Source organism: Mus musculus, chromosome 5 (assembly GCF_000001635.26).
Source record: "Mus musculus strain C57BL/6J chromosome 5, GRCm38.p6 C57BL/6J".
Lineage (NCBI taxonomy): Eukaryota > Metazoa > Chordata > Mammalia > Rodentia > Muridae > Mus > Mus musculus.
This window is the reverse complement of record NC_000071.6, coordinates 10299256-10371344: the sequence shown is the minus strand read 5'-3', so window position 1 is coordinate 10371344 and position 72089 is coordinate 10299256. Positions and strand designations below refer to the sequence as shown.

The 72089-nt window shown below is 35.9% G+C and overlaps 1 long non-coding RNA gene across 4 annotated transcripts; it reads right to left on the bottom strand.

The window, feature by feature from the left end:
- Positions 1 to 14107: 14107 nt before the first annotated feature.
- Gm31831 lies at positions 14108 to 68959 on the bottom strand. Of its 4 annotated transcripts, none has more exons than XR_868247.2 (8): positions 36714 to 36925; positions 33969 to 34123; positions 30701 to 30933; positions 27633 to 27728; positions 25762 to 25800; positions 21906 to 21970; positions 16010 to 16230; positions 14108 to 14619 (listed from the first exon to the last, which is right to left on the bottom strand). It is a non-coding gene; the product is annotated as a predicted gene, 31831 (long non-coding RNA). The 4 variants fall into 4 exon arrangements; XR_868248.2 differs by having other exon boundaries at positions 14114 to 14619; positions 30856 to 30933; XR_868249.2 differs by lacking the exon at positions 30701 to 30933 and having other exon boundaries at positions 14116 to 14619.
- Positions 68960 to 72089: the final 3130 nt, after the last annotated feature.

Sequence of the window (72089 nt, the reverse complement as noted above, 5' to 3'; positions counted from 1 at the left end):
TCTTTATTTAGTGCATTTGTTGTTCTGATTATTATGTTTCAAGAAGAATTTCTTTTCCGGTCCAGGCTATTTGGAGTCCTGTAGGCTTCTTGTATGTTCATGGGCATCTCTTTCTTTAGGTTAGGGAAGTTTTCTTGTATAATTTTGTTGAAGATATTTACTGGCCCTTTAAGTTGAAAATCTTCATTCTCATCTACTCCTATTATCCATAGGTTTGGTCTTCTCAATGTGTCCTGGATTTCCTGGATGTTTTGAGTTAGGATCTTTTTGCATTTTGCATTTTCTTTGATTGTTGTGTCCATGCTTTCTATGGAATCTTCTGCACCTGATATTCTCTCTTTGATCTCTTGTATTCTGTTGCTGATGCTCACATATATGGTTCCTGACTGTGGAGAGCCGTGCTGTGAGCAATTGCAAGCCACGAGCAATCGCCATTATAAGATGGCACTGACCTCCGCTGTGCCTAACTAGTAAACAAGCCTTGTACGCAGGTGCGAGAGTGAACTCACGCCTAGTCACTGCCAGTCTCAGGGCATAGTAATAGGGTAATGGGTGAGCAACTAATCAGGTGATGTCACGCCACATCAGGTGCTGAAACATCACGCTGCGGGCTATATAAGCAGCACCATTTTCTGGGTTTGGGGTCTTCTTGAGAAGTAATCAATAAAAGCTTTTGCCACAAAAGATTCTGGTTGTCCCGAGTGTGTTCTTGCCTGCGGGGACAAAAGCTCGGGATAAGTGGTGCCGAAACCCAGAAAATGGCGCTGCTTATATAGCTCGCAGCATGACTTTCCTGTAATTCTTTAAGGGCTTCCACCTGTTTTGCAGTATTCTCCTGTATTTCTTCAAGTGAGTTATTAATGCCCTTCTTAAAATCCTCTTCCACCATCATGAGATAAGATTTTAATCCAAGTCTTGCTTTTTGGGTGTGTTGGTGTATCCAGGACTCGCTGTGATGGGCATACTGGGTTTTGATGATGCCCAGTAGTTGTCTTGGTTTCTGTTATTAATATTCTTATGCTTGCCTTTCGTCATCTGGTAATTTCCGGTGTTAGGTGATCTAGCTGTCTCTGGCTGGAGCTTATTCCTCCTGTGATTTTGTTAGCCTCTGTCAGCACTCCTGAGAGTCCAACTCTCACCTGAGTTCCAGTGGTCAGAGCACTCTCTGCAGGCAAGCTCTCCTCTTGCAGCGCAGGTGTCCAGAAGTCTGGAGCTCTGATCAACCTCCTGAGTTCTGGGTTCAGAGCCCTCCCTGGAGGCTGACTCTCCTCTGGCAAGTAAGGTGCCCAGGGGTCTGGGTCTCAGCTCTATCTCCTGGCTGAGGGTGAAGGCCCAAAGGGACCCTGTCCAAAAAGCTCTGTTGCAACTGCAGCCCATGCGCTCTCAAGAGATCCCAAAGTCCTGGGTGTGCTAGGGGCCGTAAGGCATGGATTGTCCTCTGGGGACCTTTTGTCCATCCACCATGTTCATGGGGAAGATGGCATGCAGCTGTCCCGAACCAGGCAGAATCTCTGAGCAGAAGCATTCTTTTTTTTTTAACACGTATTTTCCTCAATTACATTTCCAATGCTATCCCAAAAGTCCTCCATACCCTCCCCCTCCCCCAACTCCCCTACCCACCCATTCCCACTTTTTGGCCCTGGCATTCCCCTGTACTGGGGCATATAAAGTTTGCGTATCCAATGGGCCTCTCTTTCCAGTGATGGCCTACAAGGCCATCTTTTGATACATAATTCTTGAGGCTATCTGAATGACTACCAGATTTGAGGCTGCAATAGAAATGAGAAGGAGAAAGTGGTACGGGCAAAAAGAGCATGTGTTCTTTTTCCCTGATGATAATAAATGGTTCATAATAAATTTCATCTACTAGTGATGATCTGAAGCAATATGGAGACCTGATCTCTCTGTGATCCAGCATGTTATATGGAACAAAACTCAGCTTTTTCTTAAAGTTGATTTTAGAGAATGTGAGTGACACTTTCTGCCTCAAATTCCAAACATTTCTTACTAATGTCCCCCATTCCCACCTATCTGGCTAGATGTGAAAAAGTTTCATTTCCATGCAGTTGAAAGATTTTTTTTCTCCCACCTCTGTCCTTTATCAAGCTATTACATGTTCGATGGTATTTATTGTAATCGGCAGAAGCCAGAAAAGTCATCTGGGAAAGATCAGGAACTCAAGGCCCATACCTAAACATGATAAAAGCAATCTACAGCAAACCAGCAGCCAACATCAAAGTAAATGGAGAGAAGCTGGAAGCAATCCCACTAAAATCAGGGACTAGACAAGGCTACCTACTTTCTCCCTACCTATTCAACGTTGTACTTGAAGTCCTAGCCAGAGCAATTCGACAACAAAAGGAGATCAAGGGGATACAAATTGGAAAGGAAGAAATCAAAATATCACTTTTTGCAGATGATATGATAATATATATAAGTGACCCTAAAAATTCCACCAGAGAACTCCTAAACCTGATAAACAGCTTCAGTGAAGTAGCTGGATATAAAATTAACTCAAACAAGTCAATGGCCTTTCTCTACACAAAGAATAAACAGGCTGAGAAAGAAATTAGGGAAGCAACACCCTTCTCAATAGTCACAAAGAATATAAAATAACTTGGTGTGACTCTAACTAAGGAAGTGAAAGATCTGTATGATAAGAACTTCAAGTCTCTGAAGAAAGAAATTAAAGAAGATCTCAGAAGATGGAAAGATCTCCCATGCTCATAGATCGGCAGGATCAACATTGTAAAAATGGCTATCTTGCCAAAAGCAATCTACAGATTCAATGCAATCCCCATCAAAATTCCAACTCAATTCTTCAACGAATTAGAAAGAGTAATCTGCAAATTCATCTGGAATAACAAAAAACCTAGGATAGAAAAACTATTCTCAACAATAAAAGAACCTGTGGGGGAATCACCATGCCTGACCTAAAGCTTTACTATAGAACAATTGTGAAAAACTGCATGTTACTGGTGTAGCAACAGACAAGTAGACCAATGGAATAGAATTGAAGACCCAGAAATGAACCCACACACCTATGGTCACTTGATCTTTGACAAGGGAGCTAAAACCATCCAGTGGAAGAAAGACAGCATTTTCAACAAATGGTGCTGGCACAACTGGTGGTTATCATGTAGAAGAATGCAAATTGATCCATTCCTATCTCCTTGTACTAAGGCAAATCTAAGTGGATCAAGGAACTTCACATAAAAACAGAGACACTGAAATTTATAGAGGAGAAAGTGGGGGAAAGCCTCGAAGATATGGGCACAGGGGACAAATTCCTGAATAGAACAGCAATGGCCTGTGCTGTAAGATCAAGAATTGACAAATGGGATGTCATGAAACTGCAAAGCTTCTGTAAGGCAAAAGACACCTTCAATAAGACAAAAGGCCACCAACAGATTTGGAAAGGATCTTTACCTATCCTAAGTCAGATAGGGGACTAATATCCAATATATATAAAGAACTCAAAAAGGTGGACTCCAGAAAATAAAATAACCCCATTAAAAAATGGAGCTCAGTACTAAACAAAGAATTCTCACCTGAGGAATACCTAATGGCTGAGAAACACCTGAAAAAATGTTCAGCATCATTAATCATCAGGGAAATGAAAATCAAAACAACCCTGAGATTCCATCTCACACCAGTCAGAATGGCTAAGATCAAAAATTCAGGTGACAGCAGATGCTGGTGAGGATGTGGAGAAAGAGGAACACTCCTCCATTGTTGGTGGGATTGCAAGCTTGTACAACCACTCTGGAAATCAGTCTGGTGGTTCCTCAGAAGATTGGACATAGTACTACCGGAGGAACCCGCAATACCTTTCCTGGGCATATATCCAGAAGATGTTCCAACTAGTAAGAAAGACACATGCTCCACTATGTTCATAGCAGCCTTATTTATAATAGCCAGAAGCTGGAAAGAACCCAGATGCTCCTCAACAGAGGAATGAATACAAAAAATGTGGTACATTTACACAATGGAGTACTACTCAGCTATTAAAAAGAATGAATTTATGAAATTCCTAGGCAAATGGTTGGTCCTGGAGGGCATTATCCCAAGTGAGGTAACCCAATCACAAAAGAACTCAAATGATATGTACTCACTGATAAGTGGATATTAGCCCATAAACTTAGAATACCCAAGATATAAGTTACAATTTGCAAAACACATGAAACTCAAGAAGAGCGAAGACCAAAGTGTCGACTCTTTGCCCCTTCATAGAATTGAAACAATCACCCATGGAAGGAGTTACAGAGACTAAGTTTGGAGTTGTGACAAAAGGATGGACCATCTAGAGACTGCCATATCCAGGGATCCATGCCATAATCAGCCTCCGAACGCTGACACCATTGCATACACTAGGAAGATTTTGCTGAAAGGATCCTGATATAGCTGTCTCTTGGGAGACTATGCTGGGTTCTAGCAAACACATAAGTGGTTGCTCACAGATAGCTATTTTATGGATCACAAGGGCCCCCAATGGAGGACCCCAGGAGCTAAAGGGAACTGCGACCCTATAGGTGGAACATTATGAACTAACCAGTACCCTGGAGCTCTTGACTCTAGCTGCATACGTATCAACAGATGGCCTTGCCGGCCATCCCTGGAAAGAGAGGCCCATTGGACATGCAAACTTTATATGCCCCAGTACAGGGAAACGCCAGGGCCAAAAAGTGGGAGTGGGTGGGTAGGGGAGTGTGGGGGGGAGGTAATGGGAGACTTTTGGGATAGCATTGGAAATGTAAATGAGGAAAATACCTAATAAAAATTTAAAAAAGAAAAAGAAAAGTCAGCTAGAAGTGACTTGAGGAAATCTTACAAGTTTCCTATTTTCTCTTACATAGCATCAAGACGATGTGATTATGTTGACTAGATTATTCATCATTGATTACCCATTGCCATGATAAATTTAAAGTAGAACCTTTCATTGAGTATTTGTTATTGTTAGATTATATTTTGAAATTAATATGTAATTATCCAATACCATGTGGTCAACCCTGTAGTACATACATAGCATAAATAACATATATAGATTGAGCAGAGTTAATTTATATATTTAAGAATAAAAGGATCATGACACATGAACTTTGTTTATGGTCGATGATATAAGAAACATGATCTCTAAGCAAAATATTCTAAATTTGTAAGAACAGGAAAAAAATCTGGGTCACTGGTCTGATGATAAAAGAGTCATTGATCTTATTTTAACACTTCAACTCCTAGGATCATTTTCTAGATATTTGGGGATCAGTAAATTACACTGATTACTGTTTCATCATTCTGAAGAATAGGATTTCAAAAACTGCTCGTTTTAAATACATAGCACAACTGAACCACTAATGAGCCATCCCTGTGATTCATGAGGCTCGATATTTAGAACAAGGTGCAGGCTGCTAGGACTATCAGCACTAAAGCACATTCTTTCTGTAAGATGCAATGTGTTTAATCCCTTGCCTGTAAATCAGGTATTTGCTTCATTAATCTCAAACTTACTCACTAGTGATTCTTCCACAGTGCTCCGTGAACAGGGAGAACAAATGTTCACATATATAATCAGTGTCTGTTCCAATGAATGCTTTTCCTCCAGTGGGGTGAGGACATCCAATAAACTCGATATCAGACGGTCATAGGATTTCTATTTATGAAGTTATAGGAAGGACTCAGGTCTGTCCGTAACATTTGATGAAGAAACACTCAAAAGAGACCAAAGTTATTCTACCTTTGATGAAAGAATATATTTTGTTCCCAATCTTAATTGTGATTGTTATGATCATGGTTTTCTATGTTTGATCAATGACTGTGTGAAAGCAGGATTTCTCTGACATTTATTTCTCAATTCATCATGTTGACTCATTTTTAAAATTGATAACTCATTTTAATAGACAGGAAACATTACTTTTTCCTGTCATTTACTTAAGGTACACAATGAAACTTAAAGTCATTATTTAGTTAAAGTACACATTGCCCATCTAAGTGTTTCAGAACCTTATTCAGTAGATACTGTTTTAAAGAAATAATACGAGAAGCAAAAACTTTCGGGTACTGAGCCACTAAAATGAGGCCCATTACATGCTCATGGCAAGACCTTTTAAATTTTTAATTTTTCCAATTCTGAGCTATCAGGACATGTTCAATCTCTTCTGTCACATGATACATACCTATGCCAGATCAATATTTTCTGAACACAAAACAGAAACAACAGTATCCATTAATATTCTTTTGTCTTGCCATTTTCTCATCCCTCACTATTTTACCTTCTCTAACTGAGGCTTTCACACTACAGCAGTTAGATTTTTCCCCTTATATGAGTGTGTTATCTTGGTGTGTTGAGTTACTGAGGCAATGACTTTCTTTGCCACCTGGCCCTCAGGAATCATTCATCATGCTCATTCAAGCACAGTACAAACCAGGGCAGCAATTAACACCTGACCTATATCTGCAATTAGCACCTACAATTGGTAGGTGCTGTTTTTATCATACACATATACTAACTTGTTATACACTGTTGAAGAATTTTAGAGTAATATGTGTGGGGAGCTGCCCTCACATTCGCCCTTACAAGATGGCGCTGACATCCTGTGTTCTAAGTGGTAAACAAATAATCTGCGCATGTGCCAAGGGTAGTTCTCCACTCCATGTGCATTGCCTTCCCCGTGACGACAACTCGGCCAATGGGCTGCAGCCAATCAGGGAGCGACACGTCCTAGGCGGAGGATAATTCTCCTTAAAAGGGATGGGGTTTCCCCATTCTCGCTCTTGCTCCTGAAGATGTAAGCAATAAAGCTTTTGCCGCAGAAGATTCCGATTTGTTGCGCCTTTCCTGGCCGGTTGCGAACGCGTGTAAGAGTTGGCGACGAGAAAACCCGGGATGGGAATTACCATCACCGGCGCAAGGAAGATCCCTCATTCCAGAACCAGAACTGCGGGTCACGGTCATAAAGGTTCCCGTAAAACAGACTGTTGAGAAGGATCCGGCGTGGATTCAGAACTCTTCAGCTGGGGAACGATGATAATGAAGTGTTCCTGTAACACAGACTGTTGAGAAGGATTCAACTGCGTGGATTCAGAACTCTTCAGCTGGGGAACAGGGGTACCCATAAGTATAGCTTTACAAGGTAGGTCTGGTCTTGAACTTTCTAATGAAATTCAAGACAGTCTATCAGAAGTAAAGTGGGAAATAGCTTTACAAGGTATGTTTGGCCTTGAACTTTCTCCAGTGTTAGGAGCCTTTTTGTTCCTTTTCACATGTTATCAAGCAGTTAAGGCAGGGCTGAAAATTCTGGATGAAATTCAGGGCAATCTATCAGAAGTAAAGCGGGGAGAGAGAGTAGGAGCAAAGAGGAAATATGGTGCACAAAATAAGTATACAGGCCTTTCCAAGGGTCTTGAACCTGAGGAAAAGTTTGGTGTGGGAAGCCACATGTGCCGTTGCTGAGTGGCACTGACTACTGCTGGCCACCATGCATAAGATTGGACAAACAACCAATGTGTACATATGCAGTAAAGTTTTTTGCAAAGACACTGCCTGGCCCAGGTATGATAATGAAGTTCTGTAAGGTACTAAGAGAGTAACCAATCGGATGTGAGACATGCAAATGAGGTATGATAATGAGGCTCTGTGAGGTACTGAGAGAGAGTAGCCAATCAGATGAGGAACAGGCAAATGAGGCTTAGTGCATAACCAATCTGGGTATGAGACACGCCTCTCCTAGGCCTATAAAAGCAGCACCAGTTCTGGGCTCGAAGTCTTTTCGCCTCTGCAATCAAGCTCTCCCAATAAACGTGTGCAGAAGGATCCTGTTGCAGTGTCGTTCTTGCTGGTCGAGTCCGGTGCGCGCAAGAAGTGGTGCCGAAAACCCGGGACAAGACACATCTTCAGGCACGAGCGAAGACCCCCCTGCTACAGGGAGGATTCAGAACTGCATCGCGGGGAAGGAGCCGTTAATAAAGGTTCCCGTAAAACAGACTGCTGAGAAGGATCCGGCGTGGATTCAGAACTCTTCAGCTGGGGAGCGGTGTTAATAAAGGTTCCTGCAAAACAGACTGCTGAGAAGGATTCAACTGCGTGGATTCAGAACTCTTCAGCTGAGGAATGGTGCTACCGGTAAGTATAAAGAAATTAAGGTAAGTCTCTGAGAGGTATGCTTTCTTACACAGTGGGTCTGGTAGTTGTTGCTGGGTTTGTGTGGGACCAGCTGTTAAGGAAGGGCAGCGACTTTGTAGGAGTACCAGGAAGGCATATCAGAAACAGAGAGAAAGAAAAAAGAAGACGCTCGCAGAAAAATAAGTAACTTAAGAAATATAAAAAGAGAAAAAGAAAGGAAGCTAAAATATAAAGATACAAAGGATAATATAAAATATAAATATACAAAGGATAATATAAAGATACAAAGGAGAATATAAAGATATAAAGGATAATATAAAAAATGAAGAACAAAAAATTAAGTCAATTTACCCTCCTCTCGAGGACTTTGACTAAAGAGGCAGCCTTCATCAAAGGCTTAAAGATAGCTCTAAGGGAAAGAGGAGTAACTATTAGAAGCAGCCACTGTGCAGAATTCCTAGAAGAAGGAGAAAAAATGAAAATAAGCTATTTCAGAGACCTCCTAGGGACAGACGGAAAACGGGAGATGTCCTGCTTCCTCTCTGGCTCCTATGGAAATATTTTTAGCTTTGAATAGGATATCTGTGTTCTATTGTCTGTTTTTTGGTGCACCAAATTGTCTATATGTCTGTCAACTCGTGTTTGTTTTTGCTTGGATGATTGAATGATTGCTGTTCTGTGTTTCATGTTGAAAAATAAAAAAGCAGCCTCAGTCTGCACAGCAAAAATTGACAAGTTAGCTGCACAGTGGCTGGGCGTCAAGTACAGCTGAAAAAGCCCTGCTGAGGGGCTGATTGCAAATGGAGCTTTCAAAGGGGCAGGCAGCCTTTTGCTTGTAACAGAAAGTTAGCTTAAAATTGGAAACTCAAGGTTGGAGTTATTCTAAACAACATAAGAAAACAGATGATATGCAAAAGCAGTGTACAAAGGGTAGAAAGAGTAGGTTTGGAAATAAAGTACATATCTTTACAAATAGAAGGAGAACCCTTTCAAGGTATAATGGATACAGGAGCAGATAAAAGCATTATATCTAGTAAGTGGTGGCCTGCTTCTTGGCCTGTTAATCAATCGTCACATAGCTTACAAGGATTAGGATATGAGGCTACTCCAACTATAAGTGCAAAATCCTTACAATGGAAAGATAAAGAAGGAAGGACAGGGCTTTTTCAACCTTATGTACTCCCTTTACCTGTAAACTTATGGGGGAGAGATGTGTTATCAGCTATGAACTTTATACTAACTAATGACTATTCTCAAAAAAGCAAGGAAATGATGAAAGGAATGGGATATATACCTGGACTAGGTCTTGGAAAAAATTTACAAGGTAGAATTTCACCAGTTAAAGCCACTGTAAAGGCAGACAAGAAAGGGCTGGGTTTTTTCTAGGGGCCACTGAAGAGCCTTTGCCCATCCTGTAACATACGGAGGACACAGTGTAGGTGCCTCAATGGCCTTTACCCTTTGAGAAGTTAAAAGCAGCTAAAGAATTAGTACAAGAACAATTAGACCTGGGACATGTGGAACCCACTCAATCATCCTGGAATACCCCCATTTTTGTTGTAAAGAAAAAGTCAGGTAAATGGAGATTGTTACATGACCTAAGAGCCATTAATGCACAAATGCAAGTTATGGGTCCTGTACTAAAAGGACTCCCCCTACTTTCAGCTCTACCTAAGGATTGGAGAATTATAGTAGTAGATATTAAGGATTGTTTCTTTTCAATTCCATTAAATAAGAAAGATAAACCTAGATTTGCATTCACCTTGCCTTCTATTAATCATATGGAGCCTGATAAAAGGTACCAATGGCGGGTATTACCCCAAGGAATGGCAAATAGCCCTACCATATGTCAGTTATATGTAGGAAAAGCTTTGCAACCGGTTAGGGATGGTTTCCCCTCCTTAAAAATTTGTCACTATATGGACGACATTGTAATTTGTGGACCTGAAGAAGAAAGTATGCAGCAAGCTTATGGCTTGCTTAATGAAACTTTAAAAAATAATGGTTTGAGTATTGCACCAGAAAAGGTACAGCTGTCTAATGTTAGTCATTTTCTAGGAGCCACTATTACTTTACGATGTGTCACCCCACAAAAGATTAGTATTAGAAAAGATCATCTAAAGACACTAAATGATTTTCAAAAATTATTAGGAGATATAAATTGGATTAGACCTTATTTAAGGATCCCTACTTCGGAATTAGAACCTTTATTTCAAATTTTAGAAGGAGACTGACATATTACCTCATTGAGACAGTTAACACCTGAGGCTTCTGATGTTCTTAGGAAAGTGGAAAAGGCGATTCAAACAGCACAGTTAACTCGTATAAATGAGCAAGAACCTTTGTGCCTATGCATATTACGCACCATCAATCTGCCAACTGCTGTGTTATGGCAAAATGGTCCTTTAGTATGGATACATCCACATATATCCCCTAATAAGACTATAGAGTATTATCCCACCATGGTAGCAAATATGGCCCACAAAGGGATAAAAACTTCAATCACTCACTTTGGAAAAATGCCTGATAGCATAATTGTCCCTTATACTGTCGCACAAATGCAAATATTGTGTGCTACTATAGATGAATGGGCCATTCTTAGATGCAGTTATTCTGGTTTAATTGATAATCATTATCCTAAACATCTGTTATTACATTTTATGTTATTACATCCAGTAATATTTCCAAAGGTAACAGCTAATACCCCTATAAAGGGAGCCATTGATATTTATACAGATGGATCCAAAACAGGAGTTGGAAGTTATGTATGTAATCAATGAAAAGGCTGTAAGGTTGCAATTTACACCAGGAGCCCCTCAATTGGTAGAATGTTTGGTGGTTTTAGAAGTCTTTAAAAGATTTCCTATGCCCATAAATATTATCTCTGATTCTGTTTATGTAGTTAATGCGGTTCTAGCATTAGAGACTGCCGGAAATTTTAAACAGTCCAGTCCTGTATCTAAAATTTTGATGAAAATACAAAATTGTATTTTGATGTGTGAGCATCCCTTTTATATCCAACATATTAGAGCACATACATCATTACCTGGACCTATGGTTAAGGGAAATGCAATTGCTGACTCAGCCACCAGAGACATGGTTTTTCTATTACAAAGTTCTATAGAAAGTGCAAAAAAATTTCATCAACTTTATCATGTCCCTGCTTCTACATTACGACAAAAGTTTAAGCTCACACGAAAAGAAGCCCGAGATATTGTCCTACAGTGTGGTAAATGTGTAGAATTTGTTAATGCACCTTCCGTGGGTGTTAATCCTCGCGGATTGCGACCCCTAGATGTTTGGCAAATGGACGTCACGCATATCCCATCTTTTGGGAAATTACAATATGTACATGTATCCATCGATACCAGTTCTGGTGTCCTACATGCCTCTCCCTTGACAGGGGAAAAAGCAGTTCATGTCATATCTCACTGCTTAGAGGCTTGGGTTGCATGGGGCAAGCCCCTAGTGTTAAAGACAGATAATGGTCCTGCATATACTTCTTCTAAATTTAGCCAATTTTGTAAACAAATGCAAGTAAAACATATTACTGGATTGCCCTATAATCCACAGGGCCAAGGCATCATTGAGAGAGCCCATCGCACTCTGAAACAATATTTGCAAAAACAGAAAGGGGGAATAGAGGCTATGACGCCAAAGATGGCTCTATCCCTTACAATATTTACTCTTAATTTTTAAAAATTGGATGATGCTGGAAGATCACCAGCTGAAAGGCACAGACAATGGCCTCAATCGCCCAATGAAATGGTCAAATGGAAAAATGTCCTTGATAATAAATGGTATGGCCCGGATCCTATCTTAATCAGATCCCGGGGAGCTATTTGTGTTTTTCCACAGGGTGAAGAAAATCCACTTTGGGTCCCGACGCGACTGACAAGGACCATGAAAGAGCAAGATGAACCCCAAGATGATTCTCCTGCTCCTGATGATTGAGACCGGGATAAGTATACCTTTGTGGGCCATAGTAAGATCATGGCCAGTACCTTTACCGGTACATTCCAATTCTTCTACCTTGCCTTTATTTTTTGCAACGGAATATTATTTGGATGCGCCTTGTGCACGACAAACTCCTCAAGAGCCACGGGTGTATAATAGTACTAGTTTTCATTTGAATTATACACTATGCTTTGTGCATAATGTGGATAAACCTTTTACACCCTGTATATTTTTAAAGAAAAAGATTATCTCTAATTGGGCAGATCCCATTAGCCAAAATAAGGGGAGCTCTGGAGTGTTGTTTAATGCTTTAACGCAAGTTGTTCAAGGAGCGCAATCAGGCTCAGGTGATGTTGAAAATAATATAACTTCACCTATAAACATCACCACTATTATGATAAAGGGAAAGGTGACCATTCCCAAAAGATCACAATGGCCTGTTGGCAATGCTACTGCTATATGCAGCATGCCTTGGTGTCATCCGGACCTCGCATTTCCTATAGTTTTTTCACCTTGTCAATCAAAAATTTTTCCTCAGAAAGAAATAGCAAAGGGTTTTGTTTTGTCACCCCCACTAGATTTTGCTATAATGAACGATAAAGGAGATGCTACAGGGAAAGAAAATATTTGGCCATATTACCAATGGATTTTAAGCAATGAGGCAGGTGCTAGTACCAGTCTGTCAGCCTTTGCATTGCTGACTGGAACCTTTCATGAGATATTGAATGTTTCTGCCACTCTTTCCAATACCTCTACTCATTTAGATAATGTGACAACTAATAGAATTATCAGAAATATGACTACTTCTCCAGTAGAAGTTTGTGTCAATCCTCCATTTTTCTTTATATTGGCTGAATTTCAAAATAATACAGAATGGTTAGATTGTACAAATGTCACTTGTTTTTTGACGCAATGCTGGAATGGAACCAAATTCTTAGCCTTAGTGGTTCATCTACTAATCTTTGTCCCTGTGCCTGTTGAGGCAGATCCAGAGAAGTTCCCAATAACGAGTCTTATTCGGCAAAAGAGAGGTTTTGGAATCACAGCTGCCATTGTTACAGCCATTGTGGTGTCCGCGGCATCAGCAGTTACCGCAGGAACTGCTATGGCCCATCAAATTAATACTGCTGACACCATAAGTCAGATAGCAGAAAAATCCTCTGAAGCATTGCTTACCCTGCAAAAGGTGGATTCTCATATCGCCTCAGGGTTAATGTTAGTGAATCAGAGAGTGGATATTTTACAACATAATATGGAACGGATGATGGATGTCATACAAATGAGTTGTATGGCATCCACATCGCATGTATGCATTACTCCCAATAGGCATATTAATAATTCTTTTATTAAAAGTACAGAACTATCTAATTACCTGAAGGGGAACTGGTCGCAGGAGCTGGAGAGGTTGCAGACGAGACTGCAGATGCAGATCCTGAACCTTAATGGGACCAGAGTGGAACCAGTGACCCTCGGAGACTTTACCTCTTGGCTTACCTCTGCTTTTTCTTACTTTAAGGAATGGGTGGGAGTGATTTTGTTTGGTGTTGCCATATGCTGTGGACTGGTGTTCATGCTCTGGTTGGTATGCAAATTCAGAACCCAACAAAAACGTGACAAGGTGATTATAACTCAGGCACTTTTAGCTATTGAAAACGGCTCCTCCCCTGAAATTTGGTTATCCATGCTCAAGAATTAGTTGGCATCTGAGTTCTCTACTCTTGCACTCATGGCACTGAGATGAGAGAGACTCAACGATCATTGATCAGTCCTTGCACATCACTGAGGTTTCCTCATTGCAAGTGATAGAGTGATCATGATTTCCCCACTAATTCATTTTTTGGCTGGCCTCTTTTGCAGAGTTCGCCCTAGGTCATTTAGCAGTTATTGTCACACAGCACTGCGGTATCCAGAGACGGGCAACTTTCCTCGTGCACAGTCCAACCTAAGACATGGGGCCCGGTGGCGATAGGGTTACCCTATGACGGGTAAGGCTGTGACATTAGATGAACGACCTAAAACAGGAGCCACGGCGGATGGGCATAATTGCACAGGCCTAGTCCAGCCTTATTTTATTAAAGCAAATAGGGGGAGATGTGGGAAGCCACATGTGCCGTTGCTGAGTGGCCCTGACTACTGCTGGCCACCACGCATAAGATTGGACAAACAACCAATGTGTACATATGCAGTAAAGTTTTTTGCAAAGACACTGCCTGGCCCAGGTATGATAATGAGGTTCTGTAAGGTACTAAGAGTAACCAATCGGATGTGAGACATGCAAATGAGGTATGATAATGAGGCTCTGTGAGGTACTGAGAGAGAGTAGCCAATCAGATGAGGAACATGCAAATGAGGCTTAGTGCATAACCAATCCGGGTATGAGACACGCCTCTCCTAGGCCTATAAAAGCAGCACCAGTTCTGGGCTCGAAGTCTTTTCGCCTCTGCAATCAAGCTCTCCCAATAAACGTGTGCAGAAGGATCCTGTTGCAGTGTCGTTCTTGCTGGTCTAGTCAGGTGCGCGCAAGAGTTTGGGTCAGGGAAAAATACCTGGGGAGAGATTGGAAGGAAGGAGAAGGAAAAAGAAAAGAAAAAAGATCAATCAGCGGAGGTCTCTAGGAGAAGGAGCCTATACTCATCACTAGATGAGCTCAAGGAGCCAGTTCTTAGTAGTTCTGAATCAGATGAAAAGGCTATTAGGGCCTGGAAGGCGCTCTCCGGAACAGGCGAAGCCACTGGATAACTAACAAAGATCGTCCAGGGACCTCAGGAGTCCTTCTCAGATTTTGTGGCCAGAATGACAGAGGCAGCAGAGCATATTTTTGGAGATTCAGAGCAAGCCGCACTTCTGGTAGAACAGCTCATTTATGAGCAAGCCAAGCAGGAATGCCGAGCGGCCATAGCCCCAAGAAAGAACAAAGGCTTACAAGACTGGCTGAGGGTTTGTCGGGAGCTTGGGGGACCTCTCACCAATGCAGGCTTAGCGGCCGCCATCCTCCAATCCCAAAAATGCTCCATGGGCAGAAATGAATCAACGCATAGATCTTGTCCAGGAACAGCTAGATGTATTATGGCAAATAGCTCAGCTGGGATGTGAACAAAAGTTTCCGGGATTGTGCGTTACTTCCATTCAGTATGAGAAATTTACTAGGGCAGCTAATTTGTCAAAAAGTCTTTCTCAGTATATGTTACAGAATTGGACGGCTGAATTTGAACAGACCCTTCGGGAATTGCGACTTGCCATCATTCAGGTCAACTCCAAGCGCTTGGACCTGTCCCTGACCAAAGGATTACCCATTTGGATCTCCTCAGCATTTTCCTTCTTTAAAGAATGGGTGGGATTGATATTATTTGGAGATATACTTTGCTGTGGATTAGTGTTGCTTCTTTGGTTGGTCTGTAAGCTTAAGGCCCAAACTAGGAGAGACAAGGTGGTTATTGCCCAGGCACTTGCAGCTCTAGAACATGGTGCTTCCCCTGATATAGCTATGCTTAAGCAATAGGTCGCTGGCCATTCAGCTCTTGCACCCCACGAGGCTAGTCTCATTGCACGGGATAGAGTGAGTGTGCTTCAGCAGCCCGAGAGAGTTGCATGGCTAAGCACTGCAGTAGAAGGGCTCTGCGGCACATATGAGCCTATTCTAGGGAGACATGTCATCTTTCAAGAAGGTTGAGTGTCCAAGTGTCCTTCTCCCCAGAAAAAAACGACACGGGAGCAGGTCAGGGTTGCTCTGGGTAAAAGCCTGTGAGCCTAAGAGCTAATCCTGTACATGGCTCCTTTACCTGCACACTGGGGATTTGACCTCTATCTCCACTCTCATTAAAATGGGTGGCCTATTGCTCTTATTAAAAGGAAAGGGGGAGATGTGGGGAGCCGCCCTCACATTTGCCCTTACAAGATGGCGCTGACATCCTGTGTTCTAAGTGGTAAACAAATAACCTGCGCATGTGCCAAGGGTAGTTCTCCACTCCATGTGCTCTGCCTTCCCCGTGACGACAACTCGGCCAATGGGCTGCAGCCAATCAGGGAGCGACACGTCCTAGGCGGAGGATAATTCTCCTTAAAAGGGATGGGGTTTCCCCATTCTCGCTCTTGCTCCTGAAGATGTAAGCAATAAAGCTTTTGCCGCAGAAGATTCCGATTTGTTGCGTCTTTCCTGGCTGGTAGCGAACGTGTGTAAGAAATATGCTCAATTAATACTTGCCTATAGAATATTTTTCTGATACTTTGTTGCTTAAGATATGAGTAAAGCAGCCCAGTACATATATTAGATATCTTACCTTTATATTCAAATACATTATGTAGAATTAATTTCAGATGTGTTTTAATTAATTTTTTGAGAACTTCATACAATGTATCTATGTCATGTTTTCATTCTACCTCCCCAACTTCTCTCAATCATCCCTTCCCTATCCGTCTCCCAATTCATGTTCCTTTTAAATATCTTATTATATATTTTTGAATATGCTCTCTCACAGCAAATTTTATGATCTTGTGACTTTTAGAAATCTTTTTACCCCAACATTCTCAATGTTTCCCAAACCTACAATGCAGAAGTTGTAGTGTGAATGTACTAACTGTAGATACTAATGGTCAGTTGTTCTCTATATATGAGTAGCAATGCTTTTTGTAATAATCTCCTTCTGGTACAAACAGAAGTTTCTTTGAGACCAGCATATATGTGTATTTACAGTGCAGTTAGAAGTAATACTGGCTTTTAGAGAAGCAGTAGTAGGTTCTACTCTAGGTTTCATTGTATCACCAACCATGTTAGTTGACCAGATTTATACTGCCAAGCATGGATTCATGAGCATATGACCTGGGCTTACAAATGATTAGATTGTTGTTGGTAACTCCCAAGATAAATGTACCACTATAGCACCTATTGGACTATCTTACAATTCTGGTCATTGTTGTGGTTAACTGACATTATTGCTGGGTAGGAGTATTGATTTCTTCTCTCCATTGGAAGCTTGCACGGCTCCTTTAAGCTATGAAAGTTAGTGTCTTTCCAGAAAGAGGAAACTTACAGGTAAGATACAGATTACTCAAAATACTGAGGCCAAAGTCTGTGTGCACTCCACAATAGTCCCTTCCTCCTCTTCCTCCTCTTCTTCCACCACCTCCTCTTCCTCCTCCTCCTCCTTTTTTCTTGGCCTCCCCTGACCAATTTAAAAGTAGGTTGCTCATGCCTGGCACTGAGTTTTTCTTAAATACTTTATGTTCAGAAGCATTGTCACTTCAGTGTATAATCTCACTTAAAATGCAAATATATATACATATATATATATAACCTTTTAGTAGGTTTAATATAACTCCATTTGAATTTTTAAGGCATCCTTAGTTTTATTCATCTCTTCTTCCTTCTTTGATAATTTGGTTTCTCCTCTGCCCCCAGCTAAGGTTCTCTCAACTGCTTATCTGATTCTCCCTTCATATCAATTATGTCCTATGATCCAACTCCCACCCCAATATATTTTTATCCATTTATCCATCATGTGAAGTATTAGATAATCATCTGAGTCTGTATATTCTTTGTGAAGAAGAAATACACACAAACATTTAGTTTCATTACAATATGGGCAGTTAAACTTTTTCATTTTCTCAGACAGGGGCTATAACAATCTTATCAAACTATCTTACAACATAAGGTTATTACCATGAAAGATACTGATACAAATTTTTCTTTAGCTTTGAAATTTTTATCCCCATTCTTTCTTTTCCTTTCTCTTTTTGTCACACTCAAGTCTTGACAACCATATCATTGTCCATATCATTGATATTAATACTATTACTTACCATCTTGATAACTTAATGTTACATTATCACATTTACTATTCATTAATATTTTAGATATAAAATAATGAAAGTTGGGGGCTAGAGTTATGTCTCAGTGGATGTATTGGTCAAGGATCTGTAGAGGAACAGATATTATAGAATGAATATAGAGGCTAAGGATAATTTTTAGAATGGATTACAGGTTGTGTTCCAGGTAATCCAATGATGCCTGTTTACAAATGGAAGGTCCAAGAATCCAGTAGGTGTACAGTCCAATAGGCTAAACATCTCAGCCACTCTTCAGAATATAGCAGAATTCTGGTGAAATAGTCTCTAATGCCAAAGGAATGGGCTTGCCAGTGAGAGCAAGGCAAAACAAGTAAAGAAAAGATGCTTTCTTCATCTACATCCTTTGTACAAACTGTCAAAAATAAAGTGTGGCCCAGGTTAAAGGTGATTTTACCACCTTAAGGGATATGGACTAAAATTAGATATTCCCACTTCAAAGATTTAAGAAAAAATTTCCTCATAGGTGTACCTATCAGCTTGGGTTTTAATGAATTGCAGATAGACTCAAGTTGACAACCAAGAATACCTACCATGGTGGTTAAGAGTATATTGCTATTGCAGAGAAACGAGTTTCAGTTCCCAGCACCCATGAAAGGTGGCTCGCCCAACAAGCAACTGAAAAAGTCAGATGCAGACATTTGCTCCCAACCAATGGACAGAAGCAGCTCACTCATGTTGTTGAATTAGGAAAAGGCTGAAAGAAGCTGAGGAAAAGAGCAATCCTGTAGGAGGACCAGAAGTCTCAATTATTCTGGACCGCTGAGATCTATCAAACACTGGACCACCAAACAGGCAGCATACACCAGCTGATATGAAGCCCCCAACAAACATACAGCAGAGAACTGCTGGGTCTGTGTTCATTCAGAGATGATGCACCTAATCCTCAAGATATTGGAGGCCCCAGGGAGTTTAGAAGTCAGGTGGGGTGGGGGTTGGGGACATCCATGTGGAAACAGGGGGTGGGGAGAAGGTATGAGATGTGAAACTCTCAGAAGGTGGATGGCGTGGGAGAGCAGAATAAAATATGGATTGTAAATAAAAAATTAATTAATTAATTAATTTAAAAAATAAAACAAATCACTATTACCCTAGCACCCAAAAGTTCAAAACCTTTGGTCTGCACATATACCTATACTCATGTGCGCATATCCATACATACATATATTAATAATAATAAAAATAAATCTTTAGAATTATTTCTATGTATTTTTCTTTATTATTTTCCATTCATGTGTTCTTTATTGATATCTGTTACATACTCATCACTTTATTTTTCTTATGCAGACCTTGGGTTTATTTTTCTTGTTTTAAACTACAAATAGTTTTTATCTTCTGGTTATAGACATAAATAAATGTAGCTCTAAATTTGCCCAAATCAAATTGTATGTACATTTTATTACTTAAATATTTCAAAGCAACATGATGAATATACTGTTTTTATTTTGTCAAAACAATTAATTTATTAACACTAGCTTCACTATATGGTTTAATATAAACATTTAAATTTAATTATTTGTACTACATAAAATATTTGATTTATATTAAATCATCAGTGTAAATTATTTCCATTCAACTTATATTTATATTGAATAAAATATTTAATTTATATTAAATCATAAATCAAAATGTAATACACATGACTGTTTTAAAATTTGTCTTCCATAGTTACTCTCATTCCATTGTTGAATGACATGACTTTTTTTGATCCTAGCTTAAATTACCTGAATTATTTTTAATTATTATACATGGTTTTATTTCTATTTATTTATTTATTTATTTATTTATTTATTTTTGGTTTTTTGAGACAGGGTTTCTCTGTGTAGCTCTGGCTGTCCTGGAACTAACTCTGTAGACCAGGCTGGCCTCGAACTCAGAAATTCGTCTGCCTCTGCCTCCCAAGTGCTGGAATTAAAGGTGTGCACCACAACGCCTGGCCATCTTTTTATTTCTTATTTTTGCCTTTATAGTTGACCATGCAGTTTCTCCTACCTGTTTGCTAGATTTAATGTGCATTTTAACTATATGTGTAGTATAATTAAGAACTAAAGCAATAACTGTTCCAAACTTCACTTTTCTTTACATGCAATAAAACTTCAGGGAAGGAAAGCTCTACTTATTTCCTCCTGTTCCTTTCATAGCATTTTAAACTTCTTAATGAGGCCTGAGTTTTTGTTCATTGCCAGCCTTCGCTCTGAAATACTATCAGGGGTATTGCTAGTGAGACAGTTATAGCAACTAGCTGTATGAACTGCAAATGGCAGTTATGTTGCAGTACTTGCCACTGTCCCCTGTGTCCTCTGCATACTTCTGTGGACAATTTAGGGATTTTCTCTTTTTCCTTAGGGCATGTGCAGTTTGTATCAATACAAACTATGCCAAGTCATTTTATTTTGCATTGCTCAAACTGTATAACTAAGTTTACTACTGTGAATATATCCGAGTTTGAATATATCTAAACTCAGTATTGTGGTGTGGTGTTGATAAGCGATCTACTAATGCTTCAAAATTTCTTTAGTCCATTTTTCAACTCTGAAAGGTCAAGTATATGCATTGGAGTATTAAGAGTCTATTTTTATTGCTGTTTTCACTTTCTTTCCAGACATACATACAGACAGGTCAGCTTTTATTTGATTGTTTCTGATTTTTTTAATTCTCTTGAATGAAATTACCTGTCTGATTTTGTGTGATGTTATCATAAGAACTTTAAAGGAAGCTTTTAAATTGGATATTTAAAATTATATCAGTGCAGCTGACATTTCCAAAAGGTCAATTCAACTTTATTTTCATATTTCTAAAATTTGAATAAAGTGAGATTTGTATATAATATATGTAAATTAAATGATATAGCAAAGACAGTCTTGGTTATTAATATTTTGACAAAATGAAAATAGTATATTCACAGAGCTGCTTTGAAAAACATAGATCCTTAAATAACTGTAATTAATCATGAGACTCTGATCTATATGAAGTAAAAATGTAATTATATGTATAATTAATGACTTGGCTATAATGAGTTGATTATTCTGTATATACTTTGTCTAGTTTTAAACTGACAACATTTCTATCTATTATATAATAAAATATGCCAAAAGAGTGAAATACAATCAAATTAATTCAAATTTTCTACCTCTGGCAATAGACAATACATAAATTTAACTCTTAAGTATCCAAAATAAAAAGTATCTGAGCTTTGAATTACCAGTTTCAGTAATATAGCCATCACATATTTTACTGTTTTGAACTAGAAAAAATAAATTTCTCCTAGTACTGTGTTCAGACTTCATTCTGACAGGTATGCCTCTCCTCACAGCATGGTTATGCAGTGGGGAATGGGTGGAAATCAATATGTTTGCCCTTCCATTTTTACCACACACAACTCTCAAACATTGTTAAGTGCACAACCTTGATCTTGAATATTTGTTTTACTTTTCCTAAAAAATAGAGTGTTAAAATGTAAACTTCTCTTGAATATTATATTTCTCATACTGGATATATGATCTCTGAAACCTTTATTACAAGCAATGACACTCCAGCGGTATCTCTTTTTGAGTCATCTAGCAATGCCAAGTGAGCTTATTATTCCAGAGAGAACCAAATATTTTATTCTGAAAGAATGCTTTGTAATTGGCCATAAGTATCTCACTTATCATTTCCAGTTCTTATCTTTTTATCTGGGAGAAATAAATGAATTTTAGTATGGCAATTACATCTTTTTTAAGAACCTCTGAAAAGTAAGGCTACATAAAACATGGACATGCCAGCTTTAACATTAATTTATTGAAATGACTAGTGATTTTTATTACTTTTAGTTTTAATAGGATAAAATTCACTATGGACAGGAAGTACTAATAATGTCATTTAAAATATGATTTTCCCAGTTATGTGGACCCTTCTTTCCTATTAAGCTAATGTCCTTTCAGTTCTGAAAAGTTCCATTTTTACTATTTATGAAGCCCTAAATATGAATGAGCGGATTGCATTTGCATACCATTAGCAGCTTAAGTATGAAGGAGAGCACTTGAAATCATCTCGGTCTTCATCATCTTCTCTTGACTACAGGAATTTAAAGAATGATGATGAATTAGAACAAATGACAAAGGGGCAAAATTATCAATAGTTCTACAGCTATTGTTAGCTAAGATTAAGTAAGCAGATACTTGTTAAGACCTGAGAAAGTTCTAGAAATGCTAAAAGATATGTTAACTAAGAGTATCACCACCTGAAATGAATTAAATGACTCTGCTTAGAAGAGAAAATGAATTTTTCCTTCTGTAAAAATGCTCATTAATATTGCTGCCTCTGAATTTCAAATGTTGATCTTCACAGTAAACTAAACTGTGGGGCATTTGCTATAGTTAGTGCCAACTGCCACTCAGTTCTGAAAACATATCTGCACTTCTGACCCTCCTCTCCTGATGGTGGAGAGAAATATTTAGTAACATAAACTTCCTGAATGCTCTGTGGTTTAGAAAGTTCTATGACCTCCAACCACACTACTTTTTACTTTACCGTGGTTCATTTTTAAAATAGATTAGAAAGAGGAAAGAAGCATACTTTGCATGTTAAATTAATCTCTCCTTCAACTCCATCTTTATATTAAGTGCCTCACTATTTTATCTGTATTAAATGTTAACAATTGCAAAGACTCTTTTAACTCTATTTGCTGGATGTCCTAGAGTTATTTACTCTAACCATATTTCATATGTACTTCTGTTAAGTAGCTTAGAAATTATTCTCTCCATGTGAATGAATCTTTGTCTGTGAGCATACACATGCACCCACACAATTGTCTGGTGCCAGTGGAGACCAGAAGAGAGCAGCAGTTCCCCCGAAACTGGCATTACACACAGTTGTGAGCTGATATGTGGATGCTGGGATTGAACAGTCTAATAAGAATACAAAGTGTTTTTAACACCTGAGCCAACTAATTAGCTCCTTTAACTAGATTTAATATTTATTTATTTATTACATGCAAAATATTTTGTTTATATGCTTCTCTTTCCCTAACTCCTGCCTTATGCCCACAATCTTCCTACAATGTAAGTAATCTTTTCTTTTTTGAAATATTTATGTATTAATTTTGTGTACATGTGTGCACATTTTCTGCATGTTCATCTATATGACTGAAGGGGGTATCAGAACTCATTATAGAGGGTTGTAAGCTACCATGATGTTGCTTGGAATTGAACTCAGTACCTCTAGTAGAACACCCAGCGCTCTTAAACCCAGAGCCATCTCTCCAGCACCACAAGATTCTTTTCTTTTCATAAACTTTTAATTATATTAGTATCTCCTTTTTTATTTATTTCCCTAAAACATATTTATGTCCCAAATTCTGAAGTTCATCTCAAATTCATGATATTTTAGAAGAGGTCTTTTGCCCAACTCTCCTTTCAATGAAAATTTTGAATATGTTCATAAGAAATGTCTCATGAATAAATATCTACAAGGTTCTCTTAGAATTTGGAAGTTTAGGCAGCCTTCATAATGTCTCTGAAACACTAATGAAACTGTTCTCAAGACCTGTAATTATGTTGCATTTTTATAACGCATATACTCACGTCACAGTTATCTTACTAACAGTCAAATTTGAGCTTTATATATTTTTCTCTTACACCAATGACTCATTAACTTCCAAAGTTTAAATTGAGCTCAGATTCCTTTATATTGTCGATGAGCTGTGCTATACAGTTGACCTTGCTTTCTTCACTAATGTCCATTTGATGACCTCTGTTCATTTTGCCTTGTTGACCTTGCAATGCCAGTGGTTCAGTAAAGGGCACAGAGAAGAACTGCTCCAGAGACAGTTTCAGGGAACAGCCTTGGCATTATTGCATGGGAACAGCTACTCATATAATGGAAGCCTATTGCCTGCGATTGGATAGTACATTACCTCATATTGGACAATGCATTTTGGACCCTTGCCTCCCACTGGGTTGCCATTTTTAGCCTTAATAGTAAAGGAGTTGTCTAATTTTATTGCAACTTGATAGGCCATGGCTGTTTGTTATACAGGGAGGCCTGTCCTTTTCTGAAGAAAAATAGAGGAGGAATAGGTGTGTATAGGGAGAGGCGATAGGGGAGGGACCAGGAGAAGGGGTGGGGGGAAACTGTGGTCAGGATGTTAAATAAATAAATAAATAAATAAATAAATAAATAAGAAAAAAGTGTCTCTACTGTAAGAATTCATATATACATTGAGAGACATATACCAATGATTTGAGATTTTATGTATAAATCTTAATAAATAAATACAATAAATTCAATTTTTAAATAAATATTTGACTTCACTCACCATTTCTATACAAACCTATATATTGCACCTTAATATTTTCAGTTACATGAATATGTAAATAGAATTTTTCAATGTGTCATTAATTGATAATATTTGCATTTCTTTATATATAAAAACATAAACATACATGTGCATATGTCTTTATTTGTTTTATATATATAAAGCATTACCCAGAACTTTCTGCTATAGTTGAAAATCATCCACAGTGAAGACAAACTGTATTGTATTACAGCATTTTATAGTGTACAGATGTTTCTTTTCTTTGACTGGTATTTGCTCAGATTTCACACTAACTGCTCTTATAGGTAACCCTTCGTCTATTGAAGAAAAATCTCTTTCCTCCTTCAAAGCTAAAAATGTAAAGAAAGCACTACACATTGCACACAGTGCACATTGTGCACTCCCTCTATCCTGTATTCCAGCAAGCAGCAATTGTTCCTTAAAAGAATTCTCAACCTGTGGGTCTCAACCCCTTTGGCAAATCTGGAGATCCAAAATTATTTACATTTCAATTCACAATAGTAAAATTACAGTATCAAAGTAGCAATGAAATAATTTTATGATTGGGGTCACCACATGAGGACTGTTATTACAGGGTCACACCATTAAGAAGGATGAACATCGTTGCCTCAAAAGGAAATAGGGCCAGTCATGAAAACATGCTTACAAGAAGTAGTATCCAAATGGAGTTGGTTGTACTTATGTATTTAGAAATATATATATGTGCACAAATATGTATGTAACGTAATACAAAATGGATGCCTTCAATTTAAAAGAGAAGAAGAATGGGTATATAGCAGGGTTTAAAGAAAGAAAGGGATGGGATGAATGATGTAATTACATTATAATTTTAAAATTTTTAAAAATTTAAAATACCTAGATAACATGTGTGTGAATTTCAAAAGAAAAAAAGGAAACAATATTTCTTTTCATCTTCAAGTTAGATATTTCTTTATTGTGTACAATCGTCATCTACCTTAGATTTTTATGAAAATACTCCTGTTTTGCTCTCTCACTCTATTAGCTAACCCTATTTTTATTTTCCAGGTTGAGTATAAGTTATACTTAATCACTAAGTAATTTATTATTTTGAAATACATCCTCTAGACAAAAAAAGTATAAGATTTTGATATAATAGATAAGAAGCATTGAACAAAGTTGTCAGTGCAGTAAGTACTTGCCTATAATTCATAAATATATTAGTTATTAAATATTTAATGTATTATTAATACATTAGTACTTACCTTACAGAGAGTAAAAGAAAAGAATTAGACAAAGAAACAAAGTTAAGATACAGTAAGTATACTTCCGGCCACTGTTTCTAGTCAGCTCAAGCTTACAGCAAACATCAAATGAGAAACACTGGTCCCATTTTCTCTATGCCAGTTTCTATTTCTCTGCCTTTCACATTATATATTTAAAAATGTGCAAAATACTTCATTATCTCTAAGCCTGCAACACCAAGTGAAAGGTTTTTTTATTAAATTAATTGACTTTGATGAATTTTACCTTCTCTATTTGCAAAATAATAGGTGCAGATACTACTTACAGGATGGAGAAGATCAAAGAAGTTAGCAGAAAGAATGTTCTGGGACAAAAATAAACATATCTATTAGCTATTAAATATATCATATGTAACTTTATTAATATGCAATACATATTATTAATATGTAATATAATGTGCAATATACATTTGTAATTTATACATGTAACATATAATAATATAATTTGTTATATATTATGTAACAAATATAATTTAAAAAGGCTATCAGCTTGAGAAAGGATGACTAGTAGGTTGTTTCAGAGGAATGAGGAAAGAGAGTGGGAAAATACTGTAACTCTATATCAATTAAACATTTTTAAAATGTTTATGTTAAAAATGTTAATGATTTTGAAATTGATGTGTTTAGAAACTTCATACATATAGTAACTGCGGTTTTGAATAGATTAAATAACCATATGGATCAACATGTAATATTAAATGAAATATTTAATTTCTGCATGTTAGCAGTGAAATGGGTAATTCTGTAAAACAGGCAAGTGTATAAATATATACAAATTGATAAAGATGATCAATATTATGTTTCAGTTCTCTTTTCTCAAACTTTGTGATGTTCTGTGGCCAGCATGGCCTTTAGACTTCAGGTCTTTCTTGAGTAATGAGAAACTGACCTTCACAAGATAGCTGCCATTAACCAAATGGTTTTCTCGCTGTCTAGTCCATTTGTAGGATATCCTAACAGCTGTCATATTCAGAACAAATGAGACAAACTGCAGAATGCTAAGAAGCTGGAATGTCTTCAGGTCCTCTACTTACATAAGTCCTCTGGGAACAATGAACGCCCCCCAAGACAACTTTACGTAGTTGCTTGAATGTATTTTTAAAGCATAATACTGATTTCTTCTTGAGTGAGGTACTGTCATGTCATGCTCTATGTGACTTAAATCAACTTTAAAAGGTGTGTTAATCAGCATTTCCATCCTGTAAAACTCTTCATATTTTGCCTATGGCATTTTCATAATGAGGTTATATTCTCTGTCATATTAGCATAATTGTTTAATTAATTCTCTTAACATCATTAAAAGTAACCAACTCCATTAATGAAAATATAAATATATTAGGAGAGTGAAAAATTAATTGATCTTATTATAGAAATAATATAAATAAAATAATCCAAATAATTTTTGCCCACTGAGTAATTTTCAAGCATGAAACTCAGGAAATTACAGTTTTGATTCAGACTATAATTTTAAAAGCTATGGTCGATATATGTAAGATGTTAGCTCAAAACATATTCCATTGTCTTTCTCTATGTAAGAAATACAAATACAAACATAAAGAATTGTAGAAGAAAAAGATAATACGAAAATTTAAAGACAGACATGGTTAACTATTTATGACTGAAAAATAACAGAATTGTAGAAATTTTCATATTTAAAAGGATTAATCACTTTTAACCATTAAATTGTTTTTTAAACATCTAGAAAGAAAGTTTAATAACAAAATTAAGAAACAATCTCATAGCTAAATTCTTGCCTCCTACTGTGTTTCAATTGGTTAGCTTACTAGTCTGTTAATTTATCACTGTCATGTTATTTTTTTTTGCATTAAATATGCAGAAGCAAAGTGTATGTTTATCAAATTACAGCTGCAACAATGTTTGTGTATATATCACCTATTCTGTTTCAAGCTCCTTAGCTCACAGATGCAAGAGTGTGGTAGCAAACACAGCGGTTGGGCTGGGAAAGAACAGCTAGCAGACACTTAAGAGAAGCGTGTCTGCATTTCAATGTTTTTGTTTGCTTTTTTATTCAAAGACAAAGCTACTTTCTTTATGAGTAATTTAACAAACAGATAAACAGCAAATATTCCTGGAAAAGTTCTGCTTAATCAACAAGAAGTTTGGAATAGTGGCTCACCAGAGGAAGTGGTTCCTACATTTATAAAGCAGACCTGTTTTATCACAGTTCTACAGATGTAGTTGCTGCTGGCCACCATCACATTAAGTGCAAGACCTGCTCAAGACAAGAAAATACAAATACAGTGCATATTAGTAGTCATCTCAAATTCTAATAAACCGAATCATTAACATCATATATAATATTCAAACAAAGAGCATCACAAGGAATATAAATATGAAGTTTAATATCTGAAATATGATTACAGAAAGATAGAAAAACCAATGGCAAAATTAGAAATATGTGGGAAGCAATTTTCCTGTAATCTTTTAAATATTTGTTATTGTTTTTTTAGACAGTTTCTCTGTGTCACATTTTTTAATACCTAGGCATTAACAATCAAATTTTCAGATATTTTAATACTCTAGTATATCATGCAAAAATGTTCTGTTCTCCAACAATCTCAGTCATGACAGCAGAATCATTCCTTCCTTCCACAGAAATATTCACTAATCTTCTCAGAGCTAAAGGAAATGTTCTTCCCTGCAAGGGGATGACAGATGAGGTTACCAACAGCTCCAAGATGTAGTCAGTTTGTCTCCTTTGATGCATTCATTATAAAAGCTGACAACATTAGCTGTTGTTTTCCTGCCCTGTGCAAACTGAGTTTCAAGAAGCTGGTAGTTTGCAACTATTGTAGGCAATGTGTTTCCTAAATCTATTTTTGTTCCTTATTTTTTTAATTAGGTATTTTCTTCATTTACATTTCCAATGCTATCCCAAAAATCCCCATACCCGGGGATCCATCCCATAATCAGCCTCCAAACGCTGACACCATTGCATACACTAGCAAGATTTTGCTGAAAGGACCCAGATATAGCTGTCTCTTGTGAGGCTATTCTTGGGCCTAGCAAACACAGAAGTGGATACTCACAGTCAGCTATTGGATGGATCACAGGGTCCTTATTTCTTAATGGACAAATCTGTCAATTAGTACAAACACAACCCCACAACCATCAGAAAACTGCTGCTTAGGAGAAATGTATTGCTTGATATAAATGGTTCACTTAATATTTTATGATTTTAAGTATTAAGTTTCTAGAGGCAAAGCTATTTGAAATAAAATTACAAGTTTATATGTGTGCATATGTATAGTGAGGCCTGTTTGTTTATGTTGGTGTCTTGAGTATATGTCTGTGTTCCATGCATATGTATATGCAGGTATACATTCTTGTCAATTTTCATATATGGGGAAGACATTGGATATCTTCCTGTATTGGTCTATGGTTTTACTACTTTAGGCAGGATCTCTCACTGAACCTGAAGCAGACAAGTTCATACAGGCCAATTGACAAGTGGGATCTCATAAAATTGAAAAGATTCTGTAAAGCAAAGGACACTGTCAGTAGGACAAAACTACAACTTACAGACTGGGGAAAGATCTTTACCAACCCTACATCCCATAGAGGGCTAATATGCAATATATACAAAGAGCTCAAGAAGTCAGACTACAGAGAACTAAATAACCCTATTAAAACTGGGGTTCATAACTAAAAAAGAATTCTCAACTGAAGTAACTCAAATGTCTGAGAAGCACCTAAAGAAATGTTCAACATCGATAGTCATCAGGGGAATTCAATCAGAACAACCCTGAGATTCCACCTCACACCAGTCAGAATGGCTAAGATCAAAAACTCAGGTGACAGAAGATTCTGGCTAGGTTGTTTCAAGTTTTCAATGAATACGGAAAACCTTGTGTCAGAATACAAACTTGTGTAGGTTGATAACCTCATTTCTTCTCAGAATGCACATATGAGTTAGATGGTTACATGGGAAATGGCTTTTAAAATACATGTGGCAAATAAACCATTCACAGAGTAGATGACTGTGCATTTCTACCACAGATGTTTGATAATTCCAATTAGTGCAACATTCTTGTCAACCCTTAGTATCTTGAGATATTTAAAACGTATCTAATTAGCTATACTAGTGGAAGCATAGTGGCATTGCCTTTGGAATTTTAGCTTGCATTTCCTTCCTTGGTAATTATATTGAACATATATTTCACCTGTTTATGTTCTATCTATGAAGCTCTCTTTGTAAAGATTCTATTGAAGTAATCTGAGGATTGCTAAAGTTTTTAGATAAAACAAAAGTGCAGCTTTGATAGCACTTCACAGTATCTTTTAACAATTTTTTTTTATGTTTCCCCTTCTGTGATCCCAAGGGCTCTCACATTCAACTACTTGAAATCTTTAAAATATTGAGATGTTTAGGAACTTTATGTTTTTAAATTATTTTGTTCTTCATACTCTGATAACTCACAGTTATTTGATTCTATGCTCTGATTTTGACGACTTTACCTTGTTCTTGTATTTTTTTAGTTACTTAGTTAAAGGAGATAAGTTTTTACTATGTAGCCTATTTCAAATTTGAACTTTTACCTTTCAATGTGAGATACTAGGATTATAGCTGTTGTATTTTTCAAGGTTCCCTAGAGGAACAGGAATCAGGAACAAGAAAATTAATCTATATATGCTAAAAGGAAATTTATTACAGTTTATGACAGACTCCAAGTAGTCAAACTATGACTACTTCCTCATGAAGTGAGGAATAGGATTATAGGATATAATCCTATAGAATTATAGGATTCTTATCCTATAATTGCTCCAATCACAAGGCTACAAGTCTTAGCTGTAGCTTCAGTATATGTGGATCTTGAAAAAGCAGTAACTTTGAATGCAGAGAAGGAAGGCCTCAAAAACAGGACAGATGAACTTGCCAGTAACAGAGATGTCAACCAGGCAAAAACCAAAAAGCGTTCTTCTTCCATGGGGTTCTCCTATCTCAAATAAGAAAATCAAGAAAATTAACACATAGAAGTTGAGCTATTGCTTGACTAGAAGCTAGCATTCCTGGTACTAGAAGGCACTCTGGACACTAATAAAGGAAAAAGGTCACCATAAATCTATCCCAGCTACAACTCCTACAGCCTATAATAAGGGCCTGCCGTGAGAGAAGTTGGTACAATATTGGCACAAGTGCTATGAGAGTAACATGTAAATTATTTAATTGGATTTATGACTTACTTCATAAGATGGACACCAAACTGGTCAAGAAGCTGAGATGAGATCAGTTATGGGCAGGGGAAGTAGGGGATCTAAATATTATCATTCTCCTGAGGAAAGGGGCAACAAAATGACCCACAATGCCATACTGCTATATGCACAGAGCAGTGTCTTACTCAGATAACCTCAGAGAAGCTGCTTCTTTCAGTGCATAGGAATGTCTTCATCCAAGTTTTCAATCAAGAGTCAGAGATCTATGATAAGAGGAGATGGAAAGATTGTCAGAGTGTGATAGAATTTGGGTTTTCAACACTGAAATGGGAAGTAGACACCATTCCCAAGCTCCAATAAAGAAGATATCTGCAACGGATAACAACTGACAAATAGAAAATCAGTTTTCATAATAGTCACATTTTGACTCAAGCCCCATGCCCAGGAGAATTTTGCCAACAAAAAACAAAAATGAGGATATTTGTGTAGATTTATATGTCTCATACTTCTGTGTTTGGGTATCTGTTGTCTTATTTGTCCTTTGCTTGTTTATTTTGATTTCTTTAATTTTGATTTTATGGGTTTGCTTTTGCTTCTGTGGTCATTTTGTTTTTGTTTTTGTTTGTTTTAGAAAAAGAAAGAGATGATAAATAGATAGATAGATAGATAGATAGATAGATAGATAGATAGATAGATGATAGATAGTTTGAGCAAAATATTGGGGAAAGGTAGAGAGTTCTAGGAAAAATTGGGGAGAGAGAAAAGATGACCAAAATATATTTACGAATCTTTTTTCAAAAAAATAAAATAAAATAAAAGCCAGTGGTGGTACAAAGCTTTAATTCCAGAACTTGGGAAGCAGAGGCAGATGGATTTCTGAGTTTGAGGCCAGTCTGGTAAACAGAGTGAGTCCCAGGACAGCCAGAACTACACAGAGAAACCCAGTCTCAAAAAACCTAAGGAAAAAAAAAAAACAAAAAACAAAAACAAAAACAAAAACAAAAAAAAAAAAACAAAAAAAAAGGGAAGGAAAAAAAAAAAAGAAAGAAAAAGAGAAAATCCCTGAGAGCTGTGATAGTTTCTTGGCTTCAGTGAATCTAATATGTAGCCAGTTGACAGCCACAATTAGCCATCACCATCGTGTCCCACAGGAAACAGCAAGTAGTGAAGCATTATTGATAAAATTAGTTTTCCTCACTATGCAAACTAGACATACATTATGTTATATTGTCTTTAAACCACGATCAGTTTCTTCTCCAAAGTGAACACATAAAGGTGTTTTATCCTTTGCTAGGATTTCTTTATACAAGCCTGCTTTTATCTACTACATAAATGAGATTATTGGATTGTATAATTCTATTTCAGGCATTATCTATACTGGAAACTTTGCAATCATTTCTATCGGTATTTCTGTTTCTCTCTCATCATCTCTTTTTCTTGTCATTCTTATTCATTGTTTTTCTCTATCTCTGCCTTTTAATGTAGGATCTGAGAATAGTATATTACTTACTTGCATTATCCAATCACTTTTAATTCATTTACTTAAGGACACTGTAATATTCAATTATTTATTTGTTTGTTCTCCTATTATGCACATCTTGCCTGAAACTTCCCCTACCTCCACTCTGGACTTTCTTCCTACTTCCTTTCCCCTCAAGATCCAATACCCACTAAAAACAAAACAAAACAAAACAAAATAAAATAAAATAATGTAACATAACATAACATAACATAACATAACATACAATACAATACAATACAATACAATACAATACAATACAATACAATACAATACAATACAACACAATACAATACACTTCCAGGGACCAAACATGGCACACAAAAGATATAATAAGACCAGGCAAAACTCTAACACCAGGTTCTGCAAATATGTGGTGGGTAGTTTGGTTACTCTGCTTTGAGTTCTAGGTGAGTCTCAGGTGCGGACCCACCTAGGAGCTATCTTGGATCAGCAAAAAAAGACATACACACATTCTTTCATTTTTAACCTGCCTTACTTGCTCAATGGCTGGGTTCTGCTAAGTCTCTCATGGCTAGCAAGCCCTTAACTTTACTCCTTGCTCAAGATCTCTAAATCTGCCCTCAGCAAAGCTGCACAGTTACCTTTACTCCTAGCTCAACACCTCTAAATATGACCTTAACTTAGTTGCCCAATTACCTTCTGTGAAGCCCATGGGCTGCTTTCCCTTTCTACCTACATTTTGGAAGATCTCCCCTGTAGCTCTGAATCTGCATCTTCTCTCTGCACCTAGTGTCATTCTCCTCCTATTCTCTCCTAGTCTGCAGGAAACTGAAAGTCCCTCTTCTTTCTTTCTACCCAGCCATTAACCACTTGTGAGGGACCAAACCCTGGGAAACTAGGTCCCTCAGTTACTCTCACCCTAAAGATCCGGCTGACCCTTTGAAGGGAATTATGTCACCCCCTCCTTCATTGCCTCCACCTGGTGCCTGAGACTTCCAGCTTCACTCCCTCCTTCACTTGGCACCTAGATCTGCTTAGATTAAGGCAGCTTCACCTCCTCCTCCATGTCTCTGCTTGGTGCCCTGGACTGTTTATGGCACTCCAAGATACAACTGCAGAATGTTTGGAGGCCGCCCGGGACAGTTTTAGGGCCGACATTCCAAGATAAGCTGCAAGAAGCCTGTAATCAGCATTTGCCCCAGATGTCCATCCCTTTCTCTGTATTTTATTATGCCCCCTCGACCCCTCCCTATTTTCTCTCACTGTGTGCTTATAATCAGGCCCCTAGCCTTCATTAAACAGACCTTAACAACTCTTTGCTTGGTCTCGCTTCCCTTTCTCTGCTCATTTCTCTTTCAGGCCCAGGTCCTTCTGGACCCACGGAATAACTAAGTCCTGCTGGACTAACCACTAACATCTTTATTGATTGATCAAGAACCAATTGGGGACAAGGACCTTCAACATAAGTACTTGCAGATTCCTGATTAAATCAAAGCATTGGAACCCCACTCCTCTGCATTTCACATTTTCAGTCCAATTTAAAAACAAAACAAAAACTCTTCTCTCAGACTGAGCATAACCACAACAATTACGTAAATTACAAAGCATAATATACAGTTAACATCCAGCCCACCATATTTGTCAATTGGATAAAGTATTCTATTGTCATTCCTCACTTAAAAAGTTACATTTATATTATTGAACTATGTTTAGATTTTAGCCTAGAACATGAAAACCATGCTTTCTACTCTAAATCATGTCTTTAATAATGTTAATTAACTTAAGTTTGCTTATGAACTAAAATTAGTTTTTTACCTCATCAGAACTCTGAGAAAGAACTAAATATTTCCTGAGTATGTAGGAAGCCCCAAACATAGCTTCTCAAACTCAAACATTGGTCAAGGCAGTGTCCTTCAAAACATTGAAGCATCACTCTTCAGCCTTCTGGCCCAGGATCATCCGACTGACCTCTGTAAAGCAGAATTATGAAGGACTGTTTACCCTGTCTTGGGAGAGTTATCAATCAACTCTTCTATATAATGTGTCCATTTTGGACAGCATTTTGTCTATATTAAATAAGCACTATTTTGTCTTATGAAATAAGCACTTCCTGCCCCATGGCTACCTTGCCATGATAAGCAACCTTGCCTGGAGGTAAAGATGTGCAGTATCTTCTTTTAACCGTGAAGGGGTACTGTCAGGAACAGATGTCTCATTGTCAAATGATTCTCAATAATGAAATGACATTAAATGTAACATAATGTGGATTTCTGATTTTTTGTAGATTATCTATGTAAAGCATATTTGAATTGTTAAGCTTTAGCTACACTTAGCCATTTCTACTTGAGTAAATTGAAAGCACTTTTTTTATAATTAAATTAAAATCTAACCTAACTACGAGTTTATCATCTGGCACTTAACTTGTGTTTCTTAATCATGTTATTCTTAAATGAGTTGCATTGGCACAATGTCTATCTAAGAATAACAATATTAACTTTAATTTTTGTACCAATATATAGATTTATACCACTGAAAACCTTAATTATATATCAATATATAATTCTGTACCAACGTAAGAAATTATATCTTCAATTTTGTATCAACCATTAAAAATTTCTACCAACGTAAGATTATGGCTATCCCATCATTTTCTCTGTGTTCAGAATTATGACCATTCACAAATTATCCCTTAAAATGACAACCTACCTATAATATGTAAAATAATGTGACACCCAAACCCAAGCAATGAGGCTGATGACTTCCATTGGCTTCTTCCTGAAGATTATGGGTGACAAGAAATTATCTTAAGGAGTGAGGATAGGTAGGAAAATTAGAAAATTGGTTAGACTTAAGATAGCCAATTTTATCATCTGTTTTCTAGTCTCTGTATGCTTTGACGGCTCAGGCCTTGACTGAAGTTCTGACTAAATCTGTCTGAAAGGGTGGATTAATAGTGATGATCTCCAATCTGCAGCAATCCTTGAAGCTGTTTTAGGAAGCCTCACAAAGCAGGGACAAAGCAGGTCATTTCAGCATCTCTGAGAATGAACCTTGCCAAAGCTCTGCATTCTGTAATATATGAAACTCACAACCAAAATTTCAGTACCATTAAGATTTTTGTATTGATTATGCTGCGTGCACAGATCAGTTAAGGGTGAAATATTGCTCTTCGTCTGAGCAAGTGAAAGACAACTGCCTTTTCTATAAGTTAATTGTATCAATAATCAAATATAAAAAGTCTTCATTCACACCATATGAAGGAGGGCACAAAGAATCTTAGGGATTCCATAAACAACAAGAGTTATTGTCTCATTTTACCTGAAGTTTTAACTAGAGACATTTTTATGTCTAATCCAGTTATTGGGCTGTTCCCATGTTGAGAGATTAGCAGATCAAGTTACCTATCCTGTTTGATTTTTTAAATTTTTTGAGATCTTCATGTGGTCTTCCCCTGTTATATCTCATCTGTACCATTCTGGAAGGTGTCCATATCCATCTCTCCTTTTCTATCAATACAAATGCAGAGACTATTTCCCAAAATAGCATGTCCTTTGGTCTAATAATTAGAATTCATTAAGGATGTAGCTAGACCTCTCTTCTTGAGAGACTTTACCACAACCACCAAATTCATAATCACACTCATTTTTGTAATCAAAACAATTCAAAGCAATTAAGGCAATCTAAACAAACATTATCTATTGAGGCAGTGTTTCTCCTTTTCCTGGCATGACTTACATAAGTTCAAGGCCTAAATTATTTATATATCTGTGTAAGCTTGAGTCTCCCCAACTATGAAGATTAATATTTCTGTGGGTACATATGTAAGTCCCTTTCTCTCTATTTCTCAAGGCCTAAGTTTCTACTGTCTGACCAAAGCTAAATTCCCTACCTCCTGCTTTCAACCTATGTTTTGTTTTTTGTTTTGTTTTAAGATTGAAAGCCTCAGTGTTTATAGATCTCTGATTTAGCTTTAATTAAATTCCCTTCTTACTTTATAAGCCTATTTATAGGCTCTAGTTTTTAATCATAGTAGGTTGACAATCCTAGAAATCCAATGTCAACCACCTTCAATGTTCCTAAGAAATTGTCCTGGCAAGACTTACATACCTTTAGAGCATTTGTTCACTTATTCTCCTTGACTTATCTCTTCTGTGGAGCTTAACATTTGCTGCATCTACCATATGGCTCTCTGCTTCTCATCTTAAGCTCTTTGCATCAGTTTGGAATCATAGGAAAAAAGCCCCATGTGGCTCAGACAAAATTTGTATAGTCCCTTCTATCCTTCAAAACAACTGAATCAGATTTATAAATCTCTATGCTTTATTTATCTGGTGGCTGAAGTCAAACAGTTTTATTATTTGCATCTCACTTTCTCTTCCTAGGAGGCATCCTGGGGTAAATTCCTGCCAGCAGCTGTGTTCCTTTGTTCCAGTTTCACACTCTGGAGACAGGGCTCCTCCTCTTCTCCTCTGCGCTGAGAAATCAGTCATTCCCCCTATTCAACTATAGCACTGTGTATGTGTAATCCATCTGAGAATTAAATTAATAGTGGATTCTCACCTTCCACATTAAGTGCCATTTGTAGGGGATTGTTTTTGGCTATTCCACTTTGAGTTCCTGGTGCAGGTACACACCTGCCCAGGAGCTATCTCAGATCCTTGATCCTCTGATGAAAGGCACACAGATTAGCTCATTTCTACAGCAACCCAGTAGTAGGTAAGTAATCTCAGGAATAGACAAAAGAGTCAAAGACACCACTCTTCACATTGTATGAGTCCCTGCAAAACACCAACAATCATAACAATGTATATCCTTTCAGTGCAGACTCTAAACATCAGAAGGACGAGGACAGATGTCCTGTAGACTCTAAGAAACCACAGAAACAATATTTAATTTTCTGAGAACATTCTTGAAAATAGAAATAAATTTGTTTAAAATATATATTGTTTAAAGACAATTTAATGGGTATTTTAATGTAATACCCAGCATTGTTTCTCTTATTTCATACATGCATTGTTACCTGTTGTATATATACTTGTATTCTATTCAATTATAAGTGGAAAACAGATTATATTTTCTCATTAATGTAAAAGTATCTATATAACCCAGATTAACATTGGATCATTAAAATTATTGTTTTGGATGTATTTGTCATTAATGTAACCATTAATATCTTACCAATCTATTGTCAGAGTGATTGCTAAATTATGATTTAAATGTCTTATTCTTTCCAAATCCTCAGGAAATCTTAAATATCTATGGGACCTTTTAATAGATAAATCTGAAAGAAACACTTTTTTTATATTTTTGTCTATGTCGAAAGCTTCTTTTCTAAATGTGAATTCAAAAAATAACATTTTAAAAAGCCAACATACTATTTCTACTTACTCTCTCACCAAATGAAATAGCACAAAAAAAAACCTTCCTCTTTTCATTCAATCCATGTTTTTTTGACATCAAGACAATCTTTAGTAAAGCTGCCAAGAATTTATCCACTGAAACTTGAAGTCGTATCTAGCATAATCAAATACATGGAGCTATTCTTTTTAATGAAAATATATTCTTCTCTCATATAATACATTCTGGCCACATTTACCCTGTCCTCCACTCCTCCCAGCCTCCCTCATCTCCTCTCTTCCCTAGATCTATCCCCTTTCCATTTTCCTTCAAAAAGGAGAAGGCATCCAAGAGACAAGGACCTCACCAGGCAAAACAAGGTATAACAAGAAAAGACAAAAGCCTTCATATAGAGGCTAGACAAGGCAACCCAGTTGGAGAAAAGGAGTGCCTAGAGTAGGCAGGAGAGTAACAGACATGTGTTCCACAAAACACCAAGCTAACAGTTACAACATATACACAGAGTACCTGGTCCATTCTTGAGAATGTAGAAACAGCTCTCTATGGTGTTTAATGAAACTTACAACAGAGTTCATTTCTGACTTGAAGTTTGGATTCTCAATGCTGGGAAAACATATTTTTTCTTGATAAAGCGGTAGAAAACCTAGCAATTGTCAAAAAGGATTTCTATGAGCTTTTGAAGTAAAAGAACAAATCCTTTCATCTTTGTCCAAGTGATCTCAGATCAAAAGTGTTATGAAACTGAATAGAAATAAAAGATAATTTCATTTTGAAAGATACTAATAACTGAATCTGAAATGATAATAATTAATTCTCTGTGGTGTCTCCAATCAAAACTACAGAGCAGCTGACTTTGAAGTATGAGAATTTTAATAATTCCACATTCTGTTTTTCCTATTATGATTTCTGGATATTTGTATTTCCTGGTGTTTAGTGGCTTGTATAGTTTTGCATGTGTTTATTTGTGATGTACATGTACTTTAGCTGAGTTATCCACTACAGTGTGCTGTCCATTGTTTCATTAAATTGCTTTTATAATATTGAGACACAAGAAGTATTGGCGTGGTTTAGACCCAGGCCCTTTATCAGAAAATTGTATTTAAATATTTTCTACTAATATGGCTTATCATTTTCTTAACAAGGTCTGTGTGACTTGTTCTTATAATTTGTTTAAAATTCATGATAAGCCTGGACTCCATTGTTCAATATTATTTGTTTATCTTTGTATGAGTCTACTTATGGTCCTTCATTTCATTCATTTTTAATGTGCCTGTCCCTTGTGTACTTTTTTGTAAGTTCTTTCTGTACTTTTGCTAATACTCCACACTTACCTCCATGTCCTAACAATAAATCTTCAAATTAGATAATACTCTTTCTCCAAGTTTATTGCCCTTTGTCTATAGTATGCTGGCAAATCTGGCTATCTGGCTTAATGATATATCTGGTAGAATTGTACTGAATCTATAGATCAGGAGAGGAAGAACCAAAGCTAATATTAATGGATTTCTCAACTAGGGAACGCAAAAATGGTCTTGAATATATATTGTATGGTTTTTTCCAATGTTTCATATTTAAGTTTAGGTTATGGCCAGTTCCAGGACAACCAGGGCTACACAGAGAAACCCTGTCTCAAAAAAACCAAAAAAAAAAAAAGAAAAGAAAAAAAAAAAAGAAAGAAAGTCTGAAAGATCCTGGCAGAATGTAGAAGGACACAGAAGCCCTGAAATTGGCAAGATAGATGTCAGTGTTAGCAGAACTAGCTTCACTGATTTAGAAAAATAGAGGTGCACAATGCTCTGGCCACTCCTTGAACCTGTGTGTCTGCCAATGTTCTGACCAGGTGTGTGCCCATTGCTGCACCTTCATTAGACTCTTTCCTTGTACCCCTCCCATACCCATTTCTTGAGAATAGACATTGTTTAGATCTGGAAATTCCCTACTCTCCCCCTTCTCCTTTCCCCCCTGAGGGCCTATAAAAACTGGGAACCCTTTCCCCTCGTGGTTGACTCCTCTACCCCTGCGTGGGATATGAGTCGTCCCCAGACCTCTGGCTTTCCCCGAATAAAGCCTCATGTGGTTTGCAACAAGCTCGGTCTGTCGTGAGTTCTTGGGTGTCCGCTATTGTCCTGAGGCCTGAGCGAGGGGCTCCTCTCAGAGTCTTTCAAGTCTACAAATATTTATTAAATTAAATTATTTTATAATTATTTGACTAATTTAATTTTCCAAGTTTTATAATTTTTAATAAAATAATAGCACTGGAAATAGAAGACTAAAGCTATTATGTATTTATAACATGAAATAGGTACATTGATATTTTTAAAGACATAAAACATATTGCTGCATTTTAATGATATTTAGAAATATTTCTTCTAATATATATCACTGGAGCTCACAAAACACATAACCAATAAAAATGACAAAGTGCCTTTATTTAATTGGAGAGAAAACATAAAATGAGATATAGTAAGATAAAGATGCATATAAGTATTTATGCTAAAATTAAAGAAACTCCCATTATTATTTGAAAGTTATTTAAAGATCATCTCAGTGGTTCAGAAAATTCAAAATGTTGAAATAGCTATCCTCTGCAAGTCCCTTGCACTCCATTGGAAAGTCATTTAAAAAACAAGAACTTAACCTGGACCCACCTAGGTGACCCCATTAGTCTTTTATAATGACAACTGAAGTTTTCCAAATAATCCACCAACATTTCTCAGACTGTTAAATGTGCCCTTTCACATATTTCTCTCCTATTTTCATGTCAATTTGAATATATATTAAATTGTTAAATATTAGCCTCTCGTTTGATGTTTTGAATGTCAGCTACAAGATTCTTAAGTATCTAGAGGTCATTGATGTTAAAAGGAGTAAGTTTTTGCTGTAATTCTATTTGAGACAGTTTTTAAAAAGTCAGTTGCAAGATACTTAAATTTCATGTGAATTGTTTTTAAACATATTTCATTTTATGTATTCTGTTCTACCCTAGAGCCACAAAGACATTTTCGAACTTGATATTTATTTTTTTAACACAGAACAACATCCTTTTAATACTTTCCCTAGCTTATTATTTGTGTGAATTCATGGTTTTTAAAGGGGGGAAATAAGTTTATCATAATTGGAAGTTCTTAAAACATGTATTATTAAAAACTAATTATGTGTAAATATAGTTTTTTATTAAATAAGGTAATTTATTAAAACTTCACCATGATGAGATTACAAAATGCATTAAATGTTATAAGAAACTTCTCATTCCTTTCACATAGATCAAGTATTGATTCAGAAAACTCAGGTATGACAGCACTATCAGGCAAACTGAAATTTAAGTGATTCTTCCTGTTTTGAAATAAAGATGAGCTCCCCAGAAGACACCATATCCTGATATATCTCAGAAGACAGGCTGCACTCAGAGAGCATTTGGTAAGAACCCACCTGAAATCCCACAGCTGACCCTGGGAGTCCAGTGGACTCCGCGACCCATCACCCCCCTAAACCACTACCTGCCGAATACCAATGCCATTCTGCCCAGTGCTTTGTGCTGGGGCAGACTGTTAGCTAGTCTGTTCCAAGGAAGTCACCATATCCTGAGAAATCCCAGAAGGTCCACTGCTCTTAGAGCATTTGATACCACATCCTGAAGAATTCCAGGAGATCTGATGCATTCAGGGCATCTGACACCACAGCCTGAGACATCCCTGGAGATCCACTGCATTCAGGGGAAACTAGGCAACCAAAACCACAGTTGAAGACCTCCTGGAAGACTGTGGCCACAGTTGTAAGAATAGCCTTTGTAGAATAGCTCAGAAGCCAAGAAATCTGGTCACACACAGCACCTCTCCTATTATACTCCACTGTCAATGACGAGTACTGTGGTCTTTTCCTTATATAAATCAGCTTTCTGTTTTTTGGGTTTTTTTGTTGTTGTTGTTATTATTTTTTCCAAACAGAATCTTCCTAAGGAAGATGGAATATCTCAGTTCTAGAGTGAAATTTGCTTCCATAAATGGCAACTGACTGTAGAGATACAACAGCAAGACACAAGGCAACACACATATGAGAGGACTATTAAGATGCACTTGGAAGTTAAGTGAAAGCATTTACAGAAGTCTTTTCTGCAATGTGGTTTTCTGTGTTTTGTTTGTTTGTTTGTTTTTTGTTTTGGGGTTTTTTTTTTTGGATTATTACTTTTTTATTTTAAAGACATTCAATTACAGAACTTAACAAATGTTTAATGAATGAAAGGATAAAAGTGAGTGTCAATTTGAAACAATGAGCATAATTAGATTCTGAGGGTTGGGTTAATTGGATTTCCTTGGGCAATTAAAAAGAATCGGAAGCCGAGAAATCAGAAGTTCAGTTCAAATTTAACTCATGTTTAGTTCATAAGCCATTTACTGCCTCAAGTCACTTCCTTCCAGAAGCCATTTTTCAAAAGTGAAGGTTGAAGAAAGCAGCTTTGAATGTAAAGTATTTCAAAATTTGTCACGTGTAAGTTTATGAATTTTATCTTATTTGCTTACTTGAAATAGATTCTGCTAAAATACAATTTAACAGAATGCTGCAAAAGACAGTATGCTGTCCCAGTTCTACATGCCAATAATATTCTGTGTACTTTGCTTAGTCTTAGTATAAGAAGGTACACTGTGTTCAGCTGATGTTCATGCATGACCATCTCTTTCCTGAAGAGAGACAGAGAAGGAGTAGATCTGAAGCACAGAGGAGGTAGGGAAACTACAGGAAAATGAGAGAAGAATAAATAATAATTTCTATAAAAAGAAAGTATTTAAAGGGCCAACTACTTCCTGTCTTTGAAATTTTTAAGAAACTTCTTTAGTTCTTTTTCTTTTCTTTTCTTTTCTATCTCTGGCATAATCAATGGTAATATAATTCATATTAACAGTAGGGTTTTCTTTGTGGTTGGTTGTTGCTGTCAGACACCTGGGAATTTACAAGCTAAAATAACAAAAATGAATTAGCTGTCAACACAAAAATGCAAAAACAAAAACTAAACCAAAACAAAAAACCAAAAAACCCTGAAGTATGACTGAAAAATTTAAGACTTCATACACTTAATTTTATGTGTGTTAGTATATATACAGTCATATATATATTCATTATCAAAAGTTTTACAAATATAAATTAGTTAAAATGTAAGAATATACACTCAGTGAAAAATGAATGGCTTTGTCAAAAACCTTAAATTTTTTTCTTACTGTCTTTTTACAGAGGCATTTAAAAAGGTAAAAACAAAATTTAAAGACTAGGCTATTAATAAATTTGGCTGGAAACACCACATGTGCATAATTTATTCATAATCCCAGGAACTCAAAAAATGGGACTCAAAGGCCTCGAAATTGTGAATAGTACCCAAACACATAGAACAGCGTTGATGGAAATATGTTTGTTCCTCCTGGTGGGACCAAATTCCAAAAAGGGCAGTTGATGTTAGCATCATAACCTTTGACATTTTTATTTTGGGAATGTGACTTTACTAAACTCAACTTGCACAAGAGTTTTTATGAACCGATTTTTCACTCAAATTGGTACATGTCCTTCCAGATGAAAGGTATCATATGTTTCCAACTATACTTACTCACCTGGCTTTAAGTGTAATAAAGTCATAGAAAGATGCTCAAAGAAATAGCTCTACTCTCACCAGTATGCCTTGTAGTCTCACTGTTTCAAAATTGGGCAAAAAAATTATGCCAGTTAATGATGCACACAGAATAATAACCTGCAAGCTGTGAACTAACTGGATTTTAGCAATCATTATCCCTGGGATGGGTGGTAGCCCTGAGACAACTGCTAATAAAACAAAGCTCTGTAAGGATGTATATTTAAGAAATCTTAACAATTTTTTCCATAAGTTATTATTATATTAAACAAAAGTAAAGGCAAAATGTAGATTCATTATCAAAAGTTTTACAAATATAAATTAGTTAAAATGTAAGAAAGATTTTTAAAATTCAGAGTCGACTAAAATACATTATCAAATATCTCAATACAATTTTTGGTTATTTGGGTCATTAACTTAGAAATTGTGTGAATTTTTTAAAATTACTTTAATGTATCAAGTTATTAAACTTTAATTAATTTAGTTATTTTAAATTAAAAGTCTATTGTAAGGAGCTTGTAAATAAGATTTCATGCAGAGAGATAAGCCAGACAATTTAGGACATTTAATTATTTTACTTTTTTTTTAAACTATAGAGTTTATGCACCACATGTATGAACTATTCAAAGAGGGCAGAAGTAGTCATTTATCCTCTGGAACTGGAGTTACAGATGGTTGTGAACCACCATGCAGCTGCTAGAAATTGAGTCCAGTGCTTATGAAAGAGGAGCTAGTGCTCTTAACTGTTGAACCACATTTCCATCTTCTCTACTACCCCCAGTTAAATAGTTTAATTGACATCTAAATCTTTGACTGAGTCAAAAGCTAGGGATTACTTCACTATACTACTTATTGTGAGGAAAATAAATTACAAAAATAAGTGCAATAAAGTAGTGTAAACTTAAAAGTTTGTCAAAAAGTAGACAGTTCTAATATGCTTTGAGACTAGCTTCCATGGACTGGACTCAGTCATTGCGTCAACCCGTGGGGAATCAGGATTTTGGTAATCAGGTGTGTAAGGAGTCGGGGGGATGACAAACAGACACAGACAGCAGAGAGAGTGCTGTATCTGAATTTCTCAAAGCTAGCATCAGATTTTTAATCAGAAGAAAATAAGGAAGTTAGATGACACATCAGCCAAGGTACACTGAGATTACCAGATGTTTAATAACTCTTACACAAAACAGAAGAATGCATGCATAAAGACTGGCAGGAACTAGGCAATAAAACAACTGAGACAAAGTCAGCTCTATCTAAGGTCAGCTATAGTCTTAGAAGTCAGGTGTGAGGTCTTTATACTCCAGGGGCAAAGGCTTTCATGCCCAAGTTATAGTTTTATTTCTTTCATTATCTCTCTTACAATACCAGAGGTAATTCTGAATGTTACTGAATAGGTAGAATTCCAAGCCCAGGGTCTGCTTAAGGACTGCCTAGGACATTGGTGAAGGCCAGGAAGCAAAGTTCAATTTTGCTTAGGTATTTGACAAGTCATTGCTTGAAGGCACCTATAATAAAACAATACTGAAAGAAAGCACACAGATCCATTCACCAAGTAACACAGAAACAGGTTTGGAGCATTTGTTCTGTAGGTGGCCAAGGTTCCAGGAGAGTAAGCTTCCATGAACTTTTTGCCCCAGGACTATGTTCAAGCTTTTGGGCCTGCCACCCAGTCTTCACTGGAGTGGGTGTGTGGCAACTAGCGACATGATTTTCCTTGCTATCAGTTTACACTAAGTTACACCATGAAATAAGGACAATAAGTGCAAGATGTGGATGAGGGCTCTAAATTTAGAAATATACACATACAAATAAACTTTATTGCAATGTTTGGTAATAAGAGTGACTTGACTCCAAATCTATGCTTGCATGGAACATTACTTCTGCACTATTAATATAATTAACAGTGCTTAATAGGGCTCAAATTTTCCCAAATTGACTAATTGAAAAGTAAACCACTAAGATATTTCCTGAGAGGGGAAAAATACTGTTTTAACATAAGTTTCCATTTCAAATAAAGAAAAAAATAAAACTTAATGTTCAAATTAAAATTTAAATGTAACCGTTGACAGCAGATGCTGGCAAGGATATGGAGAAAGAGAAACACTCCTTCATTGTTGGTAGGAGTTGCAAGCAGGTACAACCATTCTGGAAATCAGTTTGGTGGTTCCTCAGAAAATTAGACATAGTATTACCTGAGGAACCAACTATATCACTCCTGAGCATATACCCAAAAGATACTCCAATTTATAACAAGGACATACCCTCCACTATGTTCATAGCAGCCTTATTTATAATAGCCAGAAGCTGGAAAGATCCAAAATGTTCTTTAATAGAGGAATAGGTACAGAAAATGTGGTACATTTATAAAATGAATTACTACTCAGCTATTAAAAACAATGACTTCATGAAATTCTTAAGCAAATGCATGGAACTAGAAACTATTATCCTGAGTGAGGTAACCCAGTCACAAAACAATACACATGGTATGCACTCATTGATAAGCTCAAAAGCTCTGAGTACCCAAGAAACATTCACAGACCACATGAAACTTAAGAAGAAGGCAGACCAAAGTGTGGATGTTTTTGCCCTTCTTAGGGGGGGAGAACAAAATACTCATGGGAGCAAATGCAGAGGCAAAGTATGGAGACTGAAGAAAAAGCCATCCAGAGACTGACTTACCTGGGGATCCATTCTATATACAGTCACCAAAAGGAGACACTATAGTGGATGCCAGGAAGTGCATGCCGATAGGAGCCTGATATAGCTCTCTCCAGACCCTGACAAATGCAGAGGCAGATGCTCACACCCATCCATTGGATTGATCATGGGGTCCTCAATGGAGGAGTTAGAGAAAGGACTGGAGGATCTGAAGGAGTTTGCAACCCCAAAGGAAGAACAACAGTATCAACCAACCAGACACCCCAAGGCTCCCAGGGACTAAAGCACCAACCTGGGAGTACACATGGAGGGACCCATGACTCCAGCTGCATATGTAGCAAAGGATGGCCTGGTTTGACATCAATGGGAGGAGAGATTCTTAGTCCAGTGAATGCAAGATGCCTCAGTGTAGGGGAGTGTGGGGGGCAGGGAAGCAGGTGTGGGTGTGTGGGTTGGTGAGTGAGTGAGAATCCTCATAGAAGCATGGGGAGGTAGGATATGGTAGGAAGTTTCTGGGGCAGAGGGGAGGTGAACTGGGAAAGATAATAACATTTAAAGTGTAAATAAAGAAAATATGCAATAAAAATCCACAAAAATTTATAGCACCTTATTTTATTATTTATTAAATGACCACTATAATTTATTGTATTATCAAGCTACAACAAGATTATAAACTATTTTATATGCAGGTAAGTAGAAACTATTCTGTGATACTGTGGTTAGTATTGGTTCCATTTTAAACACATTTCTTACACATCTTCTACAGGAAAGCAGGCAAACAGTCACTGAAATACCTTCATATTTTCAGTTAATTATAAGTAGGACATATGTAAATATAGAACAAAGTTCTTGAAACAAAGAACATCAAAATTTCAATAAGGTCACTTGAAAATACTAAGGAAGTATGAATCTATATTAATAATTTATTGTGCCATTTAGGATTACATTACAAGTTGTACATGTATGTACATACATATATTTGTATATATGTGTATGGATGTATGCCTGTATCTTCCAAAAATTATGTTAGCATTGTCCCAACCTATATTATGATGGTCTGGGTATTTTTGTATCTAAGAATACTGTCAGAACAAAAGAAAAAGTTAGGCTTTTTATTCTGGGGCACCAGTTAATACTGCTTTCTACATAGCCCTTAAAAGAACCATGAACAGATTAATTGCAGAGGGGGTAAACTAGCCATGTACAAAATTTCACCATATGAAAATCAAAAGACAAAACCTAGTCATTAGCATTTTAGGAGGTGCAGAGTTCCTTTGTAGCTCCTCCACATGGATGGAGAACTCTAACAAATTTGCAAGTCACTCAAATGGGAATTTTTCAGTTAAGAGTCTAAGCAATGCAAATAAAAAAATGTTTTGAGATCCATGTCTGGGTCTCTCTGGTATAACAGTTGAAATCTTAACATTATCTTTCTTAGGTTGAAAACAGATTATTATATTATGTCCATCTGCAAACACACTTCTCCATTGTATTAAAATACTACTAACAGAATATGCTGATTGGTTTTCCCAGTTCAGAGATATACATTGTCTATCTTATTAGAGATGATATTTAATTTCTACTTTACTGTTAAATTTATGTATATAAAATTATAGAAAAAGAATACACAAAAATTCATTTAGGAGAGACAATCTTTTAAGATAAAACATTATATATTTTAAAGATAAAAACCATCCTCTGATACCCTATTGAAAGTGTCTTTTGCCTTAGAGAAGCTTTTCAATTTCATGAGGTCCCATTTATCAATTCTTGATCTTAGAGCCTGAGCCATTGGAATTCTGTTTAGGAAAATTTCTCCCATGCAATTGAGTTCAAGGCTCTTTCACACTTTCTCTTCTCTTAGACTCAGTGTATCTGGCTATATGTTGAAGTCCTTAATTCACTTAGACTTAAGATTTTTGATGAGTAACAAATATGGATCTATTTTCATTTTTCTACATACAAACTGCCAGTTAGATCAACCCCATTTATTGAGGATGCTTTCTTTTGTCCAGTATATATTTTTGGCTTCTTGGTCAAATATCAAGTGTTTATAAGTGTTGGGTATTTTTTTTCTGGGTCTTCAATTCTATTTCATTGGTCAACCTGCCTGTCACTGTACCAAAGCTATGCAGTTATTGCTCTGTAATGCAGCTTGAGGTCAAGGATGGTGATTTTCCCAGAAGTTCTTATATTATTAAGAATGTTTTTTGCTATCCTGGATATTTTGTCTTTGCATATGAAACTTAGAATTACTCTTTTCACATGTGAAGAATTGTGTTGGAATTTTGATGGAGATTGTGTTGAATCTGTAGATTGATTTTTGACATTTTTTTCTTCAAAGATTTGAAACTATTGTCATATAGGTCTTTCGCTTGCTTAGAGTTATCTCAAGGTTTTTTTGTTTTGTTTTGTTTTTAATATTGTTCATGGTTATTGTGAAGGATGTTGTTTCCCTTATTTCTGTGTCAGCCCGTTTGTCATTTATATAATAGGAACACCAATAGTACAGGCACTAAGATAGACAAAAAATGGAATCTCATGAAACTGAGAACTTGTGTAAGCCAAAGGACATCATAAGTAGGACAAACTTGCACCATACTGTAGAGGTACGGTCTTATCTCTTGCAATGTTACATGTACGCCCCTAAGACCTGGAATCTGTATGTAGACCTGTGACCCTGCCCCCAAGTTATTTCTGATTGGTAAATAAAGATGCCAACAGCCAATAGCTGGGCAGAAGTTATAGTTGGAGTTTAGGATTCCTGGGCTTGGGATGGAAAGAGAGCACAGGAAAAGAAGGTGCAGGAGAAAAAAGAAGTCACTGTGATTAAGGTGAGTCAAGAGATCATGGCCAATTGGAATTAGCAATAGCCCAGATGAAATGTAGTAAATAATAAATAATAATTTGAGGTTATCAATAGGAATGTAGATTCTGATAGCATACAGGGTAGATGTGTGGCCCAGCTCTAGCGCTGATTAAGGCTTATTTAAATATAAAAATGGTGTGTGTGTGTGTGTGTATGTGAACTAAATGGTCAAAAGCAAAGTAAAATCCCTGGGTCAGGATTAAATAATTTCTACAACACCCTACCAAATGGAAAAAGTTTCATCAACTCTATATTTCACAAAAAGAAAAAAACCCTAATATCTAAAATATATAAAGAACTCAAAAACTAAACATCAACAAACCAAATAATCTAATTAAAATAGGATAAATATCTAAACAGAGAATTCTCAAAAATGTAATCTAAAATGTCTGAGAAACAGTTAAATGTTAAATATCCTTAGCCATCAGGGAAATATAAATCAAAATGGCTCTGAGATTTCATCTTGCACCTGTTAGAATAGCGAGGATCAAAACAACAAGGGACAGCTCATAGTAGTAAAAATGTGGAGCAATAGGAACATTTTTCCATTGCTGATTGAGAGTGCAAACTTGTATATAGACTTTGGAAGTCAATACAGTTGATTCTCAGAAAATTGGGAGTCAATTTATACAGCTATAATACTCCTGAAAAATGTACACAATGGATGATTCATCCTCCTTCAGGGATACATCTTTAATTGTATTCACAGCAGCTTTATTCCTAATAGCCAGAAACAACCTAGACGTCTCTCAACAAAAGAGTAGATAAAGAATATGTGGTGTATTTACACAACTGCATTTTATCAGCTGTTAAAAAATGTATCATGATGAAGTTTTCAGGCAAATGGATGGAAGTAGAAAAGATCATCCTAAATAAAGACCCAGAAAGTTAAACATGGTATGTAATCACTTATAAGTGGACATTAGCTTCAATGCTTTAATCTGCAGACCAAGAGAGGCTAAATTACAGGAAAGACTCAAAGGAGGATGCATGGATATCCCTGAAAAGTGAAATAGAATAGATTTTGCAGGTGTACTGGAAACAGGTAGAGATGGGAACCTGAGGGATCATGTTTGGAGCTGGACAGAGAGAACTAGGAGAGACAACTGAATATGGGGGCATTTGAGGGACAAGATAGAAGCCTAGTGACATAGAAGCTCAGTAATCTATGAAGTTGACCCTAGTGATGAATTCTAGTAATGAGGAATGTGGACCCTGAACCTTTTGTAACCAGGCAAAGTTTCTGGTGGAGGGATTGGGACATCAACCACTCAAAAACCTTCAACCTATCATTGATCCTTCCTGCAAGATGTGCTGGGGGTAAGTGTGGTGCTGAATGTGTATGAGTGGCCGACCCATGGCTGATCCAACATAAGTCCCATGCCAGACAGGAAGCCTATGTCTGCCACTGCCTGAAGGGCCAGAAACCAGAGTATGGATAGCTCTGAGACCTAGGATAGAACAATACATGACCAGAAAAAGAAGGCAATGAAATGATTCTTAATGATCCTCTGCTGTGCTGTTAAACCACAGTCTAGCATAGTCATCATGAGAGAGGTCTCATCCAGCAACTGATGAGATCAGATATAGATATTGACAACCAAATTTTAGGAAGAGTTCATGGAATCCTGTAGAAAAGGGGAAGTAAGGATTGTAGGAGCCAGATTAGTCAAGAAGACCACAAGAGAATGACCCACAGAATCAAATAACCTGGGATCAAAGGTGCTCACAGAGACTGAATCAACAATCAGGGAGCCTCTATAAGTCTACATCCTCTGCATATACACTATTGTAATGTAGCTCAGTGTTCTTTTGAGACCCACAAAAGTGCCAGCAAAGGGAGGGGGCTGCCACTGATGGTTCCGCCTGTTCTTTGGATCCCTTTCTTCTATTGCATTGCCTAGTTAAGTCCTAATATAAGGGGGTGTGCCTCGTCTTCTTAGAACTTGATATGCATATGTGGTTGACATTCCTGGGAAGCCTGTCCTTTGCTGAAGGGAAATGGAGGAGTGTATCTAAAAGAGAAAGAAAGCAGGAAGAAGTACTCAGAGATGAATAGGCAGGGCAAACTGCAATTAGGATGTAATGTATGATAGAAAATAAATAAAAATCAGGGAAAACCAAGCTAATTCTGTTACCTCCTCTTTCTCTAACTCTATCTTACTTTTTATAATATTCCAAAGGATTCTTACATTCCTTAAAAAGAAAGAATTATATGAGATGTTTTCATGTATTTCATTAGATGATGACTGTTGCTTGAGAAATACAAAATTACATGACTAGAGTGAGGTATCACTTGATACCTCATATGAGGTCAATAACATTAGTACTTTCTCCCCACTATATCATACATTCAAGAAGAATGATTTTCACTCTAGATTATAAATGTTCAAAATTTACTAAAAGACAGCGATACACAAGTTTGTCAGGAATTATATAATATATTCCAGTCATATTTCAGCTGAGAAAGTTAAAAAAAACCTTAGATGTTAATAATTATTATGTCCTTTGTCTGTCCCTTGTGAAATAAACAGAAATAACAAGACAAACTCATGTCAATATCTCACATATTACAACATAAAATTTAATGACACTATGAAGAGAACAATGTAAACTTTCATGATTCTAGTAATGAATGTATTCTGTGAATCTCCCTCAAAATCAGTGGTATGAACTCATATGTAAGTTTGAATGGTACTGAGAAGATTAAATGCATACATGGAGAAAAACACTGAAGATATTTGTACTCATTTGTTTACAAGAAAAGACATCAAAAGAACCTGTGTCCTTCATTAAACAAATGAATATAGTTGTTCCACGTACAAAAATTTAACATTATTTATTTATAAAGCCTGTCATCTGTAACAGTAATATCAAATATAATTATTATATTAAGTGACTTGAGCCTAGTGCTAAAAGACAAAGACCATATGACCTTACTCATATAAGATATCTTGAAAGGTTGATTTATGAAATTTGAGACTTAAAATTGTGCTTAACAGAGGAAAATGAGAATAGTTAAGTATGCAAATATGAGGTCAAGCAAATGAAGAATTATCAAATTATCATTGGAAAGAAATAAGAAAAAGTTTAATCCACTACTGGAAAGTAAGGTACACTATTGATTTCAAGGAAATAGAGCCAATAATTTGAAAGGTTTATCATACAAATTAAGGAACTATTTATTTATTTATTTATTTCTCCATTGAGTTTGTTTATGTTGCCCATCTACTGGTAAGCATGTGGACTGCTCTTAAGATGGCTTATTTCCCCAGAGTGACTCAACTGAAGAATATGAAATTTTTATTTGTGAACAGTTATCAACTAGTGGTAGTTTCTGTATCAAGGATGGAGGGAGGATTGTGTCTACTTCCTTGCTAAGCACTGGTACCCACTCGCTGCAGACCTGTGCACATCCTGTCATAATCTCTGTTGAGTGTATAGTGAATTAGTACAGCTGTAGTTTATAAGGACCTTCTTTCCTTGGTGTCCTCCATTTTCTCCGAATCTCACAAATTTTCTACCTCTTTTTTCACAGGGTTCCTTAAATCTTGTGTGTTGGGGGGGATGGTATTTGATGGAAGACTCCTATGTAGGATTTAGTTGTCCAAGCTTCCTCACTTTTTGCATTGTTTGTCTGTGGGTCACTATATCAGTTGTTATCTATAACAACAGGTAACTTCCCTGATGATGGCTGAGGAAGTCATGGATCTATGAATATAGTCTAATACCACTAGGAGTAATTTTATTGTTACAATCCTTTTCAATAAGTACTATTTGGTTTTCTATTAGGTCTGTAGATTAGCTACTCTCAGGTTATTGGCCTCCTGAGCGACACCTGGGACGGATGTCATCTCCTAGAGTAAATTTTAAATCCCACTAGCATTGAATGAGCATTCCCTTTATTCGCCAGCATGATTTGTTTTATTATCTTGTCCTATATATTTAAACCCATTTAGAACATTGCATTACCAATAAATGTATTGAAATATTACATCATAATTTTATATATGTATATATGTGTGTGTGTGTGTGTGTGCGTGTGTGTGTGTGTGTGTGTGTGTGTGTGTGTGTGCATACTCTTATGTTTCAGGTAATGAGGTCATATCCCATGAAGAAGAACCTACTACTGCCACATTCATACACATATATAATTCTTAAATGTATTCTAAGTAAATATTTACATCTATAGATAAGTGTAGATTTAACCACTTACCAAAGGAGCTTATTTTTGCCTCAGACAGAGACCACTACAAAAATTTACAATTGTTCAAAATGCAGAAACAACAGACCTTGGGTGGCACAAATCCATTTGATATATCTATAACAGAATTATTCAACATAAAGTCAGGGAATTTCACAGAGGAGAAGATAGAAAGAGTGTTAAGAGTAGAAAGGCCAGTATAACACTTATGGTATAGTGTCTTCTATATATGACAAGGAGTTGCATCTGTGATAAGACAAGGAAAATACTGATTACCCTGTCAATTAGGCTGGGGAAAATTTTCAAATGCCCAACTCATAGTTGAGGAACTATAAGTAATTATTGGATGCTAAGAGAGGCAGAATCAGCCTTTTCTAGAGGCAAGCTCTTTGACAGAATATACAGAATATACAGTCCCAGGTGGTCAACAGTAAACACATATAATTAAACAACACTAAACGGACTCTGAAATGTTTAATTCTATATACATGTAACCATGTTCAAATACATATAATTATTCACAAAAATAATACTTAAAAAGAAAGTTCATGAAGGTAGGAGACAGTAGAACTTTGGAAGTGTTGTAGAAATGTTACAAAGACAGTAATTGTACAGAGCATTCTCATAAATAATAAAAGAAATGTAAAGCAAATTAAATTGGGTTCAAATGTAAAAAAAAGATGCTTTGCATAATACCATACAGATATGCCAAGTTCCATTCTTACATTTTTCTGTTATTTCTATGAAGTATTTAAAAATTGTGAGGTATAACATGACTATGAGTCACACACACACACAACACACACACACACACACACACACACACACACACAGCGGTACAGCCTTACATTTTCTCTGGTTAGGAACAATTCTCTTATCTTTGCTCCCACCAAACACTTCAGTTTTCACTAGCATTTGTTGTTGTTGTCCTGAAAATGGAATTTAGCAGCCTTTAAAAGATCATGATAGTTGAGTTATTCAGAAGATCTCATGTTCTTTGTCCTTTCTGTTACTCTGCCTGTACCTAAAGCTGTGTAGAAACACAAGTGTGACAGCAAGATTCCTAACCTTATGTGACCTAGTTTAATTAGTTTTCTTGAGCCTCACAGTACCATCTCGAAAATGAGCCAAATAGAAAATAACAAAACCATGCTGATAATATAAATTATACCACATTCAATTGGTATAAGTTTTATGTGATAGGTTAAGTTCAAACTGTTATATATTCATTTTGTTTATTTAGAAAACATGAATTTAGTGAAAATATGATAATGATCCATTAGATTACATTATATGTGCTGCTAATAATTTCAGAAAACAATGGTAGATTAGAAAGCGATATTCTTAAACCAATAGAAGAGTTTCCATATAACAATGCTAAACTATGAGCTAAAGTCAGTAAAAAAAATTATATTCCAAATTGGGCAAAATGTACTCTGCTGCAGCCATCTGCAATCAAAGCTGTGCTCTGTGATGGGTAAATGAAAGGAAAAAGTGCTAGAGGGGAAAACTGCCCTTAATGCTGGCAATTGTGTCTAGACTTCTGTTATTCTAATTTGTAATCCTCATAATTCCAGTAATTTGTTTTTCCAAATATTTCTTTGAGTCAAACAAACGAAAAGGTTATGTTTTAAAATATCATCATGAGAAATATGGTGAAAAGCATCTAGCCATGGAATTAGAAAATTCTGATTTGTATCCAGACCAACACTATTTGTTAGTACATTATGGATATTAAGAAGTATATCTGTGCACTGGTCTCTCTAAAGATTTATTGTTTCTGAAGTATCAGCTAGGATTTTAATTAATAGAATCTCTCATGGTATCCAATCTGATGATACATACCAAGGCTACATTTCTAAGGTCATCTTTGAGTCCTATAAATATGTTAAGTTCATAAGCATAAATGGAGATAAGAACAAATGAGTTATGATGCTCTGTCAAATAGAAAAAAAAAAGATTTCTATGGACAAATGGACCTACCTATAGGACAGAGCTTTTCCAGTATGTGCACATACCCTTCTTCAACTCATTGTTTTCATATTAAGCATTTGAGATACATAGAGAAATTCAGGTATTACTCTTTAACGTATTATTCTCCTATATTAACTTTAGTCCTAGTTAGGGTTGCTATTTCTGTGAAGAGATAATATAAGAACAGTACCTCTTATAAAAGAAAGCATTTAATTTGGGCTTGCTTATACCTTCAGATGTTTGTGATAGAGAGCAGGGAGCCAGGCAGGCTGGCAGTGCTGGAGAATACTTGAGAGTTCTACAACTGAGTCTATAGGCAACAGGAAGAGAGAGTAACACAGGGCCTGGCTTGTGCTTTTGAAAACCTAAAGCTCACCCCCAATGACACACTTCCTCCAAAGATGCCATGGGTACTCCAACAAAGCTACTCCTAATCCTTCTCAAGCAATGCCACTCTGTGATGACTAAGTATTTAAACACATGAATCTACGGGGGCTATTCTTATTTAAACAGTCACACTCTTCTAAGAGTCATCCAGAAATTACTATTACTGTGTGAATTTTGATTGCTTTGATTTCCTAATTGAATGACTCAGAAATGTTGATCAAGGGGGAACTATAATTAGCAGACAATTACTGTAGAGTAAGCATGCAGTTTCAGCTACAGAAGACACTAAAATAAAATGACTTGAGACTAGCAAGTCAAAAGAAACATGGCCAATACAAGAAGAATCCCTAATATGTACACAAGTACACACACACACACACACACACACACACACATCGTCAGTGGTGAAAACTGAAACAAAATTTTAAGAAAAGAATCCATCACAGTAGGTAACAAATATAATAGCATTTCTGGATAATAAACCACTGGTTTTGCTTGGAATTAGCAAAATGCATTGGCTATTGATCATGAGAACTTCTGCTAGCCAGATAGTAGAGTAGATAGGAAGCCACAGGACACTGTAAATGCCAAAACACTTTTGTCATTTTCTTTGAACACATCATCTACGAGATGATGAATATTTTCTGTCTTAAGGGTCTTTAGCCAATGATCAAAAAACTAAGTTTCACTCTAGATATACCTGAACAGAATGAGTTATGCAAGTTGATTTTGAAAAGTGTTCAAGATCAAAACAATCTTCTAGAATTTACATATGGTATAAATGTATTTGCTCATTTAAAATAGGTAAAGATGTGAATAGAGAACAGACAGAGCGAGCACTTGATGAAAAAAGTTTAATTGAATCCCTTGTCTTTTTGATGGATCATTCCTTGAAACATGGTACACATGCAAACGTAACATGGATTCATAAAATTAAGTAACTCACAGATCTTTGAAAATACGTGCAAAAATACTACTTGATTGGGGCAGGGACATGTGCTTGAGCCCTTTGTTTTCAATCTATGTACAGAGGGTGCAAGTCCATCAGAATTGATCCATGAATCACCAAAACTAATTTATATTTGATTTAATAAGAAAATATTTTAACAATTTCAACAGTGGAAAAAACTCCAATTAAAAAAAAAGAAGAAGAAGAAGAGTAAAAGAAATGAAGTATACATAAAGACCTAGCTTAATTGAATCAGTAGTTGATTGACAAATTTTGTGGCTGATCAAACACAAAATGAATACACAAACACATTTGTAAAGTATGTTTGGATTGAAAAATCTCTGCCTTAAGAATGATACCTTAGATGGGCCTTCTTTGTTTTTTGTTGTTGTTGTTGTTTTCCTTTCTATTTTTTCCTTTTTTTAAAAAAATTATTAGGTATTTTCTTCATTTACATTTCCAATACTATCCCAAAAGTCCCCCATACCCCCACTCCCCTACCCACCCACTCTCACTTCTTGGCTCTGGCGTTCCCCTGTACTGAGGCATATAAAGTTTGCAAGACCAAGGGGCCTCTCTTTCAATGATGGCCGACTAGACCATCTTCTGATACATATGCAGCTAGAGACATGAGCTCTGTGGCATACTGGTTAGTTCATATTGTTGTTCCACCTATAGGGTTGCAGACCCCTTTAGTTCCTTGGGTACTTTCTTAAGGGTTGAAAACATGTCTGTGTAGGGGAATGCTAGGGCGCTGAGGTGGGAGAGGGTAGGTGGGGGAGCACCTTCATAGAAGCAGGGGGTACAGGGGAGGGGATAGAGGGTTTAACTGGGAAGGGCGATAACATTTGAAATATAAGTAAATAAAGTAACCAATAAAATAAAATAAAATAAAATAAAATAAAATAAAATAAAATAAAATAAAATAAACTCTGAACTCCTCCTATGGGACAAAAACGTGTATGCATATATATATCCAAAGTAAGAAAAATACAACATCCATGGTACTGAAAAAAAAAACTGGTAGGAGAAATCAATGGACTATATTAATTAAACATTCCATGGCTAAAATATTTTAATTAATAGTAATGCATTAATAGGAACTACTAATATATATTTTAATCATCTAGTATCTTGTAGCTCACTCTGTGAATTACATAATTCTCTTGATTTTGACAAAAGCAAAGAAAAGTGTAACTCATATTACAGTATTATATAGAACAGTCTCACTGCCTTAAATTCTGCCTCAACTTCATGTTAGTTCACCCTCTGACTTGCTCCCAGGTACCCAACTTTTGATAAATCAGTAATTTTTTTTTTATGTCTTACAGCTTTAACTTTTCAAAAATGTCATATTTTGGAAATATGCAGTAAAAAGTCAATTCATTCAGACTATATCAACTAATCCATACTCATTTGCTTGATTGATCACTCACTATAATTACTGAATAATATCCCATTATAAAGTATTCCACAGTTTATCTGTTGAAGAACATCTTGGTATCACCCAGATTTTTTATAACGCTGAATGAAAATGTTTACTCTCCATGAGTAATTTTATTCAGAGATGTTCTCAACTCATTGAAATAAGTACCTGGTAGTGTGATTAATAACTAGATGAACAGTTATAGGCAAAACTGTTTTCTACATAGAAGAAGCTAATTACTTTTTATATATAACAAATGAAATTAAATGGCAGCAGCAATTTGGTAGAGAATATATATACTTTTTTTAATCTCTGAGAGCACAATCAATGTCTTAGAGAGGCACGATAGCACAAGTGTTCCACCTGTAATGGTCGCAGTGCATGATGCTGTCTCTTCTTATACTATAAGGTATAACACAAAGAGGTTCACCCAAGGAACAGTGAAAAAAACATGTTCAAAAGACTTCCTGTACTGGTTATGTTTACCAGTCAGTCATGCTGTATGCCAAAAGACTCAATAGCATTCAAATGATCACATCAACTTAATATTAAGTAAGAAAAATATAAGTTCTGGGGGACAGTCCATATGTAAAAACACTATATACCTGTCAGCAATGAATGAGAATTCCTGCAACTGATTCTTTCATCAAAAGGAGGCTGGAGCTAATGGGCTTCCATCCTTTTAAGTATACTGTGATAGCAAATTACAAAATGTTTATTCATTGGACTGGTAAGATGGCTCATTGAGTTAAGGTGCTAACTTCCAAGTTTGACAGCTCAGGTTTAATCCCTAGTTATGTAGTGTTACAGGAAAGACTGGATCACACAGGTTGTCCTTCGGCTTTCAGTGCATGTCATGTCATGTGTTTCCTGTTCCCAATAAAATAAATGAGTGCATTTTGAATGATATGTTACACAAGAAAGCTTCTGTGTATTTAAATGCTATATATATTATTTCATTCTTTACTAATTCTATTTATCTCTTTGCTAGAAAAGAACCCTAGTATAATATTGAATGGGAATGAGAAAGAAGAGATTTATGTCTTGTATGTGACCCTAGGAAGAATATTGTCTACTTTTTAAATATTAAGTATGATATTGGCTACAAAAATTTGTACATTCATTTTTATCAACTAAAAATTTATATTTTATGTTTGATTTAATGGTAATTTGGCTTTCAGTTTTTGTTATAAATAGGTACTGCGTTGGTCATATACATTTTGGCATATGTTGATGTGAAAATATAATTTTTTTCTTTAGCCTGTTGATAGGAGAGATTATATTAATTTGTGATTGCTGAAACTGCCTATGTAGGTATAACTAGTAAGAACTTTTCTAATAAATTCTTTTAAATTTGGGTTGCCTTGGAAATCATTTTGAATAAAAGTACACTGTCTTTTAAACTAAAAGGTAGGATCAATCACTATCAACACAATTACCAGGTCTTAGTTCCTTTAGGTTCCTAAGTCAGGTTGATCGAACCATGATTTTCCCATCTTTTCCCTGCTCCAACCCACTAGGCATGTGTTCCCATCTCAGATCTTGTCCCTCCCTGTTGTCCTTGTAGATCTTTCCTGATTCCCTCTGAGATTTCTTGTAATGAGATTTTCCTTTTATCCCATGTATTTCTCTTATCTGAAGGACACAACTGAGCCAGCCATGCTGCTGGTCAGAGCTACAATTTATTGCTACTCATTATGCTAAGCCAGACTTGATATTGAACAATCCCATTCTCACTCATATCTAAATGTTTTGCTTTTTAAAATAGCACTAAATATTTATTTTTAAATTTCTTTCTACATAACACTTCTATTGATACTCTGAGAGTTTCACATCATGAACCACAAACACAATCCCTTCCCAGTCTTTCCATGTCCACTGCTTCCTTGTTACCAGCATGATAAAAGAAGTAAACATTAAAAATAGGGGGGAAAAAGTCCACTTTGTTTTATATATATACTCATTTGTACCACATTTAAGCTTTCTGCGGGCTGCCCTTTAAATAGAAATAAGGTCCTTCCCCCTTCAACATACCCACCAGAAGGTATTGATGTGCCTGTTTTGTGAACCCCAAAAGACCACCAAGAAGCCGATTCTGATATAATAGTACAAGTACTAGGGTCTTTATCAAGCTCAAGCTTGGGCAACACTATCATCATCACTGATGCAGAAGGACTGGAGGGTGGAGCCCTTAGTCCAGTTTCAAGAAAGTATTTAGAGAGGCACATAAACAAACAAGGGGGTTTTCACCTTGGCATGCATCTGCTTTGGAGGTTATTTGTTGTCCTTTAAAATGATTGGCTGGTGCTGGGAGCCAAACCATAAACTTTCACATGTTTTTTTCCTGATTGGTGGTTGTTGAGGAGTAACCTGGAGGCTATAGCTAGATGCAGGTTTGTTAGGGTGTAACCTAGAGACTAGTGAATGGTGCAGACTTGTCAGAACTACCATTTAACCTTAGGTCAGGTTCTCTAAGATGAAGCCTGAACCCAAGACAGAGTTGGTCTTGTCTCTCATCATCAATTGTAAGAGAGCTACTCTTCAGCATTTCCAACAAACTTTTTAAGAGTTATTTTCACTGGCAACCTGTCTAGGCTTTTATTGTTTTGCTGTTGTTGTTTTGGGTGGTACCATATTTATTTTTTAAAAATGATGAAATTTATCAGAAAATTATCCAAAATATAATTTAGAAGTGTATTGATTTATATTACATTGTTTTTATAGATAAAAGTTTATCCATATTATGTCTCGTGTTTCTGTATAGTGTCTTTTTTATACAAATCATTAAAAACAGCTTGAAGCTGTTTACACTACTCTTTCATTAAATCAAAACAACCCTGAGATTCTACCTCACATAAGTCAGAATGGCTAAGATCAAAAGCTCAGGTGACAGGAGATCACTGGATCAGATGTGGAGAAAGATGAACACTCCTCCATTGTTGGTGGGATTGCAAGCTGGTACAACCACTCTGGAAATCAGTCTGGCCATTCCTCAGAAAACTGGACATAGTACTGCCTGAGGACCCAGTTATACCACTCCTGGGCACATACCCAAAAGATTCTTAAACATATAACAAGGATGCATGCTCCACTATGTTCATAGCAGCCTTTTTTATAATAGCCAGAAGCTGGAAAGAACTCAGATGTCCTTCAACAGAGGAATTGATACAGAAAATGTGGTACATTTACACAATGGAGTACTACTCAGCTATTAAAAACAATGAATTCATGAAATTCTTAGGTAAATTGATTGAACTAGAAAATATCATCCTGAATGAGGTAACCCAATCACAAAAGAACACACATGGTATACACTCACTGATAAGTGGATAATAGCCCCAAAGCTCCAAATACCCAAGATATAATTCGCAGACCACATGAAGCACAAGAAGAAGGAACACCAAATTGTAGGTACTTCGGTTCATCTTAGAAAGGGGAAGAAGATATGGGAACAAATATGGAGACAAAGTGTAGAGAAGTGACTGAAGGAAAGGCCATCCTGAGACTGTCCCACCTGGGGATTCATCCCCTATACAGTCACCAAACCCTGACACTATTGTGGATGCCATGAAATGCTTGCTGAAAGGAGCCTGATATAGCAGTCTCCTGAGAGGTCCTACCAGAGCTATACTAATACAGAGGGGGATGCTCACATCCAAACCATTGGATTGAACATGGATGGGGTCCCCAGTGGAGGAGTTAGAGAAAGATTGAAGAAGCTGAAGGGGTTTGCCGCCCTATAGGAAGAACAATATCAACCAACCAGACCCCAGAGAACTCTCATGGACTAAGCCACCTACCAAGGAGTGCACAAGGCTCCTGCTGCATATGTAGCAGAAGATGGCCTTGTCAGGCATCAATGTGAGGAGAGTAGTCCTTGGTCCGATGAAGGCCCAGAGTAGGGGGTGTAGGGCATGGAGGTGGGAGTGGGTGGGTGGGTAGCTGAGAACACCCTCATAGAAGGGGGTATGGGATAGGGGATTTCCAGGAGCGGGGTGAAACCAGGAAATGGGATAACATTTGAAATGTAAATAAAGAAAATATCCAATCCAGAAAAAAAAAAAAAAAGAATAAGAATAATCCCAATCAAGCAGCATACATCAGCTGATATGAGGCCCCCAACACATGTATAGCAGAGAACTGCCATGTCTGGGTTTAGTTAGAGAGGATGCACCTAACTCTCCAGAGACTGAAGGCCCCAGGAAGTTTAGAGGTCTGGTGGTGGGGAGGGACATCCTTATGGAGACAGTGGGGCAGTGAGGAGGTATGGGATGTGAAACAGGTGGAGGGAGGACAGAGAGTGGAATAAAATCTGGAGTGTAAAAACGTAAAAGATTAAATAATAAGAAGGAATTAAAAAAAAATAATCCCATCACAAAATCACCCTTCCCAGGAATGATCTCTGGTAGAATTTTGTTGTTGTTTAAAAGGTAAATGTGATAAACCCTGGGAGCAATGGTTTAAGCAAAAACAGAAAACCAAAAAAAAAAAAAAAAAAAAAAAAAAACATTCAAGTAAGATACAGTCTTCTGTATATTTATAATTTATGTCATGAAAATCTTTAGGGCATTAGGTACGTTAAATGATGGGCTCCATTGTGATCTTTTAATGACTGCATATAACATGCTCTTATCCTATTTCCCTCTTCCTAAGCTACTGTATTCAATACCCCGTGGCCCTCTTATTCTCTATTCCTTCTCCTATTTTCATGTCTCATTTTTGTCTGACTCCATAAATTAGAGAAAATTTCTGAAGTTGATCTACTAAGATAGGCTGATTTTGTTTAACATGACCTTCAGTTACATCTGTGTTTCTACAATTAATAACAACTTGTTCTTTTTAATTTTGTAAGTTATTACAGGCTTGTTAATTTTACTTTTATAGATAAATAAGAAACTAGTGTCATATATATTTTTATAGAAAAATAAAATACTGAGAAAAGTAAAAAAATCACATACATTTCTTTAGGATGATAAAGTATACTACTACTGGAGTATATTTATTAATTGTTATATTATTAATATTTAAAAGAATAATTTGAACCATCAAATGAATTGGATTATTGTAGGTATTTAATCGAAGAAACATCATCCAGATATTTGAGGATTTTCAAGAAAGGAGCTTATAGCTGGTTATTTTATGAAACATAGTAAAATAGTGGAGATATGAGAAAAGACTTTTAGGTCAGGGACATAACATCTACCGCAAACAAAGCATACTAAGGTGCATGCTTCCAATCATTTATCAGTAAAACGGGTCAATGCTATACACAGGTATAATATTTAATTTGATAATGCAACTTAATTTTCTCTTAAACATTGAAAACTAGTAAATACACACAGCTAAGATCAGCAATCTAAACAGCTGTCATGTAACAGATTTCAAATAACATATATTAAATGTGTTATTTGTCTTAGCATCAAAACTTGGTTGATTTACCAAAGTATAGGTATTATATAAATGGAGGACAGAGATGAGAGCCGGTACTCATACTGTAAATTTCTAATTGTTCATGTGGCTATGTAGCCAATATACAATGATATATTTTAATATTTGTGGTATCTGGTTCTTACAGTGATGTCATAGCCAAAATATTGTCTTGTACTCTTAGATATTGTAATATAAAGCAGCAAAATTTATAGAAGAAATTTCCTAGCAACTAGGTGAACTGAAAAGAGGGTTTGGTCTTTGTATTCCATATATATCCACACTTGAGAAACTATTAAATATTTATTATGCAAATTAATCTCCATCTTGTTTACAATATTTATTTAAATAGAAGTGCCACTAACTTTTTAAACAGAAATTCTTCACTTATATACAAGTATGAAACTATTCTTTCCTTGTTTGAGAAGACACTAAATTTTTCATGAACTCTAAAATACCTGTGGCCATAAAAAGCAATATATCATCTAGATTACAATAAAATATTGGCTCTCTCACTTCCTGATTTATATCCTAAGTGACATTTAACTTATAGAGACATCATTAGCATTTTCATCTGCTCTGCAGCACACATTAGAACTTCTGGTTTTATTTTCATGTGATTTCATCTCCAAGTTTTTCGTATCATCTGGTATTTTTAAATAGACTCTGATCTCCTTGAGGACAGAAGCCACTGGGATTGTTGTCTGGTGCTTGATCCAGTTTGAATGCTGTTTTCAAAATGTTTTATTGACATTCATGAAATGCTTTATTCCACCAGCTCACAAAAGGACTTAATTTTCACTGTTCTTGTCAGTCAACCTTTAACTTACCTTTAATAGAATTCATGTACATAGAAACTAGTTTTCAATTGTGTTTAATTCTATAAATGTATGCTTCTGTTTGATCAAAAATGGTATATTATAGTCTATATTGATTGTTTCAAGCATTATATAATTTATATGTAAATAATCTGTTAAATAGCAACTGTTGAAAATATAAAAATAAAACATAGTTTTTGACCTCTGAGATCTGATATTATAGAATGACATTTGTCAAAAGTTTGATGCAGAAGCAGTTACCACTGTTAATCAAAACTTTAAAAAGAAATGATAAAATTCTTTAATTCTATAAAAAGAAAATAATTTTATGCTACTTTATATTCATGAATTTAATTTCATGGTTAACAAAAAGTTCAAAACTGTCAATGAAGAAATGTCTTCAACCTAATTAATGTCAACTTTTGGAAATGTGCAATCTAGGCTGTAAAAACTGGTATTTCCAATTTAGAACTACAAAACTTTAAGCCCTTACAAGATTTAAGAGACAATTCTATTGCCTATATTTTTCATGAAATGTTTCCTCTTGAAGCATATGAACTCATCTTCAGGACTTCCCCATTTCTGCTTACATTGGAGTGTACATTATTGAATCATTTCATACTCTCTGAGGACTCAGTCTGTCACTATTTTCTGTACTTCAAAATGTAATAGATCACTGGAGGTTGGTTGGATCTGGTGATTATTTATGTAATGTAGTCTCAGAAAAGATTATAATTTTGACCTTAGGGTTATACATCCATATGGATGTTCTGTTCAAAACAATTTTTATTTCAAATTCTTCCTTAGAATGCAATAGAATTTTATGTATATGGTCAGGATCTCACCTTAAGAAATAATATAATTATAGAAGTATTAAAACTATACTCAATTGTGATCAAATTCCCTTTCCAGGCATTTAATATATGGAAAAGTATCTCCATATAATTTTCTTAATAATGATGGTGCCAAAAAATCAATACTTTCTGTTAACTTTTTGACTTGGACCATATTTATATTTCTGATCTTACAGAAACTGTGTCCTGCTATGTCTAGAAGACAGGAGTAACTAATTTTCTTTTGCACTTCAATTTCACTAAATTCAAAGATCGGACATTCATCCAAGAAGTATGATTAACTCTAATGCTTATTAAAGTGATTTCCCAAGAATACATCCCCTGAATAAACAGAAGAATAAGAGAAGGGGAAGCATGAAAAAAATTACTTGTTATTGCTAGGAAGCAGAAATAATTTAGCGATCATTGTAGCATTTGATTTATGTACATGTGTAAAAGACTCTACTACCCCTATCCAAAAGGCTTCATTTTGGTATGTCATTGACAACTTTCTTAGTCAAGGTTTCTATTTCTGCACAAAACATCACCAAGAAGCAAGTTGGAGAGGAAAGGGTTTATTATGCTTACAATTCCACATTGCTGCTCATCACCAAAGGAAGTCAGGACAGGAACTCACAGAGGGCAGGAACATGGAGGCAGAAGCTCATGCAGAGGCCATGAAGGGGCTCTGCTTATTGGCTTGCTTTCCCTGGCTTGCTCAGTTTGCTTTCTTGTAGAACCCAGGACTACCCTCCCAAGGATGGCACTACCCGTAAAGGGTTGGGCCCTCCCTCCTTGATCACTAATTGAGAAAATGCCTTACAGCTGGATCTCATGAAGCCATTTCCTCAAGGTCAGGTCCTTTCTCTGTTTTTAACTCTAGCTTGTGTCAAGTTGACACACAAACCAGCCAGTACAACACCCACTTGGGTTTCCTATACAAAGAAATAATCTTAAATATAAATATGAGTGTAATAAAATTTGCTTGTCTTGAAAGTTGAATTGTTTCTATATTTTCTTTACATAATTAACATACAATTTTAACCATGTTATTAGAATTCTTTAAAATGATTTACAGAGACAGCATATCGTTATAGTTTATAATAAGTAGCTTAAGAATGATTTCTTTGGACATGTTAAAGAGTAAGAATCTAAATCAACATATCCTCAGATATTTAGAATATTCTGAGGAATAAATAGTTGCAGATGAATTAAAAATCATCACATATGCATCCTAGTTTCTTGTTACTAAAGGGAGCATACTACAGTCTGAGATTAGCTACACATTTAATTTTAAGATTATAAGATAGTATTGCCAAGAATTTAACTTTTTGTGTGAGAAAGGCAAAATAGGATGATACCCTTAAATTATCTTTCTTTACTCATATTTGTTAATGTTCTCAGCATTTTATTTTTACGAACTCAACCTGGTTCTTGTTTTTATATTTGAATAGATGTTGAAATGTTATTAATTAATTTTAATCTATCATAGAGAATTGGTATATCTTGAACTAAAATTTGATCAATCTAATCATTTGACAATCAATCTACTACAATCCACTACGATCCCATAAGAACACTGTTATTTCTTTAGAAAACTTCCTGTGCCTTTTATCTTTTATTATTTACTACTTTTACAACCAATATCACCTGCTTTTATCCTTATGGTAGCTTATGTATTTATTCCATGCTTTTCTAGAGGAAATGATATAGTTTAATTTCCTGTTTGGATTTCTTTTTCTTCCCCTAATTTTCTGTATTCTATATTTAACTGATTAACACACACACACACACACACACACACACACACACACACACGTATGTATGTATGTATATAAAATCACACATGTAATTAAATATAACATTACTTTGACCTTGACTTAACATTTTTGAGATTATATTTAGAACATTTCTTCTTTCTTGTTTCTCCTTCTGAATCCTTAATTGTTATTGCATGCAGAAATGTATATACATGCACATGTATTCCTAAATATAGCCTGTGTATTCTGTATTACACTATATCTATGTATATTTCCAGGGATGATCATTTGGCCTTAGATAACCGGTGATTATGATCTTTCCTTGATAAGAATACTTATTCTGTTCTCATAATTCCTTATTTGTTTATAATTCTTTGTTTAGGGTTATGGCCTTGTGAACTTTACCCCATAAACTTTGGTATGACTATTTGTGTCACCCTTATTTAGTCCATATTTATGCATGAAACATTTTTATAGATGAAACTTTTTAGGTTATTACTAATTGGTACAGACAAAGAATAACAGGCAACTAAGGATATTGAAAATGGGGGAAATAGTTTTCCATAGGAAAGAAGCTCCTAGTTTAATTTCTCAATAGCAGGCATTCAGCCCTGAAAATATATACATAAAAGCAGTACTGTATGGACTTAGGAAGGTGTTCTTCATAGATTTATGAATATAATTATGTGTCTTGTCTGTATGTTTTTATCTGTGGGAGTGTGAGTGTGTCTGTGTGGATATACAAAACTACAATTAAAGATGATTTATTCCTAAGAGAGCAAGGAGGATATGAAGAAGAAATGCATATTGAAAAGATGTAAAATGATGTAATTATATTCTAATTTCAAAATAAAAATGAAATTATAAAACAAAACAAGAAATAGAAATGGGGCAGTATGTGATATTTTAAAATAAATGTATGTGTGTTGTATATGGCTGAAAGCAGGCTGCACATTTCTTTCTTCTCAAATATTTATCATTCATGACGAAATGTTAAAAATTTCTTTTATCTCTTCTAGAACACACAATGTATTATCATTACCTGTTGTCATGGGGATATTCAGGGCAATCCTCACTCTCACATAAAAGTTTATACCTACTGGTCAGCCTCTACCCTTTCCTCTCCCAATATTCCTTGCTGCTTCTGACAACCACTATTCTACACCCAACTTCTGTGAGATTCATCATTTAGAGCCTCCATATAAATCAGATTATATAGTAGACTTTTTTTTTCTGTGTCTGGCTTATTTCTCTTAATTCAGTAATCTACATGTCAAGTGACAAATTTTAATCTGTTTTTATATGCTAAATAGTAACTTACAGTATAAGTGAGTCAGAGTTTTAAAAATTAAGAAGTGGCTAGATACTTAAGGTCTTTAAAATGTTTTGCCATTTGAATATTGCTATCATCAACTTAGGCAGACAGATGTGTCTGTCTTTTTACCTTGTTTGCCAATATATACATACTCCTTTTACCTTGTTTGCCAATATATCTCTCTATGGAAATCTAGTTGTAATTTTCAATTCTTGACATTTTGGAGGAAACTCCATGCTGATTTCCATAATGGCTACGCTAATCTACATCTACCTCCTTGTAGGAGGAATCTCTTTTCTCTACATCTTTATCATCACTGGTTATATTTAATCATTTTATTTTCCAGGCTAAGATGATGTCTCATTTTATTTCTGAAGGACATTTTTCTCACAATTAATATAACGACCATTTTTCAGATACAGATTAGCTCTCTCTCTCTCTCTCTCTCTCTCTCTCTCTCTCTCTCTCTCTCTCTCTCTGTGTGTGTGTGTGTGTGTGTGTGTGTGTTCTGATGTTTAAGCCCATTATCTACTTGCAAAGTTGGAGGTTTTGCTATTGTGCCATTAGGATTCTTTATGTACACTTGTGATTAACCCTTTGTAAGGCATATACTTTACAATCATTCTCTCTCATTCTTGGAGTGTCTGTTCTCTATTGATCTTCTTTGCTAAGCAGAAACATTTTAATTCATGTAAGTCCTTTCACATAGTTTTTCCTTAATTGCCGTCCTAAAACATTTTTAAGTTACTTGTAAACATCATTTCCACTCCAAGATTCTGAATCATTCTTCCATGTAGTTTGTTGGGTTTTTTTTTTGTTGTTGTTATTATTTTTTGTAACTTAATAATATAAAATGTTATATATAATTCTCTGATTCATATTATATTAAACTATGAGAAATATTAGTTAATTCATTTGTTTTCATATGGATTCTCAATTTCACCCTCAACATTTATTAAAAAGACTGTCCTCATATATAAATTGAGATTTTATACATGCCAAAATATTTATTTAATATGATATCAAATTACTTATTTAATGGTGTTAGAGTTTGTCCTGACTCCTTCAGGTAGTATTTACTTTTTTCATTGTTTTGATAAAATACTTGTCATAGGGTACCTTCAAGAGAGAGATGTTTGCTTTGGCTCTCAGTTTGAGAATGCAGTTCTAAGTGTCTGGGAAGGAGTCCTGTCTGGAACATGAGGCAGCTAGTCATACCATAGCTGTAACCAAAAAGCAAAAAATGGGTAGATACTGGTCACTTTCTCTTTCCCATTCCATAGCAGAAGCAGTTCCCATATTCAGGGTTGGTGTTCCCTCCCCCAGGAAGCCTATCTGGAAACACTTTCACACATATTCATCTTCACTGAAGAACACAAAGTTCATCTCATAGCTAATTCTAATTCAAGTCAAGTTGACAACAAAGATGAAGAATCACATTTTGCTTATAAGGAAAAGTTACCACACATTATCAAAGCCCAGCCTAACTTTCAGACTTGAATGCCGATCTCAGATATCTGAGCAGTCAAGCAGAGGTTACAGAAGGTGCTTGAGTTAGTCTCCTTCATATTGCTATATCAAATACACAAGAGTCAGTTTATTAAAGGGTAGGAGTGCTCTGATTCACGATTTTTGACGCTAAAATCCATAATGGATGAATGAGCCTAATGACTTCTTATATATCAGTGAGATGTGGATAGAAATATTGACAGAGTAAAACTGCTCACCTCATGGTCAGAAGTGAAGGTATTCAAAAGAACATTGTATGAAGCTCAAATCCTCCCACTATATCCCTTCTTCTAATGGACCACTAGAAACAGGAACTATAGGCCTGTAAATGGAATACTAACACATGGGCCTTGGGCAGACTTTATTATCTCAAATATAGCAATGGCTTATCAGTTTACCTGGTTTTTTTTTCACATGCTTGAAAAAGGTGTTTTGTTTTACTAATGTCCAACAGAAAAAAAAATTTAAGAGAATAAAATGAATATGAAGTTATCTTAGAAACTATTTGTTAAATATGTTGTGTATGATTGTTTCAGATCTTCACATTCTTTAGCAATAATTTTACTTCATAAAAAATGTATGACCAATACTTTATTTAGCAATGCACTGAAATTGGAATCAAATTTAAATACAACTATATACTCAAAGGAAATACCCAGGTAAGAATTTCCACAAAAATTGAACTATGCTGCTATGTTAGAAAGAGATATTTTAATCTCCTTCTATTAGAATAATTTGTACAATGGCCTTAAAAATATTTTTGTTAAACATTATCCATTCTAAAACACTGTTTCTGGCCTTCAGTACCAAATATATGACCATATACTATCTAAACCCCTGAGCGGTAACAGATTGGCTCATCGAATCTCTTCTGAATACATCCCTTAGATCAGATGTACTATGATTTTCCCAAAGCTGCGCCTTGCAATTTGAGGCCAAGACAGATGAGATCCCTGATTTATCTACTGTAACAAACATCACAGGATTCACCACTTAACCATCCTCAAGTAAAAATCAGGCAGAAATCTATAAAATGTGCTCTAGTTTAAGCAACCCCCCCTCAACCAGTCTTGTGAAATAGTCATTTAAGCATTTCCTTGGTTTACATCACCATGAGATATAACGTGACAGAGTGAATTATACTAGATACTAAAATAAATTCATGCTGTTCATCTAAAAGGTGAGATGGACTCCAATTAATTACATATAGTGCCATATAAGTCAACAACATGTAAATGCAGCACCATGCCTCCCTGTGTAACATAGAGTACTAAGAAGCAAAGGTTTCAAATTTCTCAGTAAAGTACAACTGAAGAATACTGTATTCAGTGACTATCTTTCTGCAGATAGGCACATTAGTTAGAGTACAAAATAACTGTTTAGGAGTTATAGATACAAACTATAAGATGCCGCCTATATCTGAGGAAAGAGGATTCAATGCCCAACTATGAAACAAAATCACATTTCCTAACAACACACAGACAGATCTTGGAAAAAATAAATTGTGGTATTTGCTTTTCATATCTAAAAGCAACCACATTTTTATCCTCTGGCAAGCAATAAATTACTTTCAAACATTTATTCAAAGCCTATGTCTGCCCAATGTATTTTTTAAAACAATGAATACACTTTAGCAGAAATTATTTCTATTTCAAATAAATTGCACTAGGAAATTATTTTTATTTCAAATAAATTGCACTAAGGAAATAAACATTATTTCACCTTCTCTTAAATCATTATGCAGTAAATTCTGTTTTCATATTTTCTATATCTCACTGTAGCATTTATTTTGAAAAGCATATACATATTCAAATAAGCATAGTGTTTTACTTAAGTCAGCTACCATTTTCTATGAATTCTATGCCACAAAAGCAATGCATTAATTATACTATCTGAATATAATAAATCTGAGGTTCAGCAAACAACTGGGAAATAAACATATGTACAATATGTTTCCGGTTTGGAAAATAATGTTAGTATTAATAAAACATCACAATTTTTGTATTTTTGTGAAACCATTGCTGACAGCCTGTAATAGAACTTACTTACAGGTAGTCTGTTAATTCAAAAGCTTTTGTTGACGTTTCAAGCTTAACATATCTCTGCTTCAGGTCTTTTATCATTCTAAAAGTAAGCATAGACACCTGATTTTACAATAACTGACTTCTTTCTCTTAATTTGGTAATCTCACTGCTGTTCTCTGTCTCTCTCTAGTGTGTGCACAACTGTATACACATGTGCAAGTGTATATGCTTGTGTGCATATGTGTATAACATAATTTTAAGGCAAAGCTGCAAAAATATCTCCTGTTAAATCTAATAAAATACTACAAGCAAGTGAACTTGAAACTGAAAACAAACACGTGTTTGTGGCCATGCACATCTAAAATTTCATCATTTATGTTAAGTGCCTTAATCTTTGAAACTTATGTTACCTAGGCACCCCTACATAGTAAACATATTAGCATTTGATGGAAATAGATAAGACTTAACCCTTTTTAATCTGTGTTTACTTGGCAGATGATTGGCAAATAATAGAATGAATGAACTCATTGTTTCAAAAGTATTAGGTATTAGAGAGATTTTGCAAGTTTGGAATAAAGAATATGGTTTTTGTTTGTTTTGGTTTTTCTCCATTTTATTTATTTATTTGTTTGTTTATTTATTTATGTATGTACGTATTTATTCATTTATTTTACACCCAGATCACTTCCCCTTTCTTCCGGTCTTGCCCCATCCCCATCCCCTAAGAGAGTGGAGGGCTCCCTGTGTATTCCCTCACTCTGGCACATGAAGTCTCTGCAGGTCCTCTCCCACTGACGCAGACCAGGTAGCCCAG